This window comes from Theropithecus gelada, chromosome 14, assembly GCF_003255815.1.
Source record: "Theropithecus gelada isolate Dixy chromosome 14, Tgel_1.0, whole genome shotgun sequence".
NCBI lineage: Eukaryota > Metazoa > Chordata > Mammalia > Primates > Cercopithecidae > Theropithecus > Theropithecus gelada.
Window position 1 is genome coordinate 13,867,244 of NC_037682.1, and position 70,644 is coordinate 13,937,887.

The following is a 70,644-nucleotide window of genomic DNA, read 5'->3' on the forward strand; positions in this document are numbered from 1 at the left end:
CCCCCTCCCTTCCCCTCCCCTCCCCTCTCTTGAAATGAAAACTTGAATGCTGGCATAATGTTTTATTTTCCCCTGCATAGATAGCATGGCAAAAATGATTAATGCGTAGACAGATCTCTATATATACTACACATAAATAAATGTCTTCATATATAATCTATTTACATAAGAATGTGGAAAAGCTTTTTTTAAAATTAATTTTCATCGTGTTAGCCTGGGTTCACTAGAAAACAGAGCCTGAGACAGGTATTTAGTGCCAGTGTTTTTGTTGGAAGAACACAAAAAGTACATAAATCATAAATGTCCAGCTCGATAAATTATCAAAAAATAAAGATATGTGTTCTTAACTCCCAATTAAAAATTAGAAAATAGCTTGTATGAAGAAGGTACAGAACTCTTTTGCTCCTTTCCAGACAATACACCCTCAAGAGTAATCACTGTCTCTGTTTATAATACCCACGATTAGTTTTGTTGGTTTTGGCGTTTTAATTAATGGAATCATATGGCATATATTTTCGTGTGTGTTTGACTTCTCTTCAGTATTATTGTATTATATTGCTGGGCAACACACAACCAAAAAGTTCAGGGATTAAATTAAATCTGTATTATTCCTCTCAAGTTTGTAAGTCAGTGAGGTTTCATTATGGTGAAAAGAGGCTAATGATAAGGAAAAAAAATAAAGTTTAGGGACTATGCCAACTTTTCATTTTCACTTTTCATTCAAAACTCACATTGAATGTGCTAAAACTGCCTTGTAAATGGCAACTCTAGAATGAAGCTAGAATGTCAGCTCCATGAGGTCACAGCCCAGTTAGTTCACTCTATACTTCCAATAGTGCCTGGAATATAGTAGATGTCAGCTCAAGCACCCTCTGTCTGGGTTCACTAGAAAACAGAATCTGAGACAGGGATTTAGTGTCAATGTTTTAGTTGGAAGAGCACATAAAGGGCATAAATCATCAACATACAGCTCCGTGAATTATCAAAAAGTAAAGACATGTGTGTTCCTATTTCCTAATTAAAAATTGGAAAGTAGCAAGTACTAGGAAGGTATACAGCCCCTTTGCTCCCTTCCAGCCACTATACCCCCAAAGTAATCACCATCTCAACCTCTAATACCTGTGATTAGTTTCATTGGCATGATCTTTTTAATTAATGAAATCATATGGCATACATTTTTTTTTTTTTTTTTGAGACGGAGTCTCACTCTGTTGCCCAGGCTGGAGTGCAGTGGCCAGATCTCAGCTCACTGCAAGCTCCGTCTCCCGGGTTTACACCATTCTCCTGCCTCAGCCTCCGAGTAGTAGCTGGGATTACAGGCGCCCGCCACCTCGCCCGGCTAGTTTTTTTTTTTGTATTTTTTTTAGTAAAGATGGGGTTTCACCGTGTTTGCCAGGATGGTCTCGATCTCCTGACCTTGTGATCCACCCGTCTCGGCCTCCCAAAGTGCTGGGATTACAGGCTTGAGCCACCGCGCCCGGCCTACATTTTTTGTAAGTTTGACTTCTCTTCAGTTTTGTGTTATTTTGCTAGGTAACACACAACCAAAAAACTCAGAGATTAGATTAAATCTGTGTATTTCCTCTCAAGTTTGCAGGTCAATGAGGTTTCAGTATGATGAGAAGAGGCTAATTATAAAAACATTAAAGTTTAGAAACTATGCCAAGTTTTCATTTTCACTTTTAACTGAGAACTCGCATTGAATGTGCTAAAACTGCCTCCTGAACGGTAACTGTAGAACGAAACTAGAATGTCAGCTCCAGGAGGTCATAGACAGCTCAGTTAGTTCACTCCATATTCCCAGTAGTACCTGGAATGCAGTAGATGCTCAATAAATATTTCTTGAATGAAGATATTGTGAGATAGAGTTAATGTACAGAGGTACTTAAGAGCTCTGTCTTCATCCTGGGGATGGCTGAATGTATGAATTTTGGCTCCTGGTCAAGATAAGACCATTGGAATTTATAATGTGCAGTTTAGAATAATTTTAAACTCTCTCAGCAAGCCCCAAGGTCAGTTTCTTTGCTAATGACTTGCAACTAGCTTAATGAATTTGACAAGCCTGACTATTTAATGGGATACAGAGAGTTTCTTGCATAGATGTGGGCAGTTCAAGTCAGAAACTGGCATGGTTCATGTGTCTGGTTAGGCCTGTGGGGATCTTGCACTGTGGAATGTCTCCAGTACTTGCCTGCTCTCTCTCTCGCTGCATTGTACTCTCCGCCTTTAGACAAAAGCCTCATGTGAGTACATTCTTTGGTGTTTGTTAAGTCTTTTCAAATATCTGCCTGGGGAAAATAATAGACTCTGACTTGGGCAATACAATTGGGAATAGAGAATATATCAGATTTACAAAGACTTCGAACTGATTTTCTTCTTAAATATCTTTTATATAGAAAAACAAAAAACAAAAAGTGAAATATAAACCATTTTCTAGGTCAGCTAAAACAAATTTATGCATTTGATACCTTTCTAAGCAAAATTTGCAGACTTTGCAGGCTGATTTCTAGTTCCAAAATAAATTAAATTAAAATATTGAAATAATACAACCAAATACTAAATAACTAAATTTTCTAATCCAGATTCTGGGACAGATAATCTTTGTCAACAAAACAAATAAGGACTCTTACATTACATGCAGATGTTGCCAGAGTTTTATAATATAAGAAAAAAAGTATATGCCTATATGATATGAAATATATATAAATTTATATGTAATATACACGTTCTTTATATATTTTAATATATTTTCAAATAATATACAAATTTATATATATTCCAGACACATGTGTGTTTGTGTATATGTATTTGCATATATGTCATTTAGGCCATTTAGCGACCCTGTTATGGGCACAGTTTCTATGGCTTCAGAGTTGGAGGTAAAATGGGAATGCTTTCATTATTCTCTAAATATGGGAGAGAATACTAAGAAGAAACAAAGCAACTTAAGACAAAAAAAATCAGTTACTGAAAGTAACCGACAAGGGTTGAAGCTACTGGCTTAAGGGGGGAAAAAAACCCCAGATGATAGCTGGCTTATATAGCACTGTGAGGTTCTGAGCCCCATCCAGACTGTGACGCTCCTCCTTTTGATGTCCAGCCCCTCCTGGCCAAGCTGAAAATGTGCATTCAAGAGATGGGAGCAAGTTACAGGCTGTATCTGGTGAAATTGTACCTGGAGTCTGAGAAGGATTAAAACAAGCAGTCTTGACCTTTTACAGAAAGGAAAATACCACCCTTTGCTGACATTGATGATAAAAAGATCCAGAGGGGAAACCACAAAGAACTTTCAGAATTGCTTCCTCTGCTGGAAAGAGTGTACTTATTGAAGACGAATTTTTTAAAATCTAGTATTATCAGCCTCACGCAGTTACTGGAAAGTACTTAAGTTCCTGGGAATCACATGAGCAGTAGCAATCCCAACAAACCTTAGTCAGTAAAAAAACAAGTTGCTGATCTTGAAGAGATTCAAACAGGAAAGCAAATGCATCATCAGCTTTGTTCAAACCATATCTCAAATTTAGTTGTTTTTTGTTTTCGTATCCACCAGGCAATCAAAAGAAAGTTACACATCTTTTCTGTGTTTTCCTACAGTAAACTCAAAATTCAAACAGAGAGACATATTTTAATAAATTCAAAGATTTAAGTATTTTCCCTGGATTTGTATAGCTTTGTCTCATTATTTGTTTCCTGTATTTATACTGTGTGAAAACAAAACTTTTGAGTGTATATTAAAACTGTCTGGATATTACTATATAAAACATTGGAAAATATCACAAAGTAATTTAAATAAAAAATAACTGTGATATGCTAGTGTCTTTTAATAGTTGCTTCTTATGAAACCAAAATAAGGTGACTAAAATATCAACATATGAAAATGACAGTATTTCAATTTTTGGCTTGAATATTTTAAATTATAAGTATTGATTTGATTAAGTTACATATGTTGGCATGCTTAAATCAATTTTAAATATAAACAAATGAAATAAAAATGCTAACATCTGTGTTCATGAGCATTTTTTTGAGATAGAGTCTCACTCTGTGGCCCAGGCTGGAATGCAGTGGCATAATCTTGGCTCACTGCAACCTCTGCCTCCTGGGTTCAAGCAGTTCTCCTGCCAAGCCTCCCAAGTAGCTGGGATTACAGGTGCACACCACCATGCTCAACTAAGTTTTTTATTTTTAGTTGAGACGAAGTTCACCATGTTGGCCAGGCTGGTCTCGAACTCCTGACCTCAAGTGATCCACTCCCTTGGACCTCCCAAAGTGCTGGGATTACAGGCATGAGCCACCACTCCCAGCCTGTGATCTTCTTTTTAAAGTTGAAACTCAGCTCTTCCAATTGTGATAGAACCAGACTTAATCTTCCACTCTGTTCAGTTAGAAAACTGGGTTGGTCACAGTGGCTCATGCCTCTAATCCCAGCACTTTGAGAGGCTGAAGTCAGAGAATCCCTTGAGCCCAGTATTTTGAGGCTGCAGTGAGTTATGATTACACCAGTGCACTCAAACCTGGGTGTCAGAGTTAGAACTTGTCTCACACATTTTTTTATATTATAAATAAAACTGGAAAAAATTAAGCACAACTGCTTCCAGACATTGGGAAACAGTTAGTGCAGGACTTTCAACATTGAAACAATGAAAACAAATGTGAATATAATAATTGCTCTGGTTTTCTGCATGAAGAAACTTTCCAGACCATGGTCAGGGAGAGGGATCCATTCTGATATTGCCGAATTCAGTGGACAAAAAACAGAATTTGAGGGCACTGAGACAGCTATAGTGAGTGAGAAGAGAACCATAAAGGGTATAGCTATGCAGAGACAGAGGTCCAGAAATCTGCAGGGAAACATTCTAAATTTGTTGTCTAACATAAGCTGTGCATGAGGGTTGAAAGTTTAAAAATACAGTTAAAGACTAGCCAGGTAGTTGTAAGCTGTATGGTTACCAGGGCTTACACAGGGCTGACAGACATTCAAGTTCCAATCAGCTAGAATGCAGAGACTTCCATGAACACTTGGGGGGTAGAATAGAGACCTCCAGAAAGATCATGCTTTAAGTCAATTACTATTAAAGCATGTACCCAATTAACAACAACTATAAAACTTCTGATATAGTTTGGCTCTCTGTCCCCACTCAAGTCTCATGTGGGTCATGGGGGTGGACTTTCCCTTTGCTGTTCACATAAGAGTGAGTTCTCACAAGATCTGGGGGTTTAAAAGTGTGTAGCACTTCCCCCTTCACTCTCTCTTCCTCCTGCTTCTACTACCTAAGACATGCTGGCTTCCCCTTCACATTCCACCATGATTGTAACTTTCCTGAGGCCTCCCCAGCCATGCCTCCTGTAGAGCCTAGGGAACTGTGAGTCAATTAAACCTCTTTTCTTTATAAACTACCCAGTGTCAGGTAGTTCTTTATAGCAATATGAGAAGGGACTAATACACCCTCCGTATTATGCCTTTTCAAAAGTCTCAGAAGAATCAAATTGGTCTTCAAGTTTAAGCTCCTGCAAGAAATAAAAGTAATACATTGTGAAAAAAGAAAAATTTGAGCACTCAATCAAATAAAAATTCAGCATGTAAATATCCAGCATGTAATCCAAAATTACTACACATGCCAAGAAGCAGAAAAGTCACAATAACAAATAGCCAGGAGAAAAATTAATAAAAACAGACCTGTAAATTACAGATTACAACAAAAGAGAAGTGCTTTAGAATATATATTATAATCATGCATAAGAATTCCTAGAAATACATGGATGCAAAGAGTATAAAAATGAAAAATACAAAAGAGCACCAAATAGAACTTCTAGAGATAAACACCACAATACATGAAGTGAATAAATCACTGCCTATGATTAACAACACATTAAATCTTCCAGAAGAAAAGGTTAGTAAACTGGAAGATGGATATAGAATCTCTAATCTGAAGCAAAGATTAGGAAAAAAAGTCTAGAAAGATTAATAAAACATCAGTGGGACAATATGAAGTGGTCTAACATGTAATCTGAATCCAACAAGAGGAAGAGAGAATGAATTGAAAACATATTTGAATAAATCATTGGAATTTCTAAATTTGATAAAAAGTATAAACCCACAGATGCAAACAGCTTAACTAATCAATCGCAAGCTGGATGAGCAAAAATAAAACCACACCAAAGCGTAACTTAGATTGCTAAAAATGAATAATAAAATGTTAAAAGCAGAGGGTAAGAATAGACACATTAGCATAAAGATAATAATAATTGCAGACTGCCCATAAGCCATTATGTAAGCCAAAAGACAATTAAAAGACATCATTAAAGTACTTGAAGGTAAAAGCTGTAACATAGGATCAACATCCTGTGAAAATATTAAAACTGGAGGTAAAATAAAGATGTATTCAGACAACAAACAAAAAATCTGAGAAAATTCAGTACCAGAAAAAAATCAATGGAATGAATGTCAAAGGAAGTTCTTCAGGTTAACAGAAAATGACAAAACCTTGCTGAGACATATTAATGAAGGCCTAAATAAATAGGCTGGGAGTGGTGGCTCATGCCTATAAACCCAGCACTTCGGGAGGCCAAAGCAGGTGGATCACTTGAGGTCAAGAGTTCAAGACTAGCCTGACTAACATGGTGAAACCCCGTCTCTACTAAAAGAATGCAAAAAATTAGCCTAGCTTGGTGGCACATGCCTGTAATCCCAGGTACTTGGAGGCTGAGGTGAGAGAATCACTTGAACCCAGGAGTTAGAGGTTGTAGTGAGCCGAGATTGCATCATTGTGCTACAGCCTGGTTGACAGAGCGAGACTCCCTCTCAAAAATAAATAAATAAATAAATAAATAAATAAATAAATAAATAAATAGGTATATTCTGTTAATGGATTAGAAAACTCAATATTGTTAAGTTGGCAATTTTCCCTTATAGACCTATATAGACTCAATACCTTCTTTATCAAAATCCAAGAAGGTCATTTTGGATTGCACAAAGTTGATGAAGTAATTCCAAAATTTACATGAAATAATTAAAGACTTAGAATGACCAAATCAATTTTGTTAATGAAGAAAAATAACATGAGACATATGCTACCTGATTTCAAGACCTACCATAAAGCTATCATACATTTTAATGATGAAGATTCATAATAAGATACGAAATGAAGATACAGGAAATTTCTAGTCAAGTATTAAGATAAAATGCATCGATTACTTCAGCAGCCACAGCCGTGACCTTCAACTCTTTATTTCCTTCCTTCTGGTGTAATTCATGGTTTTATTAAAGATAAAAGTATATCTCTCTTGAAATCCTTTCCATAGAGTATTGCAAGTTTATGGGATTAGGACTCAGAATCAGGAAAAATAAGAGTTGTAGAAAATGGCAAATTTAAAAAATAGTTAATTTAAGATAAACTACAGATTTCTAATGGTCATTGGGCACACCCGAGATGATTCTTCCCCAAACTGTTCCATGGTCTATGATCCAATTTACTGAGTTATGTAAGGGTGACACATCACTGTTAGAAATATTGATTTGCCCCCTGACTTTGCATACAGTATTCAGTATTATCATTTTACAACCTCAAATGTAAAAATACCTATTATCACTGTTAAAACAATGAGCCCTTCGAGACTTCTCTTACATTTATGAGTGAGCTTACTTTGATTTTATAAACATAAATTACTTTTAATAGTTGGATGCATGTTTTCTCAATAGATAGCAGTTTTTGCAACAATGCTAATTATAGTACACTCACCAATTGCTCATTATTGATTGCCCATTTCTTTATCATTGGCTGAAAAAATACACAAGCCTCAATATTATTTAATCTTTAATTATCCTTACTTTTCTTATAATCTTTGATATTTAGGACTAGTAGAGAAGAGAAATTAGATTTTAGAGGAGAAAGGGGACAGAAATATATGATAACACAAATTTAACTTAGTGTGAATTCAGGCTTCATTTTGCCTCAGTGAGTCTAAGACAAAAAAAACCCAAAAATACTGGATTAAGATGTTTTTTAAAAAATCATTTTTAGTCACAAATATCTTGCATCTACCTGAAGAGCTTTGACTACTTATAGTTTGAAGTTATCAGTAAGATCACCTTATATATTCAAGACCTTATAACTCTTCCCCCCCCCCCCCCCAATTATTTACAAGGCAAAGCACGGTCCCAAGATACTTCCCTCAATAATGAGTTCAACTTTAACCATACCATCCCTACCATACCAACCACTACAAAGGTAATTCTTGGCCCAACTTCAACCTAGCAGAGCAGCCACTTGCAATCATTAAGCAGACAGGGAATCAAATTGGGCAACATGGTGAAACACCATCTCTACAAAAAATAGAAAAATTAGCTGGGTATGGTGGTGCACACCTGTAGTCCCAGTTACTTAGGAGGCTGAGGTGGGAGGATGGCTTAAGTCCAGGAGGTGGAGGTTGCAGTGCACTCCAGCCCGTGCAACCCAGCCAGACCCTCTCTCTCAAACAACAACAGCAAAAAAAAAAAAAAAAACACCAAAAATTATTTTTATTGTAAATGTAGCAAAAGGAGGCAAAGTCTCATGGACATTTTCCTACTGCTTTCTAGTCACATATAGATAAAACCAAGAATAACCAAATGAAGAATAAATTTCAAATCACATGACATGAAACAAGTGCAGGTGGTCTTGTCTAAAAGTTGGAATGATAATATCTTGCACTAATAGCACAAAATATTTGCATGAACTTTTTACAGCTAAAAATGCACTAATCTTAGGTTGCTTATATAAATGTTAAACTTAAGAAAATTATGTATGCACTAATTATCACCAAGAGAAGGCACTCTCAAAGCAATATATCAGGATTTAAGTCAGGATATTTTAAAAATCCAAAAAACAACAAAGAATCAGGTGATGTAAGGACTTGTAGGATTTACATGAGCTTTGGCTTTTATTCTGAATTAGAGAGGAAGCCATTGAAGGATTTTGCCCAGTTATTACACTATCTGAATAAATCTCTTTCCTTGTCTTTATATATTTAAAACCCCAGGGATTGGGTTAACCCCAGGGATTGGGTTAACTCCAGGTAAAACTTGACTTGGAGACTCAAAAGAATTACATTAGGGTCTGATCTTTCACTTGGCACTTCTCAGTTCTGCTTTTGCCTGTGAGCATCTGTCTGTCACGGGGTTCATATGGCTGCTGATGGCAGCAAACTTACCTCCTCACAGCTCCAAACCCAACAGGAAAGAGGAAAGATGGGGAGACCATTTCTTGGTCACTGAAGTGAAAATGATGAGATTAATTTTGATTGGAAATGTGTCAGTCATTCACACAATTGGTTTTTCCTAGGTCACAAGGCTACCACAGAACTTCACTCTAGCTGAGTTGATGTAATTCTGCCATTTCCCAGATGTAGGACACAGGTCAACTCCTGAAGCTGGGAGTCGAGTGAGCTCCACCCTTGTACATAAATTAAGAATTAGACAATGGTGATATTTTGGAGGAAATCAGACTGTCATTGTCAGAACAAATGGGGAATAAATGCTGAGTACCAAAATCTGTCAAATATTAATACAATATTGGAGAAATAAAACAAGATATCAGCACATACACAATAATTAAAAGATTGGAATTAGGTACATAAATAGACCAATATCTCTTTATGACATGGTAAAACATTAACAGTTAATGTCAGTGAGGTGATGATGGGCTCTACATTAAGTAGTATAGTCTTAATTGCCAATAATATGAAAAATATGTTCAATATACAATATTAAACAATATTTATAAAAATAAATGCCAGAGACAAAATTATTAAGCAAGGGAAGAAAATACAAAATAATATATTTTAAAGCTGGAATAAGAAAAACTTTCCCAAGAAATTAAAAATATGATGTCATAAATATAATTATGAGATTGTGACATTAAAATAAAACATAATTTTATAGCAAGAAAGCTGAATATAATAACTTGATATATAAAATACATATCTGCATTATATGTTGAAGTAATTATATCATATATATAATATAAAGAAATTATATGCAAAGATATAACACATACATATCTTTGAGGCTCCATATGTGCCAATCAGAGTCCTGGTTTTTCTACCTTTGTTATACCAAGTATCATATCATACGATACCAAGTATCATAGGTCTATAGGACAGACAATATTATTACTACTTTCCTGAAAAGAAATATGAAGCACAGAGAAATTTTGTGGCATGTTCATAGCTACATAGGTAGTAAACAACAAAGATGGGATAGCAAGATAAAAACCCTGGGTTGTCTGATTAGAAAGCCCACATTATTTAGCACCACACTGTATTTTTGACATCAACACTTAGTCTCTTTCCACCATTTTGCATCTGAAAAGGAAGTAGGTAGCATATGAAAGTATTGCTTCTCATTTTATTTATTTTTGCTCTGCAATAAAAACAAATGTATTTAACAAATATCATATGTTGCACATTTCCATATATGGCATAGGATACAAATTTGATTAAGATATAATTCTGCCCAGTAGAAGGTGGGAGAAGGGAAAGGAAGAAGAAGAAATAGAAAATATAAGTTGAATCTGATGCTTAATGTGATTTTTACTCCATGTATATTTTTACTCAAATGATAGCTTGTGCACGTGCAAGGATGGACTGTGCTATTTCAAAGTACTTTCTATGGGGGAAGAACAGAAGGAGAGGAAAAAGGGAGGGGGAGATGGCCACGTATCTCCACTTCCGAAGGAAAAGGCCCTGTGGTCCCCATAGGTGGGAGAAGAAAAAAGTTAAATAAATGGGAGGAATATTATACAGGGGAGCAGAAGTATGTGTTTTGCATGGAGGCCTCATTTTAGCAATACCTTTTTTGCTTTTCTGCTTCCAGATCTTATTTGCCAATTTAATGCCTTATTTAATGCCTATAAAGTTCTTACGATGAATGAAAAACTTTCAAGTACTGTTGCCTCATTAAATGCATTATTTATTAATTTAACGTCTAGTACTCTCGACAAAGAGCCAGTGAAATGAGTTTTTGAGTTCCAGGGGAAAAATGAGAACATAATTTTAAATTTATTATCTCTCTATATATACACACACAGTTCATAATTGGATTACATATAATAATGATATCAATATGTCTCTCAGTATCGAAGTTGGATTCTGGTAATTTCTTATGTGAGGTTCTTGTGTTACAGTCAGCATAGATTTCTGGAGCATTTGTCTGTTGATCTTTCGGTGGCCTCAAACCTCATTAAGTGGTGTGAGAGGTGCTGCTTCTGCCATGTGAGAATTTGATGGCAGAATTAACACAACCTGTGAAACAATCAGAATGCCATAGGCGAGTCACCCAAATAACCTCAGAGTGCCCCTTTCCTGCCCACATAAAGTCATCATCATCAGAGTTTACTCTTTCTTCTCTGATTCATCCTCAAGATCAAGCATGTGGGGCTTCTCAGTCATTCTTTAGATCAGGCCTGATTTAGGAGACAACATTCAGTGGTAGCTCTTGACCCGAGCTGCTGATGACCACTGCCCTGGTCTTGCGAGTAAATCAGTCTTACATGTGGATGACAGTGCACAATACATTGGGTAAACCAAGGTGTCATGAAAACTATGAGGCTGTTCTTCCACACGAGGTTATTCATGCTGATGGCATCAACATACCCAAATCATGATTTGCTGGTTATAAATAACGCATTGCAAAAACCACACTGGCCCAGAATAGCAGGGATCGTCGCGAAACTCAGAAAAGTTCTGGTTGTTCTTCCACAAACTCATTGTCACATAGTGTTGGTGAAAGAACCAGGAAGAGATAGAGACCTAGCTATCATAGGCCTCCAAACCACTGCTTTTCTGAATTCACACCAAGAGATTAGGAAACAACATTCCCCAGCTCCTATGCTAAGAGCCGAAGGGAGCACAGGCTTAAATACTCTGACATGAAAGTTACTAAAGGGTTTGCTTCCATGTCCAAATGTTTCACCCAGTAAAAATAAAAAGCTTTGGTCAATGAAATTATAAAATCATTGGTAATTGCTGAGAATCTCTCACTTCTCAGGTTTTACAATGCAAAACCCACTATTAGAGTTAATGTGCTATAGTCAATCTCTCTTCAGTGAGGAAGGGCTGTAGAGGAGTGGGATGTGGTGTTGCCTGGGAATCTCAAAAGAAGACAAAGAGGTATAAGATGATGGAGAAGGGCACCAGAAGAACCATGTCATCAAACTATGATCATGTATGATTATTTTATTATTTGGTTGTCGGTTTCGTCTGCCTGTGGGCCTTTGTGTAATGAAGCTAATGAGTAGCTGTTGGGGTTTTACTATCCATTTCCTCATTCTGGCACCCTCAACCCTTGGAGGATATTCCTCCCCATTCTTCCTAGAGCTTCTTTCTTGGTCTCTTCTTTCCTTCCATTCCCTACTTTCCTCTCTCTGTGTGACATTCTTTGGGTTTAGCTGCCAGGAGCAGCGTCAGCTGCAGGTCTCAGGGTAAGAGAGTGGGTAGGTGGGCACAGACTGATAGAGAAGTCTGAGATCAAGATATTTCATGGAAATATTCCAGGAAAAATTGTTGTAATAGGATAATGGAATAAAATAAAATATTTTTGGGGGTCCTCTTCATTGTGAAATATCCTCATATCTGGATTCAGAGGTTATGCACTTTGAGGTAGACAGAAAGGGGAAAAGAGCTTTTATGTAGCTATTGTGTTAGGCAGAGTTCTAAGGTGGCACTCACTGACCCCTTGTGATTCCCTTCTCTCGAGTGTGGATGGAACCTGTGTATAGGATGAGATACAAGTCCTGTGTGTAGGTACTAACTACTTAACTTTCAAATTTATCAAAAAAGGCATTATTCTGAATGGACCTTACCCATTTGTGTGAACCCTTTATGAGAGGATTAAAGCATTAGCAGCCTGCTGGTTTCAAAGATAAAATACATTGTCATGAGTTCTCCAACTGAGAGGAAATGAATTCCACCACATTAGCGTGGAAGAGAATCAGAAGCTTCAGGCAAGGCCACAGCCCCAGCCAACTTCCTGATGACAGCCTTGTAAGATCCTGAGTCTAGGACCTACTTCAGCTGGGCTCAGACTCTTGAACCATGGAAACTGAGAGATAATGAATGTGTTCTGTGTTAAGACTCTAAGTTTGTGTAAGTGATTACACAGCAATAGAAAACTAATACAGAAATCTTCAAATGAAGGCCAATACTCACCCCACCAGGGGTACAACAGATCGCTTTACATCCAAAGGCAGAGAGGGACACAGCAATGCAGAATTCCAGCACACTTAAGAGGAGCACCATGCCATCCATACCCTAGGAGAAAACTCATAACAAAAGAATGTGAGAAATGGAGATGACAAGTAGAAACATTTACCAGTAACCACAATGTCATCAGAGAAAAAGCACTGGTTGGGAGTCAGGAGACCTGCCTCCTAGTGGCAGCCATTCCCTTGACCAATTCTTGATCTGCTGAAGTAACTTCTCACTTTTTTCACTGATAAAATAATCACAGACATTTATTCCCTGGTTCAGTACCTCCCAGTGCTATTGTGGGCATGGAAGATGAAAGTGCTTTAAAAAGTTAGGAAGGTAGTATAAAGATAATTGTCATCTTATCCTACTGAGTACTAGAAACTCATATCATTGACAGAATATTATGATTCCATATCTTAGTGATTGTAAGCAGAGTGATGGTCCCCCAGGGAGGTCTGCATCCTTGTCCTCCTAATCCTTCGCTTCTGGGGATTAGAACGCAGACCTCCCTCGGGGACCATTGTTCTGTTTGCGTAAGAAAAAGCATTAAATTTGCAGATGAAATTAAGGTTGCTTATTAGTTGATATAAGATAATTTTCCTGGATCATTCAGGTGGGTTCAGCATAATGACAGAATCCTTAGAAGTGGAAGCAAGAGGCAGAATAGAGTTCAAGAGACATTTGAAGATGCTGCAATGCTTGATTTGAAGGTAGAGGACAGGATGACAAACCAAGCAACATAGGCAGTCTACAGAAGCCAGAAACGGCAATAAAACTTATTGTCACCTAAGCCTTCAGAAAGGAGTACGCCCTTGCCAACACTTTGATTTTAGCCTAGTGAGACCCACTTTGAACTTCTGACCTCCAGAAATATAAGATAACCAAACTGTGTTGTCTTAAGACACTAAATTTATAGTAATTTGTTACAGTAACAGTAAGAAGCTAATACAACAGTGAATATCAAGTAGGTCAGTCTTTAATCCATCTCTTCAGAGCACTGACTTTAGGTCTAGTCTTCAGCCAAGAAACATGGTCAAAATTTGGAGAACATTGGGCAGTGCACTCATTTCTATTCATTTTACCCTGGATTGATGCAGGGATTATTCTCTCTTTTTCTCTCCATGGTTAGGGATAGTCCCTCTGTTGTGGAAGAGCCAGTAGACCAAGAGCTCAGGATATGAGTGATGCAGACTTAAGGAGACCTTGAGAATATTTGCATTCATTGCTTTTTTATTTTCTTGTGCCTTCAACAGCTGTAGTGGCCTCTGTGTTTCCAGCATTGCTGTAGGCACAGAAGAAAGCAGCAAACTAAACAGACAGTTCCCCTGTCTTCAAGGATTTTACCATCTAGAAGGGTAGACTAGAAGATGGCAAGCTTTCCATAAAGGCCAGATAATGTACATTGTAGGTTTTGCAGACCATAAGGTCTCTGTCACACATATTCAAACCTGATGTTATAACACAAAAGCATCACTACACAACATGTAAACAAATGGGCTTCATTATATTTCAATTAAACTTTATTTATGAAACTTTATTTACAAAAACAGGTACAGGGCTGGGCCTCCAGAAAAAGTAGCATGTATATAGACCTGTGGACTGATTGTGCAGGTGCCCAGGCAAGAATAGAACCATTGCTTCAAATCCCAGGAAGCCCTTATGGAGGTCCTCTGCTATAAAAACAGGCATAAAAGTGTTCACACAATTAACAGGAATTCATCATGGACTCTGGGAAATGTAATTGAGATGAACGCAGAACCAGTTACGTAATTTAGAGTCTCTTGATTAAAAATTTTTTTTAAAAAATCAAGATAGCAACAGCAGAGCATTAGATCAAGCACAGGGCTCTTTGAACCATGAAGTCCTGAGTAACTGCGCGGGTCCCATGCCCAAGAAATCAGCCCTATCGAGTTGGCCAATTCCAGATTTTGTCTCTGTCATTGTGTCCTCAAACTCTACCAATGAAGCGACCTTCATAAACTAAAAGTAAGGTCCTTTTTCAGGATAACAATAGCAAATAATAGGGGAATTAGAGACAAGAAGTTGTAGAATCTAATCTTTTTGCCAATTTCTAACTGAATGACCTTGAAAGAATTTGTCAAATTCTCTATAGAAGCTTTTTCTTATTGTGACCGAGTGGCAAGACGTAAAATTGCTTACTACAAAAAGCCTTAGAAATCTCAGGGGAAGTAAATTAGTTTAGCAAAGACACCTCAAGGGGTTATTTTGGCATGATTATATAGCCCACAAAACTATGTAGAATTAGCTAGGAATGAAGTCAACAGAATGCGATTGATTCTGCCTAGTAAGGAAGAATGCTGGGTTTCCACGTTTACATAAGGGAAGGACACAGTAAGGAAGAGAACTAAGCAGCAAGGCGAAAGGCTGAAAGTTCATATAGAGGGAAAGTAACAAAAAATTTGCGGGTGTTGAAAAATGACCAATAGGCTTTCTCTTTTTTGTGAGATGGAGTCTTGCTGTGTTGCCCAGGCTGGAGTGCAATGGGTCCATCTCGGCTCACTGCAACCTCCGCCTCCCAGGTTGAAGCAATTCTCCTGCCTCAGCCCCCTGAGTAGCTGGGATCACAGGACATGCCACCATGCCTGGCTAGTTTTTGTATTTTTAGTAGATACGAGACTTCATCATGTTAGCCAGGCTGGTCTCGAACTCCCGGATCAGGTGATCCGCCCACCTCAGCTTCCCAAAGTGTTGGGATTACAGGCGTGAGCCACGGCGCCTGGTCAGGCTTTTTAATAATAAAGATTTAATTGTGCGTTTTAGTCTGCTGTGATGTGCTGGAAGAACTCTTCCTCCCCACAATTACCCAATGGCCCAAAATGTCAAGAAGTTTTACTACCTACAAAATACTGTGTAGGTGGCATTTTCAGAATAAAGCAATTAGGATAGCATTAAGAAAAGAAAAAATGGTACAAAAAAGTAGTAAAATTCAGAATGAAGATTAAGCATTTATCAGGAGCTAGATGTTGAGGATAAAAGTGGTTAACCTTGCAAGAACATCCAAAGATATTGGAAAGGATACTGAGTTACTTGACACTTGTAAAATACTGTTCAAGACAATTTTACTTCATTATTAGAGAACGGGAACTGACATCTGGGCCCCAGTTTTAGAGGAGATAACAGTACATACTGCATCAGTGTTTTAAAATTGAACAGAAAAATTTATACAAAATACCCAGCACAGTAACTATTAATGAGTAGGTGTTCTATAACTATAAGCTTTCTTCCCATTTTGCCTCATCACATATAGAAGAATAGAGACAGAGATGAGACACGTACCTAAATCCTAAATGAAAGATTATTTTATTTCTTAATCACTCCAACTTCCCAGTCATTCAGCAATTAGGGATTATTATTGTTGTTGCCAGAGCCTGCACTCCCCAAACTTGCTTCTATGATAATATCCCCTGAAAAGAGGTAGCACCAACCATTAAGATGGACACAGTCCCGTGACAGTTATTTGGGTTGCCATAGTAGTTACAGTAACGGTGATAAAATGAATAAATCGCCAAGCTAATTGTGTTGATTAAGATCGCTGATACAGCCAGTACAGAGCTGGTGATATTCATTCCCAGGCTACCTCGGACCTAGAAAGGAATGAAAATCAATTAAACAATCCAACAACATCCTCAAATATATCTCCATGAATCACTTTATACCCACCGTTTCTTTCTTACTGCCATCTATCTTTATCTTGATTATTTCAATAGTCTTCTAATTTATCTTGTGGTTTCAACTCTAATCTCTTGCCAAAACACAAACATGATCTCATTATCCCCTAGCTTAAATTCTTCAGATGATTCCTGTGGGCACATAAGATAATCTCCAAATCTCTTTAGCAGGGTTTTCAATGTCCTTCACACTTTAGCTGGACAGCCCTGTCTGTGTCCTTCCCTGCCATTCCTTGCTTCTGAAGCCTGATTTCTTATCATTTTTCTTTCTTTTCTTTTTTCTTTTTTTCTTTTCTTTTTTTTTTTTTTTTGCTCTGTCACCCAGGCTGGAGTGCAGTGGCGCAATCTCGGCTCACTGCAAGCTCTGCCTCCTGGGTTCATGCCATTCTCCTGCCTCAGCCTCCCGAGTAGCTGGGACTACAGGCGCCCACCACCACACTCGGCTAATTTTTTGCATTTTTAGTAGAAACGGGGTTTCACCGTGTCAGCCAGGGTCTCGATCTCCCGACCTCGTGATCCACCCACTTTGGCCTCCCAAAGTGCTGGGATTACAGGCCTGAGCCACTGCGCCCGGCTTCTTATCATTTTTCTAAATGCTGCTTGTTTGTCATGCCTCTATACCTTTTGTATATTCTCTCTCTCAGCAGTATGTTCTTTTCTGTACATTCTCTTCTCATGGATAAAGGTAAGGAGGCTTTTAATAAGAACTAAAATGGCTGACTGGGCGCAGTGGCTCATGCTTGTAATCCCAGATTTTGGGAGGCCGAGTGGAGGTGGATAACCTGAGGTCAGGAGTTTGAGACCAGTCTGAGCAACGTGGAGAAACCCTGTCTCTACTAAAAACACAAAAATTAGCCGGGCGTGGTGGCGCATGCCTGTGATCCCAGCTACTTGGGAGGCTGAGGCAGGAGAATCACTTGAACCTGGGAGGCGGAGGTTGTGGTGAGCTGAGGTGGCGCCATTGCACTCCAGCCTGGGTAATAAGAGCGAAACTCTGTCTCAAAAAACAAACAAAAAAAGAAACCAAAAAAAGAAAAGAAAAGAAAAAGAAAAAATAACTCAACTTGCACAGCAAAGTGTGAGGAGTATGTGTCATGTGGCTGCAGCTGGAGGGGACACTAGGGAGTTGGGTTAGGCCAGATTTGAAAATCACATATTGATCATGTTCCAGAATTTGATATTTATCTTTTGAACAAAGAAAACTCGAATATGGACTTTAACAAGAAAAAAACATTTATTGAGATATGGACTTTCGCATTGTATTGGCTTTATGAAAGGCATCTTGCTTGGCATGAGAGTTACATTTTAAATTTGCTTCTTGTGTAATAACCTTATTGTGAATTTCTTTTTTTTTTTTTTTTTTTTTTTTTTTTGAGACGGAGTCTGGCTCTGTCGCCCGGGCTGGAGTGCAGTGGCCGGATCTCTGCTCACTGCAAGCTCCGCCTCCCGGGTTTACGCCATTCTCCTGCCTCAGCCTCCCGAGTAGCTGGGACTACAGGCGCCCGCCACCTCGCCCGGCTAGTTTTTTGTATTTTTTAGTAGAGACGGGGTTTCATCGTGTTAGCCAGGATGGTCTCGATCTTCTGACCTCGTGATCCGCCCGTCTCGGCCTCCCAAAGTGCTAGGATTACAGGCTTGAGCCACCGCGCCCGGCCTGTGAATTTCTTTTATTGAAAATTCAAAATCCTTTTTGGATACAGTTGGAATCTACATTATAATCAATGGGTCAGTAAATATTACGCCGCACCGATGCTTGGTGTCACTGTCATGGGCTGACTCCTGCCTCAGGGTGTTGCTGGAGGGGTCCTGCTTGATATTTCTTCTCAATAATTCTCTGTATCTTCAAAAAGATTCCTTTGCAAGGGTAAGATTCCCTACCTTGCCAAAATATCCAGTCCTATGTCAGTAATTAGCCTGACTGCAATTTTTGAAAGGCAGATTTTAGTAGGTAAAATGCACAATTGCTCCTGATTTTTTACAAACAAAGAAACAAAATCTATTTTACACACTGGCAGAATACATTTTTTATTAATCCTTCCTTTTTTTTTGATACCAAAAAAGAAAATATTACTCACCAGGCCTTTTGTAGTTCTAATTCCTGCTGCAATTGACAAGGATCCTGAAATGATAAACTAAAAATGAGAGAAAAAATGAAGGTAAAAAACTTTAAACCAGTATTGGGAGTCATAACTTACTAAACTTAATTCTAAATTAGATAGATATGTTAATCAGACCAATTATCTTAGACAAAATCACAAAGGTTTGCACATTATTTTCCCTTTTCCCAGAAAGAACAGAGAAATTATACCAGATAAAACCATGGGAGAATTTATCAAGGTTTTCAAATAACATCTAACTGAAATGATATTAAAAAACTGTTTGAGGGCACTAAGAGATAAAGTTTCCAAACTTCTGACACAAAGTAGTTCTTATACAGTACCAAAATTGATGATGATATTTAAACAAAAAATACACTAAAATTATTCTCATTTAGAGTATTTTTAAAGTTATAAGTAAAATACTAGCAAAAAATGTAAATTCCCAATTAGATGTTGACTAGAATATAGTAGTTCATTTGATTCCATCAATAAGGCAATTATTTTTTAGCTAAAATAGCTAGTCAAGTTGGTTAGACTCTCTGCCTTATAGTATTCAATTGCTGGAATTTTTTATTTGCTTTTCAAATTTGATTTCAGATTATTCAAAAATTATAATATAAAAAATATTGAACTAATAAAAAGCTCAATAAATTTATTTAACTAACTTCCAAATACCCAGACATACGGATGATTCATATTATCTAAATCACCACTGGAATGAAAACACTAGAGGGAATTACCCATCATATGATGTAAAATACATCATGAACATTTGGGATATTCCTTCAGCTCTGGAAACATTTTTTAACATTGAAATATTCTAATTTATACAATTAATGAATTTAAGAAAAAATTACATGCTAATTGCTATTCACGTTTACAGTGTTGATAGGACAGGACATTTAATACAATTCGATATTAGTAACTGCAACATTACTGGTAAAATATGAAGAATTATAATTTCTGTAACATGATAGAAATCTGGCTTGGTCTAAGGGTCTTTAATTATGTTTAATGAAAAAAAAGTAGGACCATTTCATTAAAGTCAAAATCAAGATAAAGATGCTGACTATTATGTAATACTATTCTGGATATATTTACCAAAATAATTATATAAGAAAAATAGTTGGAACAGATGGTTAAAACTATTCTTATTTAAGTACGAACAATATATATTGCAAACATTCAAGAATATGAACTAAAAATTACCATAAACTACTTTAAAAATTCAATAAGGCACCTTGGAAAAACATTATATACAGAAATTATATATACACATTAGGAGTGTGTATGTATGTCTGTGTATTTGAAGATAGGATTGAATAAGAGGACTTCATTTACCACAGGAAAAAATATGTACACACTATCTCAGAGGAAAAAACGAGGAATATGAAACATACAGGAACAGAACTGAAGAGGCCAAAAATAAGAGGAACTTGTGACTGGTTCTTGGTATTGGTACTTATACTGTATAAAAGATTAGAAGGAGGCACTTTACAGACAAGGTATGGAAAAAAAGGTTGAAAGAATAATGGAAAGTAGCTGCAGAAAAGATTTCACCAATTAAGTAAAGGCTCATCTCATGGAACACCTACAAGAGTCTGAGTGATGTCTCAGTGGACAAATGGCTCCTGCAGTTCCTGGTAATCTACTGAACATATGTGGAAGGCTTGCACCACGTAAGCTGGTTTTTAATGTGATCTTGAAAAGGAAATGGAAATCAAAGCAGAAAACTAAGTGGTCAGATGTATGCAATTCTGAAAATACACTGACCCTATTGGAATCTTCATTCCTGTACCAAACAGTTGTGATCTTGGGTTAGTTACTGAACCTCTCTTCATCCATAAAATGATGATAATGAAAAATCAGAAGTTTGTGGTGATTGTTTGAAATGAAACTGCACATGTAAAGCACTTAGTAAAGTATCCACATGATAGTAAGAGTTTAATAAGAGCTGTTATTGGCATTAGTATTTTTGGATATATGAAGTATTGTGCAACTTTCTAAAAGTAAAGCACAGCTTTACTGTTCTTCCAATCTTGCACTTCTGCTGTAAACAGGCGAAGGGGAGCAAAGAGCAAGCTCTACTATAAAACTCTAAACTATTTCATTCTTAGTTTTAGAAATAAATGGAAACCTGCAATGCTAGAATAGATTCCCTGATTCTAATGTAAACCCAACTTATACATTTTATTTTTCTCTTATCAATGGATAAAACTTGGTATTTTATTCTCAATTTTACTTTCAATTTGCATTAAAACTATCTTGTGTTTTCTCTTGGGAAAAAGGTTTTTAATTTAATAATAGTTATAATTAATTTAATATTAATTATAATAATTATAGTTATTTTTATTGAATTTATGAAATAAAATATATCAAATAACATTTTCATTTTCTAAGGTAACAATTTCCTGAGTTTCGATAGTCAATAGACTAGATATGAGAAACTGCTTGTGTACCAGCCATATCTCCTCTTCCTCCTTGCTAAGCAAACCATTGTTTTGTTCAGTTTCTCATGAGCTAAAGGTAGGGTTGACTCCTCCCAGCTACAGAGGTAAATCTTGATTAGTCCAAGCCAATAATGGCAAGTTCGTTGTCCTTACTGACAGCTGATTTGGGAATATGTATATAAAATATTTACCAAAAGTTGGATGTGTCAACCATCTCCCCTCTGATATGGTCGGCTAGCAATCCTTGATGAAATCCTTGCACCACTGAATGAAGCAATCCTAGAAATGACAAGCCACTAATCTTGTTGTGAACTAATCAGTGCTTTCAATGTTTAAGCCATTCTGGTTTGGGTCTTTGGCAGTGTGCTGCTGTGGTATATCTAACGGATATATATAAATATTTAATCTACCTAGATTTAATATAATACTATCAGTAGTACTTTATTTATTTTTTTTTTTTTTTTATTGATCAATCATGTTTATTTAAGGTTTTCTTAACATTAGAGATTTTTAATGAGAGTATAAAATTAGTAAACAACCATTTCATTTTTTTCTCTCTTCCTATTCTAGCCACATAAGCCAGTTTAATCCATGACACAGATTTCAGCTGTAATTTGTAAAACAATCCAAGAGCTACCATAGTCCCCAAAACTACAGAAAACTGCCATCCACAAATTAACTACCAAGGTAAATGTAAATACAACGTGGTTCTAATTTTCTTTCATACAATCCCAGACAACCTCAAATAACTTTATAAATACCTCATGAAAAAAAGCAATTTAAAAAGCTATCAAATCTATTTAAAATATATAAATGCAGACCTCTCAAATTTCCTTCAATCAGGCCAGAAATTATCACAAACATTATAATCACAGTTACAAACAGAATGAGTGGAATGTTTGTAAGTTTAGGACAACCAAAAAAGCCCCATGTAACTTTTTAAAAATATAATCATTCACTCAAATATACTGTAAATAGGAATGGCAGTAACACAGGAAGCAAAAATAAACTTGCAAGTGAAATTTCTAGAAGCTCATGAAAACAATACCATCCCATATTGCAGATACAAAAGGAAAAACAGTTCTAATGGGGTTAAGAGTACTCTGGTCATCTTCGTTCGTTTGGTCGTGCAAGGTGTTAACTATTTTCACTTCCCATATCACAAAGTTAGTCCACAGGAGGAGCTGGTGGATCTTGTCCATTATGAGGACTGGTTGGCTTTCCAGGTAGGTTGGATCCTCTTAGATTCGGAGGTCTCAGTAAGAACAAGATCAATGCAATAACCATCCAGGCCACTAAGATCATAGTAACACTGATGCCATTATCACCAGAGGGTCCTGGTAATTCCTGAAGACACTCTGTGTCTGTGCAGTAAGACTGGGACTGCCGTAACAGATTGATCAGTCTTCTCATTGCATGTTCATGAGAGCAAACACATTCACAGGGATCGAATCCACCTTCTGCCATGATTACCCAGCTTGATTTTACTTGACTGTTTAAATCCGCCCAGACAACAACCGATGGGGCGGGGAGGATGGGGGCCGGGACCGAGGCTCGGCAGAAAGACCGCCTGGAGCTTCCAGAAGGCTGCGGCTGCTCCGGACGCTGCTGCCGCTGCCGCTCCTGGCTGCCGGCTTCCTCCCCCTCCTCAGTAGTACTTTAAATATGAGAAAATTGAGTAAGAAATGGTTAGATACCACGCTCAGATTTGCAGAATTACAAGATACAGTTAGAATAGGATTCCAAAGATCAGGGTATTGACAACTGCTTTATGTTATCTTCAATTATATCAAAAGATACTCTACTCACCATCACTGACCCCCAAATTGTGTACCCGATATACACGGAAATAGGGTAATGTCCATAAGCACTAAATGCAACACACATCATTGTTATTCCCATGCTAAGGCTCATCAGGGCAATCAGAATCTGCACAACCTAGAAATGATGAAGAAAGTAAAAACTGATTATCCACCACAGAAATAGTGCTTCTGCCACCCCCTTTCCAATCACTAAGCTATCCTTAGTCTCCTTCATTTGATATAGTCATATGACCTTCTTAGTATTCTCTTATCACTCTTTTTTCACATAAATAACCATGAATATTTTCTTACCAATATTACCTCTCGGGATGTCTATCGTTGCCAATAATTTCAAGGTTAAGAGGAGTATGCCAGAACCAGCCCAGAGTTGCTTTTCTGATACCTACGATGTTACTTCTACCACAACTATTTCTCTCTTTTTATCATGAGCTCAGAGAAGTGGCCTAGGAATTAGGAAGCAATTGTTGTAGCAAGGAGAAGTAACCTGAAGAAAGGAGAGTATATACAGGGGAAGAAAAAAAGAAGAGCAAATATGATATTTTCTTGAAGTCTGGAGTATGAGGACATGAGTATGAGTACCCAGGGATCTAAACATAGCAGAGTAAGAGTACCATTATCCCATGGCATTCCAAAGGATCAAAAATATTACAACAGCTTAACAAAATTTATGGGATGTAGTGAAAGCAATGCTTAGAAGAAGATTTATAACATTGAATGAATATATTAAAAAATGATCTAAAATCAATCTCCTGAGAGTCTACCTTAAGAAACTAGAAAAAGAAGAGCAAATTAAACTCCAAATAAGCAGTAGAAAAACTATAATAGAAATTAGAGCAGAAATCATAAAATTGAAAACAGGACATGAGTAGACAAAATCGATACAATCCAAAGCAGTTTTTAAAAATATATGTACGTATAAACAAAATAAAAACATCTCTAGCCAGGCTAAGAAAAAGAGAGAGGACAAAAATTACTAACATAAATGAAAGAAGGAACATCACTACAGTTCCCATAGAAATTAAAAGGATAATAAAATAATGTTATGAACAATTCTACGCCCACAGTTTGATAGCCTTGATAAAATGGATAACCCTTAAAGACAATTTGTCAGAACTCACACAAGAAGAAGGAGACACTCTGATTATGTCTATAATTATTAAATAAATTGAATCAATAATTAATAAATTTCCAAAACAGAAAGCATCAGACCTAGAAGGGCTCAGTGGTGAATTCTACCAGACACTTAAGAAATAAATTATACCAATTATTTACAGAAAATAGAAACAGAGGAAATACTCCTTAACTAATTCTATGAAGCTAGCACTACCATCTACCAAAACACCATGCAAAAACATTACAAGAAAAGAAAACTACAGACCAACGTCTTTGATGAACAAATATGCAAAAATCCTCAACAAAATGTTTGCAAACTAAATCTAACAATGCGTTAAAAAAATTGTGTAGCATCACCACTTGGGATTTATCCCAGGTATGCAAGTCTGACTATACATTGAAAAACCGATTAATGTATTCATCACATCAACAGGCTAAAGAAGAGAAATCACATGATTGTATTAACAGATGCAGAAAAAATATTGAACAAAATCCAATGCCTGTTTATTATAAAAACGCTTGAAAAAGCTATCAATAGAGGAGAACTTCTTCAGGTTGATAAAGAATATTTATAAAAACCTACAGTGAACTTCATACTTAATGGAGAAACTCAAAGTTTTCTCACGAAGATCAAAAACAAGGCAGGGATGAGCCCTGTCACTACTCCTTTTAACATTGTACTGGAAGTCATAACAGAAACAGTAAGGCACAAAAAGGAAATAAAGATATATAGATTGGTCAGGGAAAAATAAAACTGCCTTGTTGCCAAACGACATGATGTCTGTGTAGAAAATCTGAAAGAATCAACCAAAAATTCTGGGAACTAACAAATGATTATATTAGGTTTATAGTATACAAGATTAATACATAAGAGACAATTACTTTCTTATGTACTTATAATGAATAAGTGAAATTTGAAATTAAAAACATAATGCCATTTAAATTAGCACCTCTAAAAATTAAATATTTAGGTATTGGTATATGGTATTTGTTAGGTATAAATCTAACAAAATATGTACAAACTCTATAAGAAACTACAAACTTTGATAAAATAATTAACTAAGTAAATGGAGAGATATTCCATGTCTATGGATAGGAAGACTCAACATTGTCAAAATGTTAGTTCTTCCCAACTTGATCAGTAGATTTAATGCAATCTCCATTAAAACCCTAGCAAGTTATTTTGTATATATTGATAAACTGACTCTAAAATTTATAAGGAATGGCAAAAAAGCTTAGAATAGCAAACACAATCTTGAAGAAGAAGAAGGAGTTTTAAGACTAACACTACCCAATTTTAGGACATACTATAAATCAGGGCTGTGTGGTATTAGCAAAGAAATGACAAATAGATCAATGTAATAGAGTAGAAAGCCTAGAGATAGCCACACAAATATAGTCAAGTGATCTTTGGTAATGAGCTAAAGTAATACAATGAAAAAAAAAGATAGTCTTTTAAAAAAATAGTACTTAAAACTTGATATCCATAAGTAAAAATAAAACTTAAACACATACCTTTTATCTTTCATAAAAATTAACTCAAAATGAATCACAGACATAAATATTAAACTAAAAACTATAAAACTCCTAACAGAACATAGGCCCAAATCTAGATAACCTTGGGTTTGGTGATGAATTTGTCAATACAATACCAAAGGCACAAACCATGAAATACAGAATAAATCATGTTAATTTTCTTAAAATTAAAAAATTCTGCTCTGTAGAAGACATTGTCAAGAGATGAAAAGACAAACCAGACTGGGAGAAGATATTTGCAAGAGTCATATCTGACAAAGGATCGTTATCCAAAATATATAACAAACTTAGAACTTAACAATAAGAACAGAAACATCCTCGTTTAAAAATGTGCCAAAGAATTTAACAAGACACCTTATGAAAGAAGATATAGAGAAGGTAAAGAGACATGTGAAAAGATGGTCCACATCTTATGTCACAAGGGAAATGCAAATTAAAATGATAATGACAGTCCACTAGCACCTGTTAGAATGGTAAAAATTCAGAACACTGACACTACCAACTGCTGGAGATTATGTAGAACAGCAGGAACTCATTGAGTGTTGATTGAAATATTCAAAATGACAAAGCCACATGGAAGACAGTATGGCAGTTTCTTACAAAACTAAACATACTATTACCTACAATATGGTAATCATACTGACCCAAATGAGTTGAAAACTTACATCCACACATAACCTGCCACACAGATATTTATAGCAACGTTACTCCTAATAGCCAAAGTTTGGAAGCCATCAAGATGTCCTTTGTAGGTGAATGCATAAATAAACTGTGGTACCTCTAGACAATGAAATATTATTCAGTACTAAAAGTAAATGAACTATCAAGTCATAAGAAAACATGGAGGAAATTTAAATGCATGTTTTTAGGTGAAGGAATGCAACCTAAAAAACAAACAAACAAACAAACAAAAACACCTATTGTACAATTCCAACTGTTTGACTTTCTGGAAAAGGCAAACTATGAAGACAATAAAAGATTAGTGGTTGCCAGGGATTGGTGGGATACTATGTGATACTATAAAGGTAGATTCATGTCGCTATACCTTTGTTAAAACCCATAGAACACACAACACAGAGAATGAACCCCAGTGTGATTTGTGTACTTTTAGTAATGATGTGTCAAGGTAGTTCATCAGTTGGTACAAAGGTTACACTCTGGTGGGAGGCTGATAATTAAAAAGCTATGCATGTGTGGGGGCAAGGGGCATATGGGATATACCTGTACTTTGCTCTCAATTTTTCTTTAAGCCTAAAACTTCTCTAAAACGTATAGTATATTTTTAAATAATTATTCATACATTAAAAAACCCACTTTGGGAGGCCGAGGCGGGCAGATCATGAGGTCAGGAGTTCGAGACCAGCCTGACCAACATAGTGAAACTCCGTCTCTACTAAAAATACAAAAATTAGCTGCGCGTGGTGGCTCATGCCTGTAATCCCTAACTACTCAGGAGGCTGAGGCAGGAGACTTGCTTGAACCCGGAAGACGGAGTTTGTAGTGAGCTGAGATTGTACCACTGCACTCCAGCCTGGGTGACAGAGCGAGACTCCATCTCAAAACGTAAAAATAAATAAATAAATAGATAAACCCAGTGTGTGCCAACATAAATAACATATTTTATGAGAAATAGCTGTATTTCCCCCTATACCCTCCAAAAAATGAATAATGTGAAAAAAGGATCCAAAATATCCACAGTGACATTTTCCCATTTGAAACTTGGGCTAGTGATAAACCTATGTTTAATGTCCTTTCACCTGCCCTATTCTGTCATTCTTTTAATCCTTCATTTCTTTTAGGCATGCTCATCTGAGACTCCAGATAGAAATGCTCAGAGAATAGATTTTTCATCCTCTGAGCAGGGGGCTAAGAAAAGGTGCCGGAAAGAAATAGTAGCAATATGCATCTGTCAGCTATTCAGGAAGGCCTATAAAGGGGACATCAGCTAGTAGTGCATAGGTGGCCTTTTATTTTGCTGCTCTTCCATGCTGAGTTTAAATACAATTATCATGGATGACCCACAACCCTAGAATAGATCTGAAGTCAATATATTTCAAATATAACTCAACTGGAAGCACGTTGTGATAGAATACTATATAGTTTTTCAGATGAAGAGCGTGAAAAGTAAATACTGATGTTGCAAGGGTTGGCTGTTATATTATGAGGTTAGTGGGACAGTGTATTTGGCATTAGGTCTTATGAAATATGAGTTTACAACACCATTGGTCTTCCCCTAGATTTGCAACTTACCCCAAGGACTTTGGGTTCCCCCTTCAAGAACTTCTCTTGCAATCCTTTCCACAGATGTGAATGTACGACAGCCATGTTTCCCAGCTGGGGCACACCAGGGCCAGCCCCTGGCATGGCCTGTTCCATTCCTTGCATGGTTGTCATGGCAGCAGAAAAGGTGCTACAGTAAGAAATGTAATTTAGTATGATGTCCTGGAAATGACAAAGGAGGACATGACACTTTGGGGCAGGTTCCTCCCGAAGGACAAAATCTGGTCTACATTCCCTTCCCATATCATAATAGCTGTTAGAGCCAGGGAAGTGGAATAGGCAACACATTAAGGGTGGGGCAGGGGGAGAAACTAAATGTCATATGATATCAAGATGCTAGAAAGTCCAGCAGAGAGGGACATGTTGACAGAAGCGAGGTAAACCTGTTGGACCTCTAAAATTAGAGAAATGTGTTTAAGTTCCATTCCAAGTCTTCTCAGATTTTATTTCTATCCCTCTTACTACCTAGTCCCTTGATTACAGCCACTTCCCCACGAAGGATTACGTTTTTTTTTTTTTTTTTTTTTTTTTTTTTGAGATGAAGTATCGCTCTATTGCCAGGCTGGAATGCAGTGGCACGATCTCGTCACACTTCAACCTTTGCCTCCTGTGTTCAAATGATTCTCTTGCCTCAGCCTCCTGAGTAGCTGTTACTACAGGCACACGCCACCATGCACAACTAATTTTTGTATTTTTAGTAGAGACAGGGTTTCCCCATGTTGGCCAGGATGGTCTCGATCTCCTGCCCTTGTGATCCGCCCACCTTGGCCTCCCAAAGTGCTGGGATTACAGGCGTAAGCCACTGTGCCCGGCCAAAGGATTACCTTTATAATAGTAATAAACTACACAAACTCATCTGCCTTCCAATTTATTGTATAGTATTGTATAGTTCCTCCTTTTCTAATCAGAGCACAGTTAAATTCACAGGGCTGAAAAATCTTCCCATGTTCATCCTTGCTGAGTGTGACTTATGTAATCTTGTATTTTGTCCCACAAACTCTGGAATTTGGTAATGAACCTAATGGCTCTGAGTCATATTCTTGGCACCACAAATCTAAATCTCTTGTCCTATTACATTGCTTTAAATCCTAACTTGCTGGTACATAGCAAGGACCCATCAAATCATTTTTTGAGAATCTAAGCACAAACATATCATTCTTATACTTCTTTCTGTCCTCCATGTAATAACTCCAACCAAGTCATGTCGAGATAGGCTAAAGCCACATGGAAATTTTTATCTATGTATTTGAATTCATATTCAGGTGTTTCATGATCCACTTCCATACATTTTTAGGAAAATGAAGCTTGCTAATATCCTTCAAGTAATAGTTAATTTTGATATCATTTATGCTTCATTGAACCCCTAAAAAAGTCTCAAGTTTGGAGATGTGTGCCCTTTTATTGGTAACATAAATGAAAAATAAATTGTTGTACTCCAAATTTACTATGTTGAGAAAAACATTAAGATTTCTCTGAAAAAATTATCATCTTGTATTTATTTTTAATACATCAAAGGAAATAAATTATTAGCTATCTAACAATAAAACTGATTAAAGTCAGAAGAAGGAGGGTGAATTTCAGAGAAAGATAGAGGAGAAACGTTAAAATGAAAAGATTAATCATTTAGAACATGAATTTAACTTTAGTAATGTATATACTTAAAATTATGGAAAATAGTAAAATTAAAAGTACAAAATTACAAATTATAAATTACAAATTATAAAATAAGTATTTCTTTTAAAAAAGACAAATATAATAAATAAGAAATATATAATGTAAATATGACTGAAGTAGTTAAGATAACGAATTAAATATAAGAATGTAACCAAAAAGTCAATGTTCTTACTCTTATCACTTTTAGAAAAGTTCCGAAAACAATTTGGACAAACAGAATTAGAACTCCACTTTTTTATGAAAGTGTGAAACAACTAACATTTCTATAAATCAGGTGAAATGAGTGTTAAAAACAAAGATTACATGAGGATACACTTGGAGAGAAGTGTAGCGAGAGTATGAAAGAAACAAGACACCATGGCCACAGATTTCAAAGACGAGAGGCCCCCCGAGGTTTACAACATAAATTACTGTTTACAATCCTAAATACATCAGTTGATAACTATCACTTCCCTGGAAAAGTATAGCTCTGAGAATCATCAAAGTCTGTAGTAAAGGAGAAATCCCACCAAAAAGCCACATATTTAGAAAGCAATCAGTCTCTGAATAAGTCCTACATTGGAGTCCATAAAGAAGGAAGTAGATATCCTTGATACAAGCCTCCAAGAAGTCCCACAGATTAGGAGCACCTGTTTATATATCAAATATAGAATATGTAAAGAGTACAGATAACTTATTTAAATGAAAATTAAATCACAAAAATCAAGTCAAAGATAAAGCACATAGAGTGACAGGACATATTTGGAACATAATCTCAAATAAATTTCAAATATAAAATAGTGTTGACAGAAAACAATTGGTCAATGTGTTAAATAACAAGGAATAGCTGAAATTAGAATTAGTCAACTGGAAGAAAAATTTGAAGAAATCACCAAGAATTCTGTAGAGAAACAAGAAAATGGTCGTAATAGAAGAGAGGTTAAAAGATTAGAAGTGTAGAATTAAAAGGTCTAGAATATGTCTGATTAGAATTCTAAAGAATGTCACCAAGAAGGCCAACTAGAAGTTCCTAACCCTCATCATCATCAATACACACACAAACATACACACACACACTCCCCAAAACAATGAATAAACAACTGCTTTCCAACCAAACTAATTAAAGAAGAGCACTTGAAAACACCAAAGGAGTAGCAGAAATCTTGTAGATCATAGAAACCCAGGATGGCGGCATGAAGAAGGAGATAAAACAACTTTCTTCCACCACCTTTCCCCCAGTTAGGACCAGCTCTGAGTCAGGAGGGCCTTCTTCCTGCAGGGAAAAGGTAACTGAGAGGACCTCAGCAGCTCCCATCAACACCATGGACACCTGTAATCTTACTACTGGAGAAACTTAGAGTCTTCACAGGCTCTGAGTTCAGCTCATGGAGCTACCTGAAGTCCACATGTCTGTCCTATTCCAGAGGTGGCGCTGACACTGTGCCCTGGCCTCCATGGCCTGAACTGCTACTGTACTGCCCCTTCTTGGAAGTGAATCACTGCTAGAGTGCATTCTGCTTCAGAAATGAGTAGCCATTTGCACCCCTCCATCTCTGAGGCTTAACCACCACTATACCACACACACCTGGTAGCCATACCTAAGCCAAACTGCTGCTGTCCACTCTCTACCTGCCGAGGTCAGGCTGCCATGGAACTGCTTCATGCCCCCATCTTAGTCGCTGGTGCACTCTGCCCCTCCAAACTCAAGCTGAAGCTGTGACCCACTCTCTGAGGACACATAGCTTTGATTGAGCTGTGTCACCCAACAATCCAGGCAAAATAACTGCAGTGCCCCACCTCCCTGGAACTGACTAATTCCCTGGAGTCCAAGCTTCTGAGAAACCCTGGCTCTCCAGAGGGTCATTTCTGTACTGCTTCAAAAAACCCAAGGACAAAGCCACAGACAGGCCTAGTCATTCCTGAGGCCTTGCTGCTGCTACATCCAGCCTTACACAGCCTGAGATATTGCCATGTCCTACCATCTCAGGGTCTAGAGTTACCACTATGTGGCACTCCGTCCCCCAGGGTTGGAGTTGCTGCAGTGTCCTATTGGCTCTGGAACCAAAATTTCAGCTGTAACCTGCTCCCCAGAGCTCAAGCCTCCAGAGCACCCCTCTTGCCCTGGAGCCATGCTGGTGTTGTACACTGACCCCAGAATCAGTAACTGTTCCATCCCTGCCCCATGGGCTTGAATTGCTGAGGTATGCCTCAGAGTCACAGCCTCATCTTTGTGGGTAATCTGCATCCACCCATGCCTCGGTGAATGAACCTCTGCCACAGGAGTTTTGCAAGACCCTGAGCCTAGGACCCCAGCTCCACAGCCACTATTATAGTGCAAAAAGTACAAGCTGTCAACCTCGATGGCAACCATGTCGTGTTAACCATGTGGCGTTACAGGCTCACAGACTGCAAGGGCTGTAGGGGCATGGCTTTCTCCACCTAGGATCAAAGGATGTCACAAACAGCTATGGGAGTGGAGTCACTTCAAAGAGCCACCATCAGGGCAATGCTGAGTGGAAATATGGGGTCAGAGCCAACACAGAGAGTCACAGTTAGGGATATGCCTGGTGGAGCTATGGGAGTGAGGCTACCTTTGAGATCTCAGAACTATAGGACCACTAGCATGCAACTCCAACCTAACAGAGCTGAAGCATGGACTGAGCCCAGCAAAGATATGCAAGCAGGGCTGTTTGAGGGCCCCAGTCAGCATTCCCAGGATTCAGGACATGGAGTCAAAGGAAATTATTCTCCAGATTTAAAACTTAAGGCTGTCTTCTCTGTTGGGTTTTGGACTCACTTGAAACCAGTTATGCCTTTTTCTTGCCTAGTTCTTTCTTTTGAACTGAGAGAGTCTATTCTGTACCTGTCCCACCATTATATTTTGAAGACAAATCACTTGATTTCACAGACTCACAGCTGGAAACATTTGCCTCCCGATAAATCATACCTTGAGTCTCATCCATATCTGCTTCTGATGTGAGTCTGGACTTAGGACTTTAGAGTCGATACTGGAATGGGTAAAAACTTTGAGGCTATTGAGACAGAATTATTGCATTTTGTATGTGAGAAGAACATGAGTTTTGGAGGGCTGTGGATGAAATGCTATGGTTTCAATGTCCCCTCTAAAACTCATGTGACAACTTAATTGCCATTGTAACAGTATTAAGAGGTGGAACCTTCCAGAGGTAATTCAAGAGGTAATTACATCAGGACACCCCTACCTGCATGAATGGATGAATGTTATCATCATTGGAGAGGGTTAGTTATCACAGGAGTGGACTCCTGATAAAAGAATAAATTTGGCCCCATCTCTCTCTCTGCTTTGTACACTCACTTCCACCTTCCTTCATGGGATTACCCTCACCAGAGGTTTGCACCATGCATGCCCTTAGACTTCCCAGCCTCTAGAGCTATAAGCGAAATAAAATTTTATAGTAAATTACCCAGTCTTCAATGGTCTTTTACAGCAGCAGAAAACAAAGATACCAAAAATTTAGTTTTGTGGGAGGACAGTACAAGTCTAGAGTTCTTGTTTCAATGAACATTGTTACTGTCACCATAAAATAGTCAATTTATATAACTATGAGATGTTTTATGTAAGCCTAATGATGACTGCAAGGCAAAGAACTACAGCAGATACACAGATACACAATTTTGAATGTTAAAGAATTCATAACTTAGCACTTCATAAAATTACCAAATCACAAAGGTAGACAAGAGAGCAAGAAAGAAACAAAGGTCTACAAAAAAAACCTCCCCCAAATAATAAAATGGCACTAGTAAATCCTTATCTATTAATACTAACCTTAAATATAAATGAATTAAATTCTTTGAAAAAAGTCATTGAGTGGCTGGAAAATTTTTAAAAAATAACATCTAACTAGATGCTGTAAGAGACTCACTTTAGCATTAAGAAGAAACATAGGCTGAAAGTTAAGGGATGGACTATTCCATGCAAATGGTAGCCTAAAGAGAATAATTATCTATACTTAGGTCATGTAAAATAAACTTCAAGTAAAAAACTGTCAAAAGAGGCAAAGAAGGTCATCATTTCGTGATTGACTGAGCATAGAGGGTGGGTGATAGAAGTCATTAATAACAAACTACCAGACTTTTTTGAGACAGGGTCTCACTCTGTTGCCCAGGCTGGAGTACACAGGCACTATCACGGCTCACTGCAGCCTCGAACTCAGCCACCCGAGTAGCTGGGATTACAGGCATGTGCCACCACACCCAGCTAATTTTTGTATTTTTTGTAGAGATGGGGTTTCTCCATGTTACCCAGGCTGGTCTCAAACTCCAGGGCTCAAGTGATCTTCCTGTCTCAGCCTCCTATAGTGCTTGGATTACAGGAGTGAGCCACTGTGCCCAAACTTAAACTTCCAGATTTTTAACACAGACAATGTAGTTAATTGCTAAGCCTTCCACCAAGAAAAGACACTTGCAGTCCCATAGCCCTTTTAGGATTCCTGTTACGTTTAGCTCCTGCCACTCTTGATTAGGGGCTACTTGTAGGGTTCTGAAATAATTTCCACATACTTTTCCTGTGCTACCTTACTTTTTTGAAAGAGAAATTTTAAGGAAGGTCAAATATCTTCTATTTAGGTCTTCTAACGTTTGAAATAAATATTACCTCTTCTCCCTTCTGGGACAGTTGGTAAATTGTCAATTTGTGGGCTTTATTAGAATGACTTTAAATTAAGCCCAGAGGGGGACAATTCTCCGACGTTTAACAAAATTTGAGAGTACAAATTAGATTTAAGACCAAAAATAAGGCCTGCTATTTTATTTTACCCCTTTGCTCCATATCTATTTTGTGTTCTGCTCAGAGGATGCTACAGTGTGCATATAGGTCTGAATGTACCTACTCCATAGCATGTAAATGTAACCCACCTCATAAACTCCATTATCATTCGAACAGAGACTGCAAGAGGAAGAGGAGAGCCTCTTGGCCCACCTCTGCATAGTCTTGTATCTAACTTATTCCATGAGAGCAAAAAAAAAGAGGACAATCCTGACTCTTCTGACCAATCTTTGAGACAAACTGCAAAAGAGAGGAAGTGTCAACATCTGACAACACAGTACCATGAATAATATGCTCTCTCCAATTATATAGACCCCTCTTATCTGCTTTTCCAATTGCCCCAAGACAGGAGCAGGTTGGAGCAGGGTCATGACAGGAATAAAGTCCCTGTCTAGCATGCCTTTGAGTGGCAGGAAGTGTTAAAGGAAGTTTATGTTTTATACTTCAAGCCAGAAATGAGTAAGTGATAGTAGGAATATCAATAATAACAGTTAATATGTACTTAGCATTTATTAAGTGACATGCACTGGTTTAAATGTTTTATATGTGTTATTTCATCATTAAATTCCCCTGAGAGATATACTCTATTATTCACAGGGCAGAATTATAGAAACACAAGATTAAGTAACTTGAGTAAACAGTGGCAGGGCCAAAATTTAAATCCAGGTGCTGTAATTCCAGAACTCTTTTGCTTAAGGGGATCCACTACACTAGTCTGGTGAATAGAAGATCTCTTTTGTTTGCACAAAAACTTGTACAATTAATTTTCTTAGCAGCATTATCTATAATTGCTAAAAGGAGGAAACCACCCAATTTGGAATAAGTTAGGTACAAGACTATGTAGAGGTGGGCCAAGAGGCCCTCCTCTTCCTCTTGCAGTCTCTGTTCCAATGATAATGGAATTTGGGAGGTGGGTTACATATATATGCTATGGAGTAGGTATATTCAGACCTATATATACACTTTAGCGCTCCCTGGACGGAACACAAAATTTAGATTTGGAGCATATGGCTAAAATAAAATAGGTCTTGTTTTGGGTCTTACATTTAATCCACATCCTTAGATTTTGTTACACTTAGGGGAATTGTCCTTCTCTGGGCTTAATTTAAAGTCATTCTAATAAAGCCCAGAAATTGACAATTTACCTACTTGTTCCAGAACGGAGAAGAGGTAACTTTTATTTCAAACCTTAGAAGACCTAAATAGAAGACATCCAGTCTTCCTCAAAATTTCTCTTTCAAAAAAGTAAGGTGGCACAAGGAACAGTACGTGGAGATTATTTCAGAGCCCTGCAAGTAGTCCCTAATCAAGAGAGGCAAGAGCTAAAGGGAACAGGAACCCTAATGCTATGGGAGTGCAAGTGTCCTTTCTTGGTGGAAGGCCCAGCAATTAACTACACTATCCATGTTAAAAATCTGGAAGTTTAAAGTTGAGCATCGTGACTCACTCCTGTAATCCCAGCACTATAGGAGGCCAAGGTGGGAGGATTGTTGAAGCCCAGGAGTTTGAGATCAGACTGGGGAACATGGTGAAACCCCATCTCTACACAAAATACAAAAATTAGCTGGGTGTGGTGGTGGGCGCCTGTAATCCCAGCTACTCAGGAGGCTGAGGTTGAGGCTAGAGTAAGCCACAATGGTGCCAGTGTACTCCAGTCTGGGCAACACGGTGAGACCCTGTCTCAAAAATATCTGGTAGTTTGTCATTAGTTCCTTCTGTTGCCTACCCTCTATGTTCAATCAATCTCATTTTAATCCTACACAACCATTTTTCAACTCTGTGTATTTCTCTCATCTTCTCAAGGCAAGCCATTATCCTATTTTCATCAGAAGTATTCGTTATAGCCTCTGAATGTTCCCTGTGTCCATTTGTGGCTTTGGATATTCAATCCACCCCTGATGTTGTAGCCAGAATGATCAAATATAAAATCAATTGAGTCACCCTCCCCTTTAAAAGCCTTCTTTTACATTTCATCACCCTTAGCATAGAGTTAAAATTTTTAATGTTGATAACAAAACCTCTGCTACTTCAGCACAAATCTATTGTTGTAGTCTTACCTCAAATCTCTCTCCTTTTAATTTTTAAAGCCCCAAGTATATTTGACTTATTTAAGTTGTTCCAAAGAAGTGATTTCATTCTTATATTGAGATGTTTGCATATATTGAACCCATTTGCAGGAATGTTCCACCCCTCCTGTGCCCACCTTGTAAGAACAAAAACAAACCCACCACATCATCTAATCTTCTCACACATGAACAGCATTGCATAATCTCTGTCTTCTCTCAGACACTATTCCCCCCACTTCCCTACCATTGCCCACACGTGGATTACTCAACCTATGATGGTAGCTAAGGGTTTAAGATCTGTGTTATGTTCCTTCTACATTGCAAAAGTCAAAGTTATTTGGAAAGTGACTAAAGATGATTCTTCTTAGTCCATCTAAATGTGTACTTTATTCTTCTTTAATGTAAAAGAACCTCTGCCTCAATCTCTCAGGCACACACACCTTCAGACTGAGAATTTAGGACATGTTGGGTCTGTCTTATCAAACACACTGGTGGCTCTCTCTCTGTGTTTAGTGCCTCTCTGTCAACACTGTAAGCTTCCTCCAGGGCAGAGCCATTATATCAAAGTAAAGCTTATAACTGACTCTTCTACTTTCCCATAATTCTTTGATAACATAGGTCAGGTTCTGGTCCTTCAAGGCTGGTGCTTTGTCATTCTAAGAAACTCTGGCCATAAGTTCATATAACTGCCTCCTGTTTTTCCACCACAGAAATCCTTGTGTTAATTATCTACAGCACATAAAGTCCCCAAGGACAAAAATATTTTACCATCCAGGGCTTGACTTCTCTCTATTCAATATTTTTAAAACTGCTGAGAATGTTGGATACATATGAGGGACATTTATTCTGGGTTGGAGAAGAATTGAAACCTTGGTTTTGTACCATCACCTATATGCATCAGGCTCTTGACAACTACAATGTCTTCCCCGCCCCCCGGATAAAGAGGTGAGGGAGGCTGGGCGCAGTGGCTCACGCCTGTAATCCCAGCACTTTGGGAGGCCGAGGCGGGCGGATCACAAGGTCAGGAGATCGAGACCATCCTGGCTAACTCGGTGAAACCCCGTCTCTACTAAAAACACAAAAAATGAGCTGGGCGTGGTGGCGGGCGCCTGTAGTCCCAGCTACTCGGGAGGCTGAGGCAGGAGAATGGCGTGAACCCGGGAGGCGGAGCTTGCAGTGAGCCGAGATCGCGCCACTGCACTCCAGCCTGGGCGACAGAGCGAGACTCCGTCTCAACAACAACAACAACAACAGCAACAACAACAACAACAACAAAAGAGGTGAGGGAACCTAGACCACCCTTCCCTCTTTGATTGGCCCCAGTCTCTTTGTGGATCAGCAGCACCACCAGTCTCTTGTTTCCTCATTTTTATGTTACCATCCCCCCCCCCCCACAATCACAAGGAGAGAGCATGAGGAGAGTGGTACACATGGTCATCCCCTTTTTCTTGGCAAAGTTATCAAATAGACTAGAAACCCAAAATGAGGCCTGAATCTGGATAGTTTTTAGGAGGATGATGGGGATGCAGAAATTGTGGCACGGGAAGTGAAAAGGCCTGGACTAGGAACCAAGAATTCTTTTTTGTTTGTTTGTTTGTTTGCTCCCGGCCCTTTTATTAACGTGTGTGATTCTGGGTACATTATTTCCCTTTTCTGGGTTTCATTTATTTCATCTGGGGAAAGATTACAATGGCCACGACTACTTACAAGCTTCTTTCTTATCCTAAGAATGCTAAAAGTCTACAAGGCGTTTTTCATTAGTAGATTTTATCATGAGCAGCCTCAGTTTACTGCCTGGGTGCCCCATGAATAGTGCCAAAGACCACTGGAGAACTAGGTCAGGTTACAGCCCATCTAAATGTACAAGGCTGGGGACCCTGCCTGTGCCCTACTCCATGTACACCAAATTCTGCATGCGATACATCTGTTCTTAAATCCTGAATTATAAAAATAACCAGTCAGACACAGAGAATAAAGACCATGGAGGAAGGACATTAACAGCAGATGAAGTAATCAATCAAAAGTTTAAAATATTGCTTACAGTGTTTTGGTATCCTGAGAACTTAAGGGACAAAAGTAACTAAAAAAATCTCATCCAGCTCCAATGTCAGCCTTGAGGAGGCTTTTCTAACTCCCATCAACTGTAGCAAAGACTGTTCCTCATCCCCTCACCAAATGCCCATTTAAAGGTACACTCAACCCACCCCAACCCTGACTACCAGCTTGTGTCATGGGAAGTGGCCTCATTTTTTTTTCTCATTCCACTCCCAGAAATCCTAAACCCGGGAAGTGAACCAAACCATCAGCCCTAAAGCCTAGGAAGGCAAGTCCCTGGACCTACCTTTCTTCAGGCCTGCAATGTCTGCGGTAGGTCTGATGCGTGCAGGGCTCTGGGCAAGTTCCTCAAAGTTCTTTGGTCCAGACCCAGTCAGCTTCCCCCACTCCACACCTCACTCAGTTTAAATCTGCATTCCTCTTCTAGTAGATGTTTGGAAACTTAAAGGCTGTGCTGAGAATTTCTGAGACACACAACTAGTTCCTCTTTTATATCGGAAGCATTAACTGATTTTGTGTTCTCAATATGGGTGCGGATGTCTATTCTGAATTTTGCTGAAAAAGCAGCGGCTGCCTGATACAGTCTTTCCTATGAAAATAATGCTACTAATTACTGTGGGTATCAGTGGTAGAGGTTTTACTGTATGCAAGACCCTCTTCAAAGGTCATTATATACACAAGCTAAATAAATGGTACTTTGTAAATACCCCCTTTCACCGTGTCACACATTTCCGTAGTGCTCGTGTCTTCCTGGAGAGCTACTATTACTATTTTATTAGGTTGATGCAAAAGTAATTGCGGTTTTTGCCATTATTTTATGGCCAAAATCACAATTACTTTTGCACCGACCTTAATATACACAACTTAAATGTTTTATTTACATGAAATTCCACCTTTAGAGATTCATCATGAGTGGCCATAAAATGGCAACAAGTTGGTTGTACGGCAATAAAACAGCGCCTTTCTAAGTGAAGGAAGCAGCTGGTATCATAGAATGAGCTGGCCTTTGACTAAGATAAAACCAATGGCAATCATTTCTTGCATGACCTTGTTAATCTCCTGAACTTATGATTCATTTATAAAATAAAATAATGTTTACTTTACATGGAGGAGGAAAGCAAAGTGGCGTGCAGTTTCATTCATTCAGCATTTTCTTTAGAAAAACTATTATAAGCCAAGCAGTGTGCCCTGTGCTTCTGATAAAATGGTAAAAAATAATTTTCACTCAAAGAGTTTATAGACTACTTGGAAAAACAGACCAGTAAATAAATCACTACAATCCATTACAATCAGTTATCTGCAAGGTAAAGTGACAATATAGATGAGCAAATAAATCATTACAAGCCATTATAATCAGTGATCTGCAAGGTAAAGTTGGGTATCCTAAGAGAGCTCATAGAAGGATCAATGAACCCAACATTGGGTAGGCAGAGGAGACTTCCTAGATAAAGGGACATCTAATTGGAAACAAGACAAAAGACACACAAATGGAAGGAGAATGAAGGAAGGTAACATTATTATTTCCATTTTTCAGAAGAAACTGAAACTCAGAGATACTCCTATAGCTGGTATAGATGAGATTGAAATCTGGTTTTGCCTAATTCCAAAAACTATGTGGTCTATAATCTGAAATTATAATTCTCAAAATTAAAATAGATTATATTTCAGAAATATTGTCCTGGTTTCAAACAACAGGGAAAAATAATAATAAAATTAGAGAGTTAGGCTCAAGGTAGAGGCAGTTCTCTAGGGAAGGGATGATGGTTACCTGAACTACCTGTGATGCTAGTGAAGTTGGAGAGAATGAATGGATTTGAAAGCTGTTTAGGAACAAGAAATGATAGTACTTGTTGGTATAATGAATATGTAAATCAGGAGGAAAAAAAAAAAGGATGACACTCAGATTCTGGGTTAGGAAACTGAATGAGAGATAGAGCCATTCAGTAAGGCAATAGACATGAACCAGGACAGAACTGCAGGAACAAAGAGTAAAATTTTGAACGTATTTCATCAGAGTTGTGTAGGCACCTTCAAACAAAGTTGACAAGAATTGGATAACTGGCAGGAGCTAGGGAATGAGACCATGGCTGTAGAGGTAAACCCAACCATTCTTCATCCAGAGGGATGAGGTCGCCCAGGCTTGTGTGTGGAGGCAGAAAATGTCAAACCCTATTTCTAGAGGATAGAAACAGTATATCAGAAATAAGAGTTCCCAGAGGATTATGAAAAAGAGGGTAGGGAAGACAGCAGGCAAGCTCGGAAAGTGTGGCATTGCAGAAGACAAGGGTACAGAGTTTCACGACTTCCTAAGAGAGGTTGAAATTCTAGACTAAGGACAGGCATCAATCTCTCCTCCCACTCCATATGGTGTGAAATGAGACATTATCAGGTTATTATTAGTAGATAACAATTTCAAGAGAACAATAACATGAAATTCGACAGAGAAGTATATATATATTTATTTATAATAAAATCACCCTACCTCAAAGTAAGCATTTAACAAAACTAACTACTATGCAAATAAGAGCAAATCAGAAAGAGCTCAAGTTCAGTGTCAAAACTATAAGCAACAGGGGAGGAGGTTGGAGCCCTGAGCAGTTGTTAAGGTTATTGCTTTTTTAAATTATGATGGAAAACTGGGCCAATTGATCCTCCTTCCCTCACACAGGCATCACCTAACAAGGTGTTTATTCCAAAAACAAAATATGAGAACTGTTTTATGAGCAAAATTATGGTTCTGCTCTAGATAAGTATACAGAATGTGAGTGCCAGCTCTGAGTAAAAAACAGGAAAGATGGCTAACAGGGTAAAACCCCACCTCTACTAAAAATACAAAAATTTAGCTGGGTGTGGTGGTGGGCACCTGTACTCCCAGCTACTCGGGAGGCTGAGGCAGGAGAATGGCGTGAACCCAGGAGGTGGAGCTTGCAGTGAGCCGAGATCGCACCACTGCACTCCAGCCTGGGCAACAAGGGAGACTCTGTGTCAAAAACAACAACAACAAAAACAAAAACAAAAAAGCCAGGAAAGAGACAAGAATCACATCTAACTTTCAATTAACAGGGTATAAAGAAAAAGAAAAAAGCAGAGAAGATTATGGAATTGATCACTAAATGAAAGTCTTGAGTTCACTCTATAGAGCTGGAATTCTGATGATGAAGACACAGAGGTCACCTTAGTCTAGAGAAGCCGGGGGCTTTCTCCCACCTAGATCATAGTCAATCTGTATTTATAACCTGGATCATAGTCAATCTGTCTTTATAACCTGGATCATAGTCAATCTGTATTTATAACCTGGATCATAGTCAATCTGTATTTATAACCTGGATCATAGTCAATCTGTATTTATAACCTGGCTTCATCCCCACTCCTGTCTCACAGTCACCAGATGTAGGCTACGGTAAGCAGGACCTACACTGCCTGACATGAGTAGAGAAATTACTAAATGAAAGTGTAAATGGACACTGAATATTTAAGGAAACCAATATTGTAAAATAGAGAAACTAAATACAATAAACAAATCAACAAACAAAAAAATGTTTTCTATATTTTGGTCAATGGTTCTACATACCTTTATCTCCCCTTTATTGCATTATTTCTCCCTCCAATTAATTTAATAATTATAAAGTCTTTTACTATGTGTTTTCTTTTAATCTTAAAATTAAAGCATGTGCTTTTGATTTATTAAATTTAAATAAGAATTAGAACTTTCATTTCCTCCAGGAAAGCCAATAGTGTAATGGTAGATTTAATCCTAACTATGTGAATAAATATATTATATGTAATAAAGTATAAATATTTCAGACAAAATCTTAAAAACTCAAAAGTGAAATACTTACTATTTAAAAGTGGTATATTTTAATGCATACAAAAAGTGTAAAATAAAAGGATGAGAAAAAATATATCAAGCAAACCCTAAACCAAAAAACGTATCAAATCTGACCTTAGAGCAAAAAATGTTAGTGATGAACAAAAAGATTATTTCTTACTTATAAAAGTAGTTCAATTTTCAGGAAGATATAATCATTTTAAGTGTGTATGTATCTAATATCAGACCTCCTAAACATATAAAGCAAAAATTCACATCCCACAGAGGATTAGGTGGTATTTTTAATACATATATTTAAGAAAGGACATATATCCGGAATATGTAAAGAATCTTTGTATGCATTAAGTAAAAGAGACAGCTCCACAGAAAATTGTTCAAGAGACTTGTCCAGACACTTCACAAAAGAGAATATCCAAATGCCCAAAAGATATTTAAAAACATCTTTTGTTTAACCTTAATAGTAATCAAGAAAATGAAAATTAAAACCACAATTAGATACCACACTACATCTACCAGAATCAGAAAATGCTCTTTAATAAAAGCATCAAAAATTCTGGACTCACTTCTCTGAGTTTATTTATTGTTTCATCTTTCTTTCCAACTTTTATTTTCAGTTCAGCAAGTACATGTGCAGGTTTGTTATATGAGTAAACTGCATGTCCTGAAGGTTTGATGCACACATTTTTTATCACCCAGGTAATAAGCATAATATACAATAGGTAGTATTTTATCCTCACACTTTTTGCACCCTTCACCCTCAAGTAGGCCCCAGTGTCTATCGCTTTTTCCTTTGTGTCCATGTGTAACCATTGTATAGCTCCCACTTATAAGTGAGAACAAGTGGTATATTATTTTCCGTTTCTGTGTTAGTTCACTTAGGATAATGGCTTCCAGCTTCATCCATGTTGCTGCAAAGGATATGATCTCATTCTTTTTTACGGTTATGTGGCATTTCATGATGTGTATGTACCACATTTTCTTTATCCAGCCCACTGTTGATGGGCATTTAGGTTGATTCCATGTATTTACTATTTGAGTAGTTCTGCAATGAGCATATGCACACACGCATCTCTATGGTAGAACAATTTATATTTTGGAGGGTTTATAGCTAGTATTGGGATTGCTGGGTCTAATGGTAGTTCTGTTTTAAGGTTATTGAAAAATTTTGAAACCACTTTTCACCATCTCTGAACTAATTTACATTCCCATCAGCAGTGTATAAGTGGTCCGCTTTCTCTGCAAACCTGACCAGCATGTTATTTTTTGACTTTTTAGTAAGAGTCACTCTGACTGGTGTGAGATGGTATCTCATTGTGGACTTGCATTTCTCTCATGATTGGTGATGTTTAGCATTTGTTCATATGCTTGGTGGCTGCATGTATGTCTTCTTTTGAGCAATTGCAACAAAAACAAAACTTTACAAATAGGCCCTCCTTAAACAAAAGGGCTGTTTTATAGCAAAAAGAAACTATCAACAGAGTAAACAGACAACCTAGAATGGGAGAAAATATACACAAGCTATTCATCCGACAAAAGTATAATATCCAGAATCTGTGAGAAATTTAAATAAATTAACAAGAATAAAGCAAACAACCCCATTAAAAATGAGCGTAGGTTATTATGTACTTCTTATTTTGAATCACCATAGGAAGGTGAATCACCCATGCCTATATAAATCCTCTGGCCTTGCTCTCCTCCTACTCTCCAGTTCCTGCCACTGGCCAAGCCTAACCAAATGCCAGAAGTCACCTCTACTATTATCTCCTGTTTTCAAAGTGGGTTATATTGGTATTTCCCAAAGTGTTTCAGTTGAACCCTAGTTCTCTTAGATGCTTTGAGGAGCAAAAACAGAGTGAGAAGATCTCATGGACCATTAAGTTTAGGAGGCACTAGAAACGTAGCCTTCTGGTAGACCCCCATGCACACTAACATATGAAAAACTCTGAGATGTCCCAACAAAACATTTATGCTTGAAAGTGAGGAAAAAATAAGGATTGTCTAAGAAATAACAGGGCACAGAAGGCTACCTCGGAGCTTCTTTGATTGATTAAATGATTAAAGGATATAATCCAGCAAAATAAAATAAAGATCTAATGAAAAATTTCAAAGACTTGAAATAGTTTTGAGCAAATAAAGCAATAAGGATTTAAGTCTAAGTGAATACATAAGTGATAGTAATTAAGACTCAGAAAATAAGTAATTTTAATGTAAAATATAAAATAACAACTGGACCAAAAAAAACTACATGACTCTAGTATGAGAAAGAGGAGGGACAAGTATAGGTATTCTAATATCCCACTTTCAATAGTGTAGGGATGTTTCTCAAAGAAAAATGCCTGGGTTATGTTTACAGAAAAACTTTGAAAATGTGCTGGCCAAGCAAAAATCGCATATACTTGATATTCCATTCCTTGGCTATCTAGTTCATAAACCTATAACTCTCTATATCTTCTATCTTTCTGTCTGTCTGTCTATCTAACTATCTATCTATCTTCTATCTATCCATCCATCCATCTACCATCTAATCTATCATTTTTAAAGTGTGTGTCTAGTATGTAACTACCTCACATACAAGCAAATATGCATTTGTCTCATGAGTAAAGATTCTAGAATCAGACAGAGCTGGGTTTGAATCCTATCCCTTAAATGACCTGGAGCACCTTTGATCAGTTATGGATTTTTTTTGGGGGGGCGGGGATGGAGTCTCACTCTGTCACCAGGCTGGAGTGCAGTGGTGTGATCTTGGCTCACTGCAACCTTGGCCTCCCAGGTTCAAGCAATTCTCCTGCCTCAGCCTCCCAAGTAGCTAGGATTACAGGTACACACCACCATGCCCAGCTAATTTTTGTATTTTTAGTAGAGACGGGGTTTCACCATGTTGGCCAGGGTGGTCTCGATCTCTTGACTTCGTGATCCACCTGCCTTGACCTCCCAAAGTGTTGGGATTACAGGCGTGAGCCACCACTCCCGGCCCCTGAATCTCTCTGAGTTGACCTGGCTACAACATAGCAGCACACATAGGCAGAACTCCAGGGCTGAAAGACCTAACATCTCAACCAGTGTCTACTGCAACAAGGAAGAGTGAATGGTGCCTGAGCCTTTATCCTCCAAAATTTTAAATATTTCATTTCACCCCTTCTTGCTTGCATAGTTGCTGAAAAGAAGCCTAATGTAATACTTATCCTTGTTCCTCTCTAGCTAAGTTTCCTTTTCTCCTTTATTGCTTCTGGCAACATTTTGTCTTTGTCTTTGATTTTCTGCTTTTGAATTTGATATACCCATGTATAGATGTTTTATTATTTACTATGCATGGTATTCTCTGAACTTCCTGGATCTGTGATTTGGCTTGTTACTAATTTTGGAAAAATATCAGTCATTATTTAAACCTCAAATATTTCTTCTTTTCCTTTCTCTCTTGTCTCTTTTCTGGTGTTTCCATTATGTGTAATGTTATGCCTTTTGTAGTTGTCCTGAACTTTGGGGATATTCTGTTCTTTTTTTTTTTTTTTTTTTTCCATTTTTTTCCCTTTGCTCTTCAGTTTGGGAAGTTTTTATTGACGTATGTTCAAGCCCACTGACTCTTTCCTCTGACACGCCTAGTATACTGATGAAATTATCAAAGACATTTTAAAAATTTTTATTACTGTATTTTATATTTCTAGCATTACCTTTTCATTCTTTCCTAGAAATTCCTTCTCTCTGCTTATCTAATTCATTTATTCTTGCATGTTATACACTTTTCCTGTTAGAGTCCTTATAATATTAATCATCGTTCTTTTAAATTTCTGATCGGATAATTCCAAAACCTCTTCCGCATTTGAATCTTGTTCTGTCGCTTGTAATTACATTGTAATTTTTTGTTGATAGCTGTAAATAGGCCTTTTATGTAAGGTATTATGTTTATCTCACTAGCAGTTAGGCTGCATTTATTGTTTGCTGTAGCTATTTGTGTCAAAGGCTGAAATTTCCTCTAATGTCCTTGTTTTGGTCTCCTCTATTATTGTTGCGTCTTCCTAGACACCACTTCCCAAATAGGGTCTGAGGTTTACAGTTCAACAGTTCATTCGCTGTAATCTCCTGTTATCATACAGGATCCTGATTCAACTGATGGTAGTGTAGAGTGAGGGGAAACATCCTCTAGTATCACAATTAGGTCTCAGCCTTTAGCAACTTGTACTCCTCAGTTATCAACTTTGCAAGTGCTTCCTAGCCCCCCCTTGAACTTAGGTCAGGCAGGATACTAGAGAGAGATGTAGCTGAATATCAATTTCCCCACGTGAAAGGATAGAGGAAGGTAGAGTTACGTACTGACCTTTTCCAAGACTGGTTAGGTTTTGATATTATCCAAATCAATCAGAATCAATCAGAATCTGAAAAACATAGTTTCCCTTGAGGGAAGACTTTTTTGTTGAAGACAACAGAATGCCCTGGAGTCTTTCAAAAATGGTTATATTACCTTCCCTAACCAGAAGCACAAGAAGATTCTTCTCTGTTCTTTACACTAAGTACCTGGTAGGACACTTTGAGGTAAGAGCCATGCAAGTGTTTGACCTCTCCCCAAGACTGGGTCTCATGGAGTTTCAGCTCCCAAGTTAGTCCACATTGAGCAGCCAGCAGTTCATCAGTTATAATTGATGTATTCCTATTGTGCTTCCACTCCTGGTAAGCTGGGAAGCTCTGTTTGGGCCTTCCTGTCCAAATTTTAGAACAAAAATTCAAGTCTGCATAATAACCAGCTGACAACATGATGGCTTCAATATTCTGTAGATGGCTAGCCAGTTATCCCATCACCATTTATTAAATAGGGGTCCTTTCCACATTGCTTGTTTTTGCTGACTTTGTCAAGTATCAGATGGTTGTAGGCATGTCACTTTCTTTCTGGGCTCTTTATTCTGTTCCATTGGTCAACGTGTCTGTTTTTGTACCATTACCATGCTGTTTTGGTTACAAGTGTAGGTACCAACCTCCTTAGCTTTGTAGTATAGTTTGAAGTCAGGTACCATGATGCCTCCAGCTTTCTTCTTTTTGCTTAGGATTTCCATGGCTATTCAGGCTCTTTTTGGTTCCATATGAATTATAAAGTAGTTTTTTTCTAATTCTGTGAAGAATATCATTGGTAGTTTGCAGGAATAACATTGAATCTGTAGATTGCTTTTAGCACTATGGCTATTTTATTAATATTGATTCTTCCTATCCATGAGCACGGAATGCTTTTATATTTGTCTGTGTCATCTCTGATTACTTTGAACACTGTTTTCTAATCCTCATTGTAGAGATCTTTCACCTCTCTCATTAACTATATTCCTAGATCTTTTATTCTTTTTTTTTTTTTTGCCTATTGTGAATGATTTGGCTCTCAGCTTGGACGTTGTTGGTATATAGAAATGCTACTGATTTATATACATTAATTTTGTATCCTGAAACTTTGCTGAAGTTGTCTGTTAGATGTAAGAGGTTTTGGGCAAAGACTATGGAGTTTTCCAGGTATAGAATCATATCATCTGCAATCAGAGATAGTTTGACACCTTCTTTTCCTATTTGCATGCATTTTAGTTCTTTCTCTTGCCCAATTGCTTTGTTTAGAACTTCCAGTACTATGAAAAGGAGTGGTGAGAGTGGGCATCCTTGTCTTGTTTCAGTCCACAAGGAGAACTTTCCAGTTTTTGCCCATTCAATATGGTGTTGGCTGTAGGTTTGTCATTGATGGCTCTTATTATTTTATTATTTTGAGGTATATTCCTTTAATGCCTAGTTTGTTGAGGGTTTTCTAACATGAAGACCTGTAGAATTTTATCAAAAGCCCTGTCTGCATCTATTGAGATGATCACGTTTTTAGTTCTGTTTATGTGGTGAATTACATTTATTGACTCACCTTATGTTAAACCAACCTTGCATCCAAGAAATAAAACCTACTTGATTATAGTGGATTAGATTTTTGATGTGCAGCTGGATTTGGTTTGCTAGTATTTTTTTGAGTGTTTTTGAATCTCTGTTCATCAAGGATAGTGGCCTGAAGTTTTCTTGTGTGTGTGTGTGTGTGTGTGCGCGCATGTGTGTGTGTCTGCCAGATTTTGGTATCAGAATGATGCTGGCCTCATAGAATGAGTTAGAGAAGATCTTTTCCTCCTGAACTTTTGGAATAGTTTTAGTAGAATGGTGTCAACTCTTCCTTATACATCTGGTAGAATTGGGCTATGAATGCATCTGGTCCTGAGCTTTTTTTGGTTGGTGGGCTTTTTGTTGTGATTCAGTTTCAGAACTTGTTATTGGTTTGTTCAGGGTTTCAAAGTGACTGAATGTGGAGAGTAAAAGAAAGAGAGGCGTAGGCACTCACCTCCCAGGATTTTAGTGAGCAGCAACGCTGTGTCCTAACAGCCCAACCCACCATCCTCTCTCTGGGACTACTGCCGGAGCCTCCTCACTATTCTCCCCACATCTTCCCTTGCCTCCCTTCAGTCTATTCTTACCAAGACAGGCGGCCACAGTGATCCTGTTAAGACGCAAGTTAGATCCTGTGTTCCCTTTGCTGAAAATCTTCCAGTGCCTCCTATCTCACTCAGAATAAGCCTTTCCTCCTTAATAAGCCTCAAGTCCTTTTACAATCCACGCCCCCGCCAGAAACCTCAGACAACATTGCCTTCTCCTCTCCCTGTTCCAGTCTCCATGTGTCTCCAGACCTCCTGTTTCCTCAGCAGCACAGAACGTGCTCACCTCAAGAGCTCTGCTCTTACAACTTGTTGGTCCAGATAACTGCTAGGGATTTGTATTATCAGGTTCAAGAAAATAAATGCGTGGTTCCACTCACTATCTCAGCATGATGATTTCAGAAGAGTTGTTCACACATATTGTTAGATTAAATTTTATTCAGCTAAATTGCTTTTGAGAAAATTTCTTTATTATCCATTTTGAGTAAAGAGTGAGAACCCTAGGAGGTGCTCGAGCAATACCACGTGGTTACTGGCATGAAAAGGGATGTGAGTAAGGTTCCTCTGGGGAGGCAGGGCTGGAAAAATCTGAGGAGTAGTCAGAGAATTTCTATACTGTGTAAAATAAAGGAAATAAAGGGAAAGAGAAACAAAACAAACACTCCAAAAACGGTACTGGCCCAGCCATGATGGGAATGGGTATTAGAGAAATGCTCAGAAGTCCTAACTTTACTCCACTTCTTTTAATCCTCTCTCCACCCAGCTTTCACTGACCCACTCTATGGCATTGGACAATAAATGCTTGGTTCATTTCCATCAGTCAGTTTCCCTAGAAACGACTAGGTTGGCTCATTCACTTTCAGAGTCACTTCTAGATCCATGAAACCATATGCGTCATCCCCAAATCTCTCATGGACATATTTCCTTAAAGTGCGATCTGTAAGTCCAACACCATGTGGGAGGCTCTCAGGGTCGGGCTGGTTCACGTTATTTCCTGTATGAGAGGCCAGCGGCTGCTCCACCAAGATGGGAAGAAGCCAGGCACAGGTGGTGCCACCTGGCCACTCATCCTGAAGCCTTCCCAAACCCTCACCTTCGGCAATAAGATCCATGTTTCAAAAAGCAGAGAGGAGGGCATGGTAATTTATAACCCAGATTTTTCAGAATATGAGACCAGATGAGATGTGCAGTCTCAGCCTCTCCCTCCAGCTGTATCCACACCCTCCTCCATCCTGCATGTGCTCGCATTTTACAGAATCTGGAGAAAGACAGGAGAAGGGAGAGGAGACTAGAGTAAATAACAATTAGATAAAATCTAAAATCTGTTTTTAGTTCATCCAGAGTGCAGAGAATCGGGTGGGGGTGGATAAAAAAGTGGTATAAAGTTAGGATGGTATGAAAAGCACTCTTGGAAATTAAAACACTTTACTATTATCTTGAAAATCAACTTGTGATGTTTTCAATATTCATTCTCAGATATCCTCACTAACACCTTTTGATATAAGTAATAATATCTAAATAATATCTACATTTAGCAGATGAAAAAGCTGAGGGTCAGAGGGATGACGTACTATATCCACTAGATTCCCACAGAATATGGGATAGAAATAGGACCCAACCCAGAGCTAGTACACAAGACCAGAGCTGGGAGTTGGCTTTGCATAAAGTCCTCCCAGAAGACACCAGATTAGGCAGGAATTCAAAGCACATTTTCTTGTCCACTCTCTCCCTCTTGTGGCTCAATTAAATATGACAGGTCAATGTCAAAATGAAGGGGATAATAGGAAAAACAGAAAATCTGGGTTGTACATTCATTACCTTCATGACTCACGTGAATCACTTTCTTTCCCTGGGCCACAGTCTTCTCATATTTCAGTGTAAGAAGATGTCCACGTCTCTTCTAACTCTGATGTTCTATTTTTGTAAGATGTAAATCAGGTCTCTCAGATACAGCCCAGTCTAAGCAAAGCATCTCTATATTGTAAGAACTAAGTGTCTGCGCGCGCGCGCGCGTGTGTGTGTGTGTTATTTCAGCAACTTCTCAGTGAGAGTCTCAACGACTTTAACTTTGCTCTAGCACAAAAAAAAAGGAAGTGGTATTTGCAGGGCTGAGTTCATTCCGTGTGTCACACACTCACAGGAAGGTAACCCAGGGCCATTCAGGACACTGTCTAACCTCAGGAAACTTGGTCATAGGGCCAGTATGTGGGGCATGCAGGATTACGGCCTAAGTTTCCTGGCTTCAAGAGAAAGCATATTCCTTTCATGTATATCTATAGCAGATTGAATACACTTAGAAATGAAGATGCCAAAGGAAGAAAGAGGGCACAAAAGGAGCTGTGATGGTCTAGTGAAATGTATCACAGAGAGCACCTTACCAGTAGCATAGACGTATATTAATAAAAACTTAAAACACTGGCATTTATTTGAAACCCCCCCCTTTGTTTCATATGTTAAAACACTTCATGGATGTGAATCATGTAAACTGTTCTGTCTCATATGAAACTGACTTAACAATAATTAAATTGCAGAATTGTAAGGATTAATGTGTGCCCTAAGGAGGTTTTTAGTAACTTAAAGATGTTGATTATTTCTAAGTATACAGAAAAGCAACCAAAAAGAAACTGACTGAAAAATGTCACATATAAGAAGTAAAACAAACAAAAAAACAAGGACCTAGACCCCGAAATACCACTGGACCCAGCAATCCCATTGCTGAGTATATACCCAAAGGATTATAAATCATTCTACTATAAAGACATATGCACACATATGTTTATTGCCACACTATTCACAACAGCAAAGATTTGGAACCAACTCAAATGCCCATCAATGATAGACTGGATAAAGAAAATGTGGCACATATACACCATGGAATACTAGGCAGTCATAAAAAAAAGATGAGTTCATGTTCTTTGCAACGACGTGGATGAAGCTGGAAACCATCATTCTCAGCAAACACAGGAACAGAAAACCAAACACTGCATGTTCTCACTCATAAGTGGGAATTGAACAATGAGAACACGTGGACACAGGGAGGGGAAAATCATACATCGGGGCCTGTTGAGGGGTGAGGGTCTGGGAGAGGGATAGCAGTAGCAGAAATACCTAATGTAGATGACAGGTTGATGGGTGCAGCAAACCACCGTGGCATGTGTATACCTATGTAACAAACCTGCACATTCTGCACATGTATCCCAGAACTTAAAGTATAATTATAAAAAAAGAAAAAAAGCTTGCAGTGAGCTGAGATCCAGACACTGCACTCTAGCCTGGGTGACAGAGCGAGACTCCATCTCAAAAAAAAAAAAAAAAAAAAGACAAAGCAACAGAACAGAGTTCACAAAGCACACTGAAGATGAGAGAACTTGGGGTGAAGGTTCTGAAGGTATAGGAAAAAGCTAAGACGGTGCTAGGAGTTTTGTGAGAAGACATTTTGGTAGGGAGGATAACAGGAAAAGGGAAGGAGATGACCACAACTGGGACTACAGAGCAAGTATTAAGAGAACTCTTTGTATTCCTGGACTTCTTAAAATTGAGTACCACCTCCTACATGTCTTTGTGGTCAATGGTGAACAGGCCATACCACGAGTGCTGGGAGAATTTTCCTGATGCCGGGATTTGAGGTTTCCATTGCTGATTCATCCTAATTTATTCTCAAAGATATGCTACTTTTGGGGAAGAAACTGGGGAAAGATTGAAAAGTAAATCCCAGCTTGCATTCCTGGGACAAGTAGTCCCCAAGAGATTTATAACTTTAAGCTTGGTTCTGAACTGAGATCATTGTCTCCTCTAGTAACCTGAGGCAGCATCAAGACATCACATCCTACTCTCTGTCCTTACAATAAAAGGCCTCAGTTTAGTATCCCCAAGTCCAACTTGGCCCTACCCTCCAGAGACAGGTATGAAGATGTAAAGAGAGGGCCAAAGCTTATGGAATACATCCTACTCAGAAGAGAAGATAGGCACAGGGCCAGGTTCTACGCGTCCTGGCTCAACACCAACAGTAGAATTAACAAGCCTTTAGTTGCATCTGGAGAACTCCAGGTTCATCTAGAGCAGTAGCTCTTAAAATGTGGTTCCCAGAGTAGTAGCATCAGTATCACCTGACACTGTGGTTGACATGCAAATACCCTACCCCACACCTATTGAATCAGACACTCTGGGTGTGCAATCTGTGTTTTAACAAACCCTCCAGATTATTTTGATACACACTCAAGTTTGATATCTACAGGCTTATAGCAGTAATTGGTAATGTTGACTATACGGTAGACTCAGCTGAAGAGCTACAAAAAATGTTGACTCTCCACCCATAATCCATATTAATTAAATCAGAATACCTGGTAATGGGGCTCATGTGTTAGTATGTGTTAAAGTTGCCCAGGTTATCCCAATGCTCAGACAAGATTGAGATCCATTGCTCTAAAGGCAAAGGCAGACTTCTTGGAGAGCCTTTTGCTTCTGTATCCGTCCTTTCAGCTAACTAGTAGAAAGGCCCAGGCCTTTCTCACATTAACTTTTGTTAAGCAAGTTCTAGTCCCATCTCAGGTTTGTGCAGGTGATTGTTTTTTTAAACATAAGCTTGGGACTTTAATTTTTATCTGATTAAGTTTGATCTGTATTCCGACACTAATGTTCCAGACTTTTGGGTTGTATCTTCAATCTTGACACTCTCGTTTTATAAATTATACTTCTTGTTTTTGGATCATTTGTAAATAGGATCAGCAACTAAATTCTTGATGAAAATATTAAGTGGTTGAAGATCCGACCAAGAGACTCCACAAAGGATGACATGAACAACCCCTGCATAGGATTTCTACCAGATACAATACATGTAACTGGTTGTTCAGGGCATGGTAGGCAGTTATAGTCCTGATTCTCTGGTTTTCCATATTTAGAGTCAGCCCTGAGTCATTCATTGGCAGAGACCAGCTGGGCCTGGGTGTCATCTCATCACCTTTGTTTCAGGATCAGTCCCGAGCCTGTGAACTGAGGCCTCTTCAGTACTTCTTATGAACTAATAATATAAGATTTCAAATGCCAGGTATAGGAGAAACCTAGTGTTGGAGTTATCTGGGCCTGGGTTTTTAAAACCCAAGTAAGCACTTTGGGACGTCGAGGCGGTTGGATCACAAGGTCAGGAGATCGAGACCATCCTGGCTAACATGGTGAAACCCTGTCTCTACTAAAAATACAAAAAATTAGCCGGGCGTGATGGCAGGCACCTGTAGTCCCAGCTACTCGGGAGGCTGAGGCAGGAGAATGGCATGAACTCAGGAGGCAGAGCTTGCAGTGAGCCCAGATGGCGCCACTGCACTCTAGCCTGGGTGACAGTGCGAGACTCTGTCTCAAAAAAAAAAAAAGTAAGGACAAAGGATGTCAAGATGTATAACTCTGATGTTCGGATGTTCAGCCTTCTGCTTCAGTCTTCCTCACTTGACTGTCTCTCTAGCCCTGAAGGAAATATACCAGTGCCATGCCATGAAATTACCTCATAGGCATAATTGTTGTACATTCTGACTAGACACAATCAGAAGACGGCACGGCTTGAGTTTCACCATCAGCCCCTAAATGACTGCATAACAGCTATCACATAGTCTTACTGAACTAATGTCCCTGGGAACTTGAACTCCAAACTCTTTGTGCTGATCCTGTGAAAAGTGCAATGTTGCATGTCCTTTCCCAGCTTCCTCTTTTCCAGGGACTTTCATATCTTAACTGTCCCTCTTGCAGTACTCTCAGAGCTTTTCTCCACCAACCACTTTTTTTTTTTTTTTTTTTTTTTTGCATTTCAAGACACATCACTTTTTGTTTATTTCATTATACAAAGTATTGCTTTCAAATCCATTTTTTCATGCATAAATGCATGGCCATTTCTATTGCTTTAGTTAAATTGTCTGGTCTGGCACTTTATTCATTTGTATTTTTTCTATGATTACTACTATGTGGGCATTCTATTCTCATTTTCTGTCATTCAGTCTATTTCAACACAATGCATCACTTGTATTAGTTATTGTACACTCCATTTTAATTTCTGATAGTACTGTCTTTACTTCAACATTAGTCTTTATTAAAATACTTTTGGCTAGTCATGCTCATTCCATATGAACATAAAAAAATTAAGTCAATTTCCACAAGAGAGTTATTTGAAAGTATATTATATTACATCTGAAAAAAATTTGGAATAACTGACTAGCAGAAATAAGCCAATACAGTCAATTCTCTGTTTATGTTTCTAAATAAAAGATGTGTGTCTTTCCTCATAAAAGTTCTTCATGTTTCCACTTGAGTGAATTACTGAATACTTTATATTTTTGTTTTAATATGACCAAAATATATTCATTTTAGGCATTTAATCTGGTTATTAACAATTAAAAATCTATAAATAGTCATTGGGCTTGAAATTAATCTTATTTTGGTAACAAATATTTGTATTATTTACCTCTAGTTTTATTTTTAGTTGATGTGGGCTGGATTTTTTGTTTTAATTTAGTGAGGTTTCATTTGGGATGAATATATGGCCAATTATTGCCAATTTACCAAGGATTCTTAAAAAGCGTGCTTTCTTTAGTGCTGATTCATTCAAGTATTTTATAATTCAAATCATCGTTTTTGGCTTACATTCCTCAAAACTTATATATGTTAAAAATTCTCATGAGTACTATTTTTTTTTTTTAGTTTCTGACACTCCTGGGCATTTTTTTTATTAGTAGAATATTATATGTTATTTGATCATAAGATTCTAAACAACATATCATTATAAATGCCCTCCTTTGTCATACTTGAGAATTTTCCTTAGGTCTTTTATTGCCTAATATTAATATTCCATCCCTTGTCTATTATTTTGGATTTTCTGACCTTTATTTGCCTTTCCTTACCCTTACATTCACCACTATAATAGGAACCTTTGGAACAGACATGGGATTTTGTCACTGTGCTGCTTGAATCCTTCTGTGGCTGCACATTGTCTCCATGACAAAGCCCAGTGTCTCCAGGAAGCATCTGAAGTCCTGTGAATTCCACATTTTGCACATCCAGGATCTTATCTGTCACCCAAATGAAACTGTCACTTCTCCCACTGTGACAGAATCATAACAAAGTTACTGCAGTTCCCCCAGTAAGCCAAACTGTCTCAGGGCTCTAGCCTCTGTGCCCACTGATTCCCCTACCTAGAATGCATATGGCTGCAAGCATCTGCTCTTCTTTGAAAGCACAATTTGAATGTTAATTTTCAACGAAGCCTCCTCTTCCCAAGGGAAATTTTAGCCAACATATCTTACCTTTGTGCTCTCATGATGCTCTTGGGAGTTTGATTGTGGTATAAGTTGGGGTTAGTTGATTGGCTTTGATTTTAGTCAATAGACTGGCTTTGATTCTAGTCGGTTCCTGGGTATTGGATGAGGCTTCCCTGATTACTGTCTCTCTGCTCACATTTATTATGTTGGGCATTCTGGTCCACAAAGTCCCCTTAGGCAGGGGCCACAGTTGGCAGACAAGTAGTATCCTTACAGCTTAGTGCTAATCTGCTGTCTAAATGCTTTCCAGGGTAACACAGTGTTGTCCCTGCCTATGGAGTTTAGGTGGAAGCAGGACCACTGAGCTATAAGCTGGGCTGTCTGGTTACCAAAGGCAAAGATTGTTGGAGTAGCCCACCCTATCGTCTGGGTGTTTCTGGGGCAAGAGAAGTCTGCACTTCTTGGTGATTTCAGCCAGAAAGAAGTCGGACTGCTGAGCTGGAAGCTCCAGCAGATGTGGCTCACCTGTCTACCAGTGGTAGGAGTGGGTAGGGTTGCCCTCTCTCGCATCTGGATGCTTCCCAGGGAAACAGGAGGCTGCACCTGCTGGCTCAGCTCACAGAGAAGTAGGCCCACTAGGCCAGAACTCTAGCAGACATTGCCCAGCAGGCTAACAGTGGCAGGGTTGGGTTGCATTACCTGCCCTGCTGTCAGGGTGTTTTCTGTGATTACAGGAGGCTGTGCCCTCTGGCTGATACCATACAGAGTGGAGCTGCTGGGCCAGGGCTCTAGTAAGCGTTGCCCGCATGGCTGCCAGTGGTGTGGGTGGGTGAGGTTGTCCACTCCACAGGCCAGGTGTTTTCTGGCACACCTAAAGCCTGCAATTTCTGGATGAGTTCACATGTAAGAGGGACTACTGGTCTGGAAGCTGTAGCAAGCATTGCCTGCCCGGCTACTAGTTTGGGTGGTGGGTGCATTGCCTGTCCTGCTTGTCTGGGTACTTTCTGGGACAACGGTAGGCTATGGCTACTGGCCAAGTCCAGGCAGAAGTGGAAATGCTGTGTAAGCAGGTGGCACAAGGAATATTACGTGGAGATTATTTCAGAACCCTACAACAGTCCCTAATCAAGAGAGGCAAGAGCGAAAGGACACAGGAACCCTAAGAGGGCTATGGGACTGCAAGTGTCCTTTCTTGGTAGAAGGCCCAACAATTAGCTCAGTTGTCTGTGTTAAATGTCTGGTAGTTTGTACCCTGTTACGTACCCTCTAGGCTCCATCAATCATATTCTAATCCTACACAACCATTTTTTAACTCTGTATTTCTCCCACCTCCTCAAGCCAAGCCATCATCCTATTTTTATCAGGACTATTGCTTATGGCTTCTGAATGTTCCCTGGTTTTTTATATATTCTGGATATATAGATCCTTTCTTAATTACGTGTATTAAAATATTATCTAATATTCTGTGGGTTGTCAAGTTTTGCTATGTGTATTTAGAGGTTCTGTTATTAAATACATACACACTTAAACTGATTACATCTTTCTGAAGATTGTACTATTTTTATAATTAAAAATTAGTCCCTTTGCTCATCAGTAACATATTTTGCTCCGAGGTCAATTTTCTTTGATCAGTTTTTTTGGGTTAGGGTTTGCTCGATATATCATTTCTCATCCTTGTACTTTACACTTTTTGTATGCATTAACATTTGCTTCTTTTAAATGGTAATTAGTTCAGTTTTGACCTTTTAAAATTTTGTCTGAAATGTTTGCATTTTATTACATATGACATATTTATGTATATATTTGGGATTAAATCTACCATCACATTATTGACTTTCCTGGAGGAAATAAATGTTCTAAATGTTATTAGAATTTGATACATCAAATGCACATGCTTTAATTTTTAGGATTACAAGAACACATAATAAAAGACTTTATAACTTTACACTGTTGTTGGGACTGTAAACTAGTTCAACCATTGTGGAAAACAGCGTGGCGATTCCTCAAGGATCTAGAACTAGAAATACCATTTGACCCAGCCATCCCATTACTGGGGATATACCCAAAGGATTATAAGTCATGCTGCTATAAAGATACATGCACACGTATGCTTATTGCAGCACTATTCACAATAGCAAAGACTTGGAATCAACCCAAATGTCCATCAGTGACAGACTGGATTAAGAAAATGTGGCACATATACACCATGGAATACTATGCAGCCATAAAAAAGGATGAGTTCATGTCCTTTGTAGGGACATGGATGCAACTGGAAACCATCATTCTTAGCAAACTATCGCAAGAACAGAAAACAAAATACCACATGTTCTCACTTATAGGTGGGAATTGAACAATGAGACCACTTGAACACAGGAAGGGGATCATCACACACCGGGTCCTATTGTGGGGGAAGGGGGGAAGGGATAGCATTAGGAGATATACCTAATGTAAATGACGAGTTAATGGGTGCAGTACACCAACATGGCACATGTATACATATGTAACAAACCTGCATGTTGTGCACATGTACCCCAGAACTTAAAGTATAATTTTAAAAAAAGAGACTTTATAACTACTAAAATTAATTGGAGAGAGAAATAATGCAATAAAGGGGTATATAGAACCTTCAATCAAAAAAATAGAAAACATTTTTTGTTCATTTGTTTGTTGTATTTGGTTTCTCTATTTTACAATATTGGTTTTCTTAAATATTCAGTGTTCATTTCCACTTTCATTTGGTAATTTCTATTATCATGTCAGGGAATGTAGGTCCTGTAGGCTTACCACAGCCTACATCTGGTGACTGTGAGAGAAGAGGGGGCATAAAGCCAGGTTATACATATAGATTGGTTGTGACATGGTTGAGAGAAAGCCCCCTCCTTCTCCAGACTAAGGTGACCTCTGTGTCTTCATCATCAGAATCCCAGCTCTAAAGTATGAGCTCAGGACTTTCATTTGGGAATCAATTCCATAAGGTTCTCTGCTTTTTTCTTTTCATTTATACCCTGTGAATGGAAGCTTAGACCTTAATTCTTGTCTCTTTCCTGTTTTTTACTCAGAGCTGGCACTCACATTCTATATACTTGTGTAGACCAGAACCAAAACCATTTTTTTTGTTTGGTTTTTGCTCATAAAACAGTTCTCATATTTTGCTTTGGGGATAAACTACCTTGTTATGTGATGCCTGTGTGAGGGAAAGCGGATCAACTGACCCAGCTTTTCCAATATAATTTTAAAAATTAATTAACAACTGCTCTGGGCTCTGACCTACTTCCCTGCTACTTATAGTTTTGACACTGAACTTGAGATCTTTTTTATTTGCTTTTATTTCTATAGTAGTTAGTTTTGTCTTATGCTTATTTAGAGGTAGAGTGATTCTATTTCTGTTTCTCTGTCAAATTTCATTTTTATTGTTCCATTTTTTGTTTGTTTGTTTGTTTCTGAGACGGAGTCTCACTGTGTCGCCTGGGCTGGAGTGCAGTAGCATGATCTCGGCTCACTGCAAGCTCTGCCTCGAGGGTTCATGCCATTCTCCTGCCTCAGCCTCCCGAGTAGCTGGGACTACAGGCACCCGCCACCTCACCCGGCTAATTTTTTTGTACTTTTAGTAGAGATAGTGTTTCACCGTGTTAGCCAGGATGATCTCGATCTCCTGACCTCGTGATCCACCTGCCTCAGCCTCCCAAAGTGCTGGGATTACAGGTGTGAGCCACTGTGCCCAGCCTATTGTTCTTTATATCACCATAAGTCCTCAAATCACTTGTCTGCTAATGATAACACTAATAAAATCTCACTTCACACCATATGGAAGAGGAGGAAAGATTGACATCTGTTCTTAGTCTAGAATTTCAACCTCTCTTATAAAGTCATGAAACTCTGTACCTTTGTCTTCTGTAGTGTCACATTTTCCTAGTTTGCCTGTTATCTTCTTTAATCTCTTTTTTGTCATCCTCTGGGAACTCTTATTTCTGATAATACTGGTTCTATACTCTAGCAAAAAGGGTTTGATCTTTTCTGCCTCCGCCCACAAGCCTGGGTGAGCTCATCCCTCTGGGTGAAGAGCTATTGACTTTACCTCTACAACCATGTTCTCATTCCCCAACTCCCGCGAGTTATCCAACTTTCGTCAACCTTATTTGAAGGACCCACACAATTCAAATTAAATATGCTCAAAGTCTTATTCTTTGTTCCTCCAGTTCTGTCGTTGTCCATGTCTATTGCCTTAGTGAATGGCTCCATCACTCATTCAGTTTCCTAACCCAGAATCTGAGTGTCATCCTTTCCTGTTTTTTCTCCCGATTTACACATCCATTATATCAACAAGTACTGCCATTTCTCACTCCTAAACATCTTTCAAATCCATTCATTCTCTCCAACTTCACTAGCATCACAGGTAGTTCAGGTAACCATCATCCCTTCCCTAGAGAACTGCTTCTTTCTTGACCCTAATTCCCTGATTTCAGTATTATGTATTCCTATTGTTGCTTTACATGAAAACCAGGACACTATTTCTGAAATATAACCCATTTTAATTCTGAGAATTAAAATAATTTCAGATTATAGACAACAAAGTTTTTGGGATTAGGCAAAACTGGATGTCAATCTCATCTATACCAGCTATAGGAATATCTCAGAGTTTCAGTTCCATCTTCGGGAAAATGGGAATAACAACATTACCTAGCTCCATCCTTCTTCCATTTGTGTGTCTTTTGCTTATTCATCAGGTCTCCAATTAGATGTCTCCTTATCTAAGAAGTCTCCTCTGCCTACCCAATGTTGAGTTCTTTGATCCTCCTATGAGCTCTCTTAGGATACCCTATTTTACCTTGCAGATCACTGATTATAATCGATTGTAATGATTTATTTACTCATTAGCATTGCCACTTTACCTTGCAGGTAACTGATTGTAATGGGTGACTTATTTACTTGTCTGTATTGTCAAGTAGCCTACTAAATCCTTGAGGGAAGATGATTTTTCACCATTTTATCTGAAGCACATGGCTTATGGTAGCTTTTCTCTACGAAAATGCTGAATCAATGAAAACTGCATACCACTTTGTTTTCCTCCTCCATGTAAAGTAGGCATTATTTTATTTTACATATGAATCAGGTTCAGGGGATTAACAAGGTCATGCAATAAATGATTGCTTTTGGGTTTGTCTTAGTCAAAGACCAGCTTGTTCTATGATACCAGTGGCTTCTTTAACTTAGAAAGATGTTGTATTAATTATTGCTGTACAACAAACTTGTTCCCATTTTATGGCTATTCATGTTGGACCTCCAAAGGTGAAATACCATGAAAATAAGATATTTAAGTTGTGTATATTGAGGCACAATTACTTTTTCACCAACCTAATACAATAGTAATAGTAGTTCTCTGGGAAGACAAGAGTACTATGGAAATGTGTGAAATTGTGAAAGGGGGCATTTATAAATTACCATTTACTTAGTTTGTGTATCTAACAATCTTTGAGCAGAGTCTGGCACATAGAAACTCCTCCACCACTGATACCCACAGTAATTAGCACTATTACTTTCATAGGAAAGACTGTATCAGGCAGCCACTGCTTTTTCAACACATTTCAAAATAGACATCCACACCCATATTGGGAACACAAAATCAGTTAATGCTTCCGATACAAAACAGGAACTAGTTGTGGGTCTCAGAAATTCTCAACACATCCTTTCAGGTTCCAAACATCTACTAGAAGAGGAATGCAGATTTAAACTGAGTGAGGTGTGGAGTGGGGGAAGCTGACTGGGTCTGGACCAAAGAACTTTGAGGAACTTGCCCAGAGCCCTGCACGCATCAGACCTACCGCAGACATTGCAGGCCCGAAAAAAGGTAGGTCCAGGGACTTGCCTTCCTAGGCTTTTGGGTTGATGGTTTGGTTCACTTCCCAGGTTTAGGATTTCTGGGAGTGGAATGAGAAAAAAAAATGAGGCCACTTCCCATGACACAAGCTGGTAGTCAGGGTTGGGGTGGGTTGCGTGCACCTTTAAATGTGTATTTGGTGAGGGGATGAGGAACAGTCTTTGCTACAGTTGATGGGAGTTAGAAAAGCCTCCTGATTGGAGCTGGATGAGATTTTTTTAAGTTACTTTTGTCCCTTAAGTTCTCAGGGATACCAAAACACTGTAAGCAATATTTTAAACTTTTGATTGATTACCTCATCTGCTGTTAATGTCCTTCTTCCATGGTCTTTATTCTTTGTCTCTGACTGGTTATTTTTATAATTTGAGATTTAAGAAAAGATCTACCATGTGCAGAATTTGGTGTACATGGAGTAGGGCACAGGCAGGGTCTTGCATATTTAGATGGGCTGTGGCCTGCCCTAGTTCTCCAGTGGTCTTTGGCACTATTCATGGGCACCCAGGCAGTAAACTGAGGCTGCTCATGATAAAATCTAATGAAAAATGCCTTGTAGACTTTTAGCATTCTTAGGATAAGAAAGAAGCTTGTAAGTAGTCGTGATCATTGTAATCTTTCCCCAGATGAAGTAAGTGAAACCCAGAAAAGGGAAATAATGTACCCAGAATCACACACGTTAATAAAAGGGCTGAGAGCAAAAAACCCAGAATTCTTGGTTACTAGTCCAGGCCTTTCCACTTCCCGTGCCACCACTTCTGCATCCCCATCATCCTCCTAAAAAGTATCCAGATTCAGGCCTCATTTTGAGTTTCTAGTCTATTTGATAACTTTGCCAAGAAAAAGGGGATGACCGTGTGTACCACTCTCCTCATGCTCTCTACTTGTGATTGTGACCCATTAAAGGGATGGTGACATAAAAATGAGGAAACAAGAGACTGGTGGTGCTGCTGATCCACAAAGAGACTGGGGCCAATCAAAGAGGGAAGGGTGGTCTAGGTTCCCTCCCCTCTTTATGGGTGGGGGGCGGGGTGCGGGGAAGACATTGTAGTTGTCAAGAGCCTGATGCATATAGGTGATGTGACAAAACCAAGGTTTAGATTCTTCTCCAACCCAAAAGAAATGTCCCTCCCTCATATGCATCCAATATTCTCTGCAGTTAAAAATATATATTTTTTGATTGTAGAGAAGTGGAGCCTTGTAAATACGTGTTTCTTTCCTTGGGGACCTTATCTACCAGATAATTAACACATGGATTTCTGTGGTGTAAAGATAGGAGGCAGTTATATAAATTTATGTCAAGAATGTCTTGCAAAGACAGAGCACCAGCCTTGAATGACCAGAACCTGACCTATGTTACCAAAGAATTATGGAAAAGCATAAGAGTCAGTTATAAGCCTTAATGTCATATAATGACTCGGCCCTCGGGAAGCTTACAGTCTTACCAGAGAGGCACTAAACACAGAGAGAGAACCACCAGGTGTGTTTGATAAGACAGACCCAACATGTCCTAAATTCTCAGTCTGAAGGTGTGCCTGAGATATTGAGGCAGAGTTTCCCTTACATTAAAGAAGAAGAGGCCGGGCACGGTGGCTCACACCTGTAATCCCAGCACTTTGGGAGGTTGAGGTGGGTGGATCACTAGGTCAGAAGATCAAGACCATCCTGAATACAGTGAAACCCCATCTCTACTAAAAATACAAAAAAAAAAAAATTAGCTGGGCATGGTGGCAGGTGCCTGTAGTCCCAGCTACTTGGGAGGCTGAGGCAGGAGAATGGTGTGAACCCAGAAGGTGGAGCTTTCAGTGAGCCGAGATCATGCCATTGAGCTCCAGCCTAGGCGATAGAGCGAGACTGTCTCAAAAAAAAAAAAAAAAGAAGAAGAAGAAGAAAGTACACATTTAGATGGACTAAGAAGAATTATCTTTAATTTCTTTCAAAATAACTTTGGTTTATGTGGTGTAAAAGGAAAGTAACAAATTTCTTAAACCCTTAGCTACCACCAGAGGTTGAGTAATACACATGCAGGAAATGGGGAATGTGGGGAAATGGTGTCTGAAAGAAGACAGAGACTACGCAAAACTGTTAGTGTGTGAGAAGATTAGATACTGTGGTGGGTTTGTTGCTGTTCTTGTAAGGTGTTCATAGCAGGGGGGGTGGAATATTCCTGCAAATGGCTCAATATATGCAAATGTTTCAATATATGAATGAAATTTCTTTAGAACAACTTAAATAAGTAAAATATACTTGGGGCTTTAAAAAATAAAAAGGATAAATTCAAGATAAGGCTGTGATAATAGATATAGGTTGAAGTAGCAGAGTTTTTGTTATCAATAACATTAAATTTTTATCTTTATACTAAAGGTGGTGAAATGCAAAGAAAGGACTTTAAAGGGGAGGGTGACACAGTTGTTTTTGCATTTGATCATTTGGCTACAAAGTCATGGGTGGGTTTAACATCCAAGGTCACAAATGCACGCTGGGGAACATTCAGAGGCTGTAAGTCCTGATAAAAATAGGATGATGGCTTGGCTTGAGGAGATGGGAGAAATACAGAGTTTAAAAATGGTTGTGTAGTATTAGAATATGATTGATGAAGCATAGAGGGTATGTAACAGAAGGTATCAGTGACAAACTACCAGACATTTAACACAGACAACTGAGCTAATTGTTCGGCCTTCTATCAAGAAAGGACATTTGCAGTCCCATAGACCTCTTAGGGTTCCTGTTACCTTTAGCTCTTGCCTCTCTTGATTAGGGACTGCTTGTAGTGTTCTGAAGTAATCTCCACATAATATTCCTTGTGCCACCTTCCTTTATCTAAAAGATAAATTTTGAGGAAGACTGAATATCTTCTACTTTGGTCTTCTAATGTTTGAAATAAAAATTACCTCTTCTTTTTGCTGGAACGATTTGCTGGATGATCATATTATGGACTTTATTATAATGACTTTAAAATTAACCCCAGAGGGGGACAATTCTCTCAAGTTCAGCAAAATTTGAGGGTATGGATTCAGTTTAAGACCAAAAATAAGGCTTGCTATTTTGTGTTATTCCTTTGTTCCAAATCTAAATTTTGTATTCTGTTCAGGGGATGCTAAAGTCTACATATAGGTTTGATTATACCTACTCAATAAAATGTAAACATAACCCACCTCACAAACTCCATTATGATTAGAACAGAGATTACAAGAGGAAGAGGAGGGCCTCCTGGCCTGCCTATACATAGTCTTATATCTAAATTAGTCCATGAGAGCAAAAACAAGCACAACCCTGACTCTTCTGACCAATCTTTGAGACAAACTGCAAAAGAGAGGAAGAGTCAACCTCAGACAACACAGTACCATGAATAACATGCTCTCTCCAATTATATAGACCCCTCCTCTCTGCTTGTTCACTTCCCTAAGATAGGACCAGTTGAAGTAGGGTCATGCCAGGAATAAAGCCCCTCTTTAGCATGTCCTTGAATGGCAGAAAGTGTTAGAGGAAATTTATGTTTTATACTTCGAGCCAGAAATGAGTAAGTGAGAGTAGGAAGACCAATAATAATAGCCAATATGTAGTTAGTATTTATTAAGTGACATGCACTGGTTTAAATGTTTACATGTGCTATTTCATCATTAAATTTCTCTATGAGATATGCTCTATTATTCACAGGATAGAGTTACAGAAACACAAGATTAATTAACTTGAGTAAAGAGTGGCAGGGCCAAAATTTAAAACCAGGTAATTTAATTCCAGAACTCCTTTGCTTAAGAGGATCCACTATACTAGTCTGGTGAATAGAACTCTTTATTTGCACATTTATTCATTCCTCAGTTGTTGGACATTTGGGTTATTTGTACCTTTTGACTATTATAGGTAACACTGCTAGGAAAATTCATTTTACAAATTTTTGTGTGGACAGATGTTTTTATTTCTCTTTGTATGTATCTGGGAATGGAAGGGATAGGTCATAAGGCAGGTTCGTGGTTGACATTTTGCAAAGAATCAGTTAGGGAGGAATCCTCCTTATGTTTTAGGAATAGTTTCAGTAGGATTAGCTCTTTGATATTTATTAGCTCTTCAGTGACATAAACACTTCTTTGTACATCTGTTAGAATTTGATTGTGACTCTATAGGGCTCAATAATCTAATCTTCCACCTTAATAAACTGGAAAAAGAAGAGCAAAGTAACTGGAAACAACTTGTAGAAAGGAAATAATAAAGACTAGAGTGAAAATAATAGAGAGTAGAAACACATTACAGTAAATCAACAAAACCCAAAGTTCATTCTTGCAAAGATCAACAAATTTGAAAAACCTTTAGCTATATTGAATGACAAAAATTACAAGAAGAAATCACTAAAATCAGGAATGAAAGAGGCAACATAATTACCAAATTTACAGAATTAAAGAAATTATAAGGGACACTATAAAATTATATCCAAATAAATTAGATAACATATGAAATGGTCAAATTTTTATGAAAATACTACTAAAACTGACTGAAGAAGAAATACAAAAACAAAAAGAAATACAAAATCTGAATAGATCTATAATAAGAGATTAAATGAGGAATTTTAAAAACTTTTATAAAGGAAAGCCCAGAATCCTGTGATTTCACTGGTAAATTTTACTAAACATTTTAAAAAGAATTAATACCCTTCCATCAAAAACTACAAGAGAAGTGAACAATTCCAAATTTTTTACATAAGCTAGTATTATTTTGACACCAAAATCAAGAAAAGACAACATAAGTGAACAAAACTACCTATGAATGTCTCTTATGAATATAGACACAAATACTCAAATAAATATTAGCAAGTTGTTGTGGGAAGTCTGGGACCCCGAACAGAGGGACCGGCTGAAGCCATGGCGGAAGAACATAAATTGTGAAGATTTCATGGACATGTATTAGTTCCCCAAATTAATACTTTTGTAATTTCTTATGCCTATCTTTACTGCAATCTCCGAACATAAATTGTCAAGATTTCATGGACACTTATCACTTCCCCAATCAATACTCTTGTGATTTCCTATGCCTGTCTTTATTCTCTTAATCCCGTCATCTTCGTAAGCTGAGGATGAATGTCACCTCAGGACCCTGTGATGATTGTGTTAACTGCACAAATTGTTTAAACAATATGAAATGTGGGCACCTTGAAAAAAGAACAGGATAACAGCGATGTTCAGGGAACAAGCGAGATAACCATTAGGTCTGGCTGCCTGAGAGCCAGGCAGAACAGAGCCATATTTCTCTTCTTTCAAAAGCAAATAGAAATATCGCTGAATTATTTTGCTCAGCAAGGAACATCCCTGAGAAATAGAATGCATTCCCAAGGGGAGGTCTCTAAAATGGCCACTTTGGGGACGTCTGTCTTTTACGGTTGTAGATAAGGGATGAAATAAACCCCGGTCTCCCATAGTGCTCCCAGGCTTATTAGGATGAAGCAATTCCCACCTAATAAATTTTGGTCAGACCAGTTGTCTGCTCGCAAACCCTGTCTCCCGATAAGATGTTATCAATGACAATGCATGCCCGAAACTTCATTAGCAATTTTAATTTCACCCCGGTCCTGTGATCTCGCCCTGCCTCCACATGCCATGTGATATTTTATTACCTTGTGAAGCATGTGATCTCTGTGACCCACACCCTATTCGTACACTCCCTCCACTTTTGAAAATCACTAATAAAAACTTGCTGGTTTTGAGGCTTGGGGGACATCACAGAACCTCTCGACATGTGATGTCTCCCCTGGACACCCAGCTTTAAAATTTCTCTCTTTTGTATTCTTTCCCTTTATTTCTCAGACTGGCCAACACTGAGGGAAATAGATAAGAACCTACATGAAATAACGTGAATTATCAGGGGCGGGTTCCCCAGATAGCAAGTAGAATTCAGCAATATATAAAAAAGATTATATATGAGGACAAAGTCAGATTAATCTTAAGAATATAAAATTTAGCATTCAAAAAAATCAGTGTTATATAATGCATTAATTGAATAAAAGACAAAAACCACAAAAAGGCACATGAATGCCTCAATAGATTAAAAAAATTAATAAAATCCAATACTTTGTATGATAAAAATACTCATCCAATGAGGAATAGAAGGGAATCACTCCCCCACCAAATAAAAAGCTATTAGAATTAATAAATAAGTTAAGCAAGCTTGAAGGATACAAATAATATATGCAAATGAACAGACACTTCAAAAGAAGATGTACATGCAGCCAACAATCATATGAAAAAAAGCTCAACATCACCGGTCATTAGAGAAATGCAAGTGAAAACCATAATGAGATGCCCCCCTTACACCAATCAGAATGACTATTACCAAAAGTCAAAAAAATAACAGATGCTAACGAGGTTGTGGAGAAGAAGGAATATTAATACACTGTTGGTGTGAGTGTAAATTAGTTCAACCACTGTGGAACACTGTGGTGATTCCTCAAAAACCTAAAACCAGAAATACCATTCAACCCAGCAATCCTGTTCTGGGTATATACGCAAAGGAATAGAAATCATTCTGTTTTAAAGACACATGCACACATTATGTTCATTGCAGCACTATTCACAATAGCAAAGACATGGAATCAACTTAAAACCTCATCAATAGTAGGCTCGATAAAGAAAATAATGTGGTATATATACACCATGAAATGCTACGCAGCCATAAAAAAAAAAGAACAAGATCATGTCCATTGCAGGAACATGGATAGAGCTGGAGGCCATTATCCTTAGTAAACTAACACAGGAACAGAAAACCAAATACTGCATGTTCTCACTTATAAGTGGAGCTAGATGATGAGAACACATGGGCACATCAAGGGGAACAACACACACTGGGGCATCTTAGAGGGTGGAGGCTGAGAAAAGGGAGAAGAGCAGAAAAAATAAATTATAGGTGCTACTCTTAAAACATGGGTGATATGGTTGGGCGCAGTGGCTCATGCATGTAATCCCAGAACTTTGGAAGTCTGAGGTGGGTGGATCATCTGAGGTCAGGAGTTCAGGACCAGACTGAGCAACATGGTGAAACCCCATCTCTACTAAAAATACAAAAATTAGCCAGGTATGGTGGTGCACACCTGTAGTCCCAGGTGCTCTGGAGGCTGAGGCAGGAAAATTGCTTGAACCCTGGAGGTGGAGGTTGTAGTGAGCTGAGATCACACCACTGCACTCCAGACTGGGTGACAGAGCAAGACTCGGTTTCAAAAAAAAAAAAAACCTGGATGATAAAATAATCTGTAAATCAAATGCTGTGACACAATACCTGTGTAACCAACCTGCACATGTACCCCTGAAGTTAAAATAAAAGTTAAATTAAATATATACACATACAAAAATAAATTGGAGTTCTTTATGCTAGCATTGAATAATTTAAAAAATGAAATTAAGACAACAATCTCATTTATAATAGTTTCAAATAGAACAAAATTCTTGGGAATAAATTTATCAAAATAAGCACAAGACTTGTACACCAAATACTACAAAATGTTAAAAGAAATTAAAGAATATTTAAATAAATGAAAAAAACTCATGCAGGAACTTGAAGGCTTAATATTGTTAAGATGGTAATATTACTCAAATTGAGCCACAGATTCAACATAATCTTTAAAAAAATTCAAGCTACCTTATTTCAGAAATTTACAAGCTAATTCTAAAATCATATGGAAATACAAGGGACTCAGAATAGTTCAAACAATTTTGAAAAAGAAAAATAGTTTGGTGCACTTACACTTTCCAAATTCAAAACTTACTACAAAGCTATAATTTTAAGACAGTGTGGTATTGGCATGAGGACAGACATATAGAACAACGGAATAGAATTGAATAAAATTGTCTAAAAATAAAAATGGGATAGAATAGAATTGTCTAGAAATAAACTTCTATATTTATGACTAGTTGATTTTTGACAAGGATAACATGACTACTAAGTGAGAAAAAAATAGTCTGTTTAGCAAATCATGGTTGAACAACTTCAGATTCACAAGCAAAAGAATGAAGTTGGACACTTTCTTCCACCAAACAAAACAATTCAAAGTGGAGCAAAAACCGAAATGTAAGACCTAAATGTAAGACCTTTTCGAGGAAAAAATAGCCTTAATGACTTTGGTTTAGTAGTGGCTTCTTAGATATGACAACAAAGCTCAAGCCATAAAAGAAAAGCAGATAAATTAGGTTTTATCATAATGAAAAACCCTGGCTGGGTGCAGTGGCTCACGCCTGTAATCCTAGCACTTTGGGAGGCTGAGGTCAGGGGGATCACCTGAGATCAGGAGTTCAAGAGCAGCCTGGTCAACATGGTGAAACCCCAAAATCCAAAAATACAAAAATTAGCCCAGCATGATGGCGGGTGCCTATAATCCCAGCTATTGGGAGGCTGAGGCAGGAGAATCCCTTGAACCCAGGAGGTGGATGTTGCAGTGAGCTGAGATCATGACATTGCACTCCAGCCTGAACTACAGAATGAATCTCCATCTCAAAAAAGAAAGAAAAAAGAAAGAAAG

General features: G+C 38.1%; 2 protein-coding genes across 4 annotated transcripts; both read right to left on the reverse strand.

Annotated features, from left to right (window-relative positions):
• Window positions 1-10,367: 10,367 nt before the first annotated feature.
• On the reverse strand, window positions 10,368-39,257 carry MS4A4A (membrane spanning 4-domains A4A). Of its 3 annotated transcripts, XM_025357935.1 has the most exons (8): window positions 39,079-39,254; window positions 36,729-36,874; window positions 28,185-28,344; window positions 23,272-23,400; window positions 18,989-19,045; window positions 16,671-16,829; window positions 13,183-13,284; window positions 10,368-11,277 (listed from the first exon to the last, which is right to left on the reverse strand). In XM_025357935.1, exons 3-8 carry the CDS (start codon window positions 28,326-28,328, stop codon window positions 11,206-11,208), a joined length of 663 nt encoding a protein of 220 aa, XP_025213720.1. In that variant the 5' UTR covers window positions 28,329-28,344; window positions 36,729-36,874; window positions 39,079-39,254; the 3' UTR covers window positions 10,368-11,205. The 3 variants fall into 3 exon arrangements, with proteins under 3 accessions (XP_025213720.1, XP_025213719.1, XP_025213721.1); XM_025357934.1 differs by lacking the exon at window positions 36,729-36,874 and having other exon boundaries at window positions 39,079-39,257; XM_025357936.1 differs by lacking the exons at window positions 16,671-16,829; window positions 36,729-36,874.
• On the reverse strand, window positions 21,911-23,109 carry LOC112606962 (small integral membrane protein 14). The gene has a single exon (XM_025357937.1). The coding sequence runs from the start codon at window positions 22,927-22,929 to the stop codon at window positions 22,630-22,632; it is 300 nt and encodes a 99-aa protein (XP_025213722.1). The 5' UTR covers window positions 22,930-23,109; the 3' UTR covers window positions 21,911-22,629.
• Window positions 39,258-70,644: the final 31,387 nt, after the last annotated feature.

Excerpts from the sequence above, each read along its gene's own strand:
- LOC112606962 (XM_025357937.1), bottom strand. The coding sequence starts at position 22,929 with ATGGCAGAAGGTGGATTCGATCCCTGTGAATGTGTTTGCTCTCATGAA.
- MS4A4A (XM_025357934.1), bottom strand. The coding sequence starts at position 28,328 with ATGACAACCATGCAAGGAATGGAACAGGCCATGCCAGGGGCTGGCCCT. Across the intron at positions 23,401-28,184 it reads GGGAACCCAAAGTCCTTGGG|GTTGTGCAGATTCTGATTGC; the intron begins GTAAGTTGCAAA and ends CATCATTTCTAG. Across the intron at positions 19,046-23,271 it reads CAATTTGGGGGTCAGTGATG|TTTATCATTTCAGGATCCTT; the intron begins GTGAGTAGAGTA and ends TCTCATTTTTAG.